Source organism: Pelmatolapia mariae, linkage group LG10_11, assembly GCF_036321145.2.
Source record: "Pelmatolapia mariae isolate MD_Pm_ZW linkage group LG10_11, Pm_UMD_F_2, whole genome shotgun sequence".
Classification (NCBI taxonomy): domain Eukaryota; kingdom Metazoa; phylum Chordata; class Actinopteri; order Cichliformes; family Cichlidae; genus Pelmatolapia; species Pelmatolapia mariae.
The window spans coordinates 4,924,595-4,996,683 of record NC_086236.1 but is presented as its reverse complement, the minus strand read 5'-3'; positions in this window follow the sequence as shown (position 1 = coordinate 4,996,683).

The window sequence follows — 72,089 nt, the reverse complement described above, 5'->3', positions numbered from 1 at the left end:
TCTCTGTTCTCCTTTTATCTCTCTGCCTTCAACTTTACATTGTTTCATGCATTTCGGTCTCCGTGTTCTCGTACTCGGTGTCCTCGTTGTCCTTTCCATCCATTTGTATTAGTTCTCGATGACTTCTCACTTGACTTTTCTGCCAAAGCATATAAAAAGAATTGTGAAATCCACTTCTATTTAGACTTTGTGTTTGAGTTTGAATGGGTTTGAATTCAGTTAGATAAAAATTAAATGTGCTATCCCACTGATACCACATTTAAATTCTAATCAGGTTAGGTGTTTATGGAGCCTGTGGTTTACGCTTTAATTACTGAAACACACGTGCATTATCTTTGCGGTAACTATCTCAGACTGAATGTAATCAGACCAGCTGTTATACCAGAATATAATGGTCCTCCTGTCCTGCAGACACTGGGCAGTAATGGCTCTTCCTCATTCACCTCCACATTCATTTGCTTTCTCTTTCAGTCCCTTCATCTTGTCCCACACACTGATGTTTATCCATCTGACACTGAATGGATAAAATTGATATTAGCTGGCTAGCTAGCTACTTTTTAGGCTAACTTTGAGCCACTCATTTCTTTACTGTCAGTGTCCCCTGACTGTCCTTTGTCCACCTGCTGTTTTCTGTTTCTCCTCCTTTATTTTCTCTTTATTTCTTAGAGATGGTGGTGACTCTCAAAATGGAGCCAATTAGAATCAATAAGTGATATCGATAATCAAGATCCCTGACACCACTGGCTGAAATGCAGTGCCAAATCATGACAGAGTAGCCATAATGTTTTAGAGATGGCTACTTGCTGTTGTACTACTCTTATTACTCCATACATGTTCACAAAGGTGTCATGACAAAAAAATAAAAATAAAAAAAATGTCAAATTGGATGTATCACTCCATATAACCTGTTGCCACTGATTTTCAGTCCAACCTGGGGGTTTCTGACAGGTTGCTAGCAATGACACTTAACTGTTATGTGTAGACACAACATTGGTTAATTTCTTAAATAAGGTGTCTTTTTTTTACGCTTGAATTATTCAAAAATTCAGAGATTATATTTCTCGGCTTGCTTGGGAACACCTTGGTGTCCCCCCAGACAAGCTGGAGAAGATGGGAGGTGTGGGATTCTCTGCTTAGGCTTCTGCCCCCGTGACCTGGCCCAGGATAAGATGGGAGAAGATGGATTGATGGACTAATTAATACGTCCAAGTTAACAAACCCCACATTCCTCTGAAAATGATCAAGAACAATGACTAGACTGAAAATGAGTGTAAAAGGAACTAATGTCCAAAGAAACATTTTGAAACACCTTAAGAAAACCTGGAGAACTTCTGTTTAAGACCACTTTAAAACAAAAATACAAGCAAGTCTGACTCCTTGGAAGTGAAAATCTAAAGAAACGAGCAGTGGCTTAAGACTTTTGCACAGTACTGTTACTTCCTGACAGCCCTTTTATGTTTGGGCCTGTTTTGTTAGTTTTATTTTACTTTATCTTGAGCAAACCTGATTTTTTCTTCCCCAGTTGTTATGTTTTATCTGTCCCATCCTCAGCAGTTTATCACAGCACAAGTTCTGTTGACTTGAACAATATTTGCATAAAGGCCATTTGGCTGCTCATATAGTGCTTGAGGTCAGTTCAGCTGAGTGGATAACCAGGTAATGAATCTCCTTCTTTTCTTGTTAATATTGTGTCCTTACCCCATAATTCTCATTGGACCGGAGGATAAGGGAATAGAATAGGAGCGAGAGAGAGCAAGGGGGGAGCCATTGGAGTACATGCATTATGTATCATATCCTACAGTGAAGAAGACAGCACTGTGAGTGGGAGTGTGAGCGGCCAGCAGTGCACTGAGGTGAACACAGTGAATGCTAATGAGGGAGCTGCATTTGCTGGGAGGTACATCTGATTAAAAGCACAAGTCATGGTGAACACAGCCCAGCGGTGTTATCAGAGAAAACACAGACAAAGTAACGGATGTCGGAAAGAGATGAGTTTTGTGAGTTATTTTTGGCTTCAACCAAGATGAAAGATCAGATTACTGATAAAAGATCTGCGTCACTGATATGCTGGAAGTAAGGGGAACACATGAGATTTTAACTTCAAATGTTTTCTTTTAAGTCATCGGTTGACAGTTTTCCTAACTAAATTAGGCTTCTACATTATAATTGGTCGTTTGTGTCACAGCTCCATACAGCCACTAGCATACACAAGGTTAAGTGAATATTTATCAGCTGCTTGGTGATTTGTCTGCTGCACACAGCCTATCACATTTATTTGATGCAAAGGAGATCTCTGCAGGGATAACGAAGTTAAGTATGAATTACGTCAAACATGTCTTTTATGATTTCTCAGGCACTTGAGACCGTGCAAAATGTTGTTTAATGCAGATTATCAGAACAGGCGTTTTTTATTTTGTTTTGGTTTGTTTTTTCTTCTTTCATCTGCCATCCATATGCCTCATGCTTCTGTTTCGATTTTCTTTGTCCAGATTCTAATTTAAATGTCCACAAAGTTGCATAACACCCGAACTATCAGATGCTGCTAAAAGCACTGAAATGATTGTATATTTTTATTTAAACTGAACTCTCTGGCATAACTAGAAACCAAACGGGCTACATAGCATGTCTGGACATTTCTTCCATTGCTTCTTGGAAATTCAGTGTTGACTATTTGCACTGCCGCTGCAGTTTCAATGTTCAACCAGGTTTTAATTGAAAACTGTTTTCACTTGACTCACAGTGTCCAAGTCTGAAGGCAGTACATCCAGTGAGAAGCAATATCTTCCAGCCCTTGCACTATAAATGCATCTCTAATAGTCATTTTACAAGACTGACCTGGGTGGTATTTCTCTAAAATTCTGTAAAACCTTCAAGGGGAGGTGCTTAAGAAGCATCTCGATTTTTAAGGATGAGTCCAGCCAGCCTATGGAGGAAACTCATATAGATTTGGAAGTGCTGATTCTAGTGTGTGTTGTCAGTTTTATTCTGATGAAGCCGACATCTTCCAAAAGAAAAGCTGCCAAACTGCAGTTCCACAAATGACCATCGTTTCTGTACTGGCTAAAATTTGAGATCCTGTCTCTGAATATCACAAACAAGATAAGTGACAAAGAACAACCTCAGTGTATTCCAACACTATACTAATGTCTTGGATTATCAGGGTGTCCCAAAATCTCCCTGAAAAGACTTCAGTTAATAAAATGCTGCAGCAAGAGTCCTGACAGGGACTAGAAAGAGAGAGCATAATTCTCCTGTATTGGCTTCCCTTCATTGGCTCCCTGTTAAATCCAGAATTGAATTCAAAATCCTGCTCCTCACATACAAGGTCTTAAATAATCAAGCCCCATCTTATCTTAATGACCTTATAGTACCATATCACCCCATTAGAGCACTTCGCTCTCACACTGCAGGCTTACTTGTTGTTCCTAGAGTATTTAAAAGTAGAATGGGAGGCAGAGACTTCAGTTTTCAGGCCCCTCTTCTGTGGAACCAGCTTCCAGTTTGGATTCGGGAGACAGACACTATCTCTACTTTTAAGATTAGGCTTCAAACTTTCCTTTTTGCTAAATCACATAGTTAGGGCTGGATCAGCTGACCCTGAATAGGTGTAGGCTGCTGGGGGATTCTCATGATGCATTGAGTATTTCTTCTTCAGTCAACTTTCCCACTCACTATGTGTTAATAGACCTCTCTGCATTGAATCATACTTGTTATTAAGCTCTGGCTCTCTTCCACAGCATGTCTCCTATCCTGTCCTCCTTCTCTCACCCCAACCGGCCCTGAGCCTGGTTCTGCTGGAGGTTTCTTCCTGTTAAAAGGGAGTTTTTCCTTCCCACTGTCACCAAAGTACTTGCTCATAGGGGGTCATATAATTGTTGGGTTTTTCTCTGTATGTGTTATTGTAGGGTCTACCTTACAATATAAAGCGCCCTGAGGCAACTCCTGAAGACATGCAATGGTAAAGAGTTTTAAAAAGGATCTCACAATACACAAATAATACTTTTAATTAAGATGGACTCATTAGAATCATAGTCTGCATATATTGTAGAAACACACAAAACTTCCAGGAATGAGTCCTAAGAAGCTGAGTGTAAATGGAATATCCATGGTAAATGTACCAGCATGTATAGATTGTGTTTTTCTAGTCTTTACTGACCACTTATGTACTAATCACTTAGTGGATAAAGTGCAATACCTCCCGGGCCACAGCTTATCCCAGTTTATGTAGCACTAATTTGTGTTGTGTTGATAAATCTGAAAACAAATGATAGGCAATAGTACATTAACAGAATCTCTCTAACGTAGATGGTGATAAATTACAACAGAAACTCCTGTACCTGCAGCCACTGCATGAATCAGACCACACTGCTTTATCTACAGCAGTTTCTGCTGAGTTGTTAACGTTAATCCTTGGATATGGGAGGGACTCTGAGGTTGCGATTACTGATCAGCTAAACTTCCCGATTGCTGTGGTTCCTGGTGAAAATGAGATGATGGGGATGTTGAGCAAAATGGTCACTACTGTCATCTTCCTGGATTTATTTGAAATTAAATGAAGAATTAAAAAAACATTCATGGTTTTAGATCAGTTAATGGTAACATTTATAGTGTTTTTGAGAAGAAAACTGTTCCTTTATAAACCCTGTTAAACAAATATTAATGCATTATGGATCCATTTTCTATTAATTTTAAATGCATTTTTATTGTCAATTGTAATTTTGGTTCACTCACTCATATTTTTAATTTCTTTACTATGAACATGATTAGAGTGGATGTATTCCTTTCAGTGCAAACACCTTTAAAATCTGCTTGTGCAATAACAATAAAGGAACCTGTACAAGGTAGAATAAGGTAAAACAATGACCTGCCCTGCTTTCTAAATTAAGTCAGGTAAGCACACTTGCGCAGGTAAATAGAAAAGCTGTGGTTCTTTAAAACCACTTTAGTGATGAATAGGTGGTGAAGCTGAAAGAGACATGACAGCCTAAAGAGGGTTTTCAGTCTATTCACCCGCACAGATGTAAAGACATGACCTTTGCTCAAAAGAGTGAAATTCAGCAGCAGTTTTGTCCTCTGGTATTTATTTCACAGTGGGTTTACCTTTTAAAAGCACATGCCTTGTAATGGATTTGTAACGTGTTGTACAACTCCAGTGTCTGTTTTTTAACACTGTTTTTACAGTTTGTAATACCTGAGTTTTAAAGGTGCTTATTATGAAAAAAAACCAACAAAGCTATATATAAACATTCCCAGTTTGCCCTGCTTTTTATAAAGTATTAGTATTTGTTTGCCCGCTTTAGTATTAACCCTCCACGCTGCATGGACTGCAAATGTTTGGTCAAACATGATATCACTTAAGAGGTCCTTAATTGTACTTTTTGTTAAATAGGCTTGAAGTCTAAGGGCATTTTCACACCTCCAGTTCGTTTACTCTGGTCCGAATGAGTTGATGAGCATGTAAACTTGTAGCTATTTCCAGTGGTTTGATTTGTTTTCACCCAGAGAAAAATTAAAGTGAACTCCAAGCCAACCAAAATGTGTCAGTACAAACCAGTGGCCAGATGTTTCTGGGGCAGGAACAACAAAAGTAAATACAGGAAGAAGGTGCTTATGTCTGGACTGCTGGAGAACATAGAGAATTTACATTCATTTAAAAGCTAGTTGCTAGCTTGTACAGACCTTTGCACATCTGTGGTACCTTCCAGTACTGAGAATGCAAAGCTGCAATGTACACCTGGTAGTTGGTTCAGATAGGGGTTGCATCATGTTCACACCATAAACAAACAACTCTGGAATTTGTTTGGAACTGTAAGGAGGCCAGTTCTTCCAATGGTGCACTCGGTGTGGTTATTTTGGTCCTCACACGAGTGCAATTACTCTGTTCATACGTGCACAAATGAACCATTTCAAGTGAGGAAACGAATGAGAGTTTGATTTAAATGGATTAAATACAGCAATAAAGTTATATGGTTAAGACTTGATCAGGTGACCCTGAGTAATTGTTTGTTTCTTGTTCACTCACTATGTGTGCATACACCAGTCTCAAAGGGGGTAGTAGTCTGATTCTTGGGGTTTTCTCACTGTTATTACCTTCAAATATTAAACGCCTTATTGCAAATGCTATTGTGATGCTATTGTGATTTGGTGGTACATACATAAAATTGAATTGAAATCAGATGACATCAGCCACATTTCCTAATCATTCTCTCCCTTCTGCTGCTCAGTCTATCTCAAAGTTAAAGTATGTTTTGGTCTATTCAGTCCCTTTTTTATTCCTGGGGCATTATGCACAATATTAATTTTGCTGGGTTAATGTTACCCTGAAAAACCCTCCAATCTTTTCAGTCTTTTCATTAATGGAATGCTTTTATTGTGTAAAACTATTAAAATATTTTAGTGCCTGAACTTGAACCAGTGAAATGTGGTGAAAATAAATTGGAAACTGGAAACAAAGCAAAACAAAAGGCAAATCTTGTGACACCACTTCACCCTACAAATGTACCCTTAAATGTCTTTAAAACAGAGCTTTAACTGTCAGCATATTATATTCCTGAGGCCAGTGCATGAAGGCACAGATGCTAAGGACACTTCATGTGTAGCATGTAAAAGCCAGCAGCATCTAACATGAATAATTTGACCACCATGGGATGAGAATGTGTTGGCTTGTTTCTTTCCTTGAGAACTGGTTTAGGGATTGCTTCTTCCATTTGTGGCCATTACCTGTTTTTGACAGAACCTATTCTGATATGATTCATTCTGATGTGTCTTCTGATGTCTTTTTTTCTCCAGGGTCCACAAAGAATTTTAAGGGACTTCTTAGAAGACTTCACCCTAGTCATTAATTGATGCCAAAAGTCCTTCATTGATTTGTGTAGTTTGACTTTAGATCAAATCAACTGACAACAGTGCTTAAGTGAAAGAATACATGGGTGGAAGTCTTACCTTTTGCACATAGAAAAAAACCCCCACAAAAAAAAAAATCCAATAACTGTCACACAAATTAAAGAGACCCAGAAGCAGAGCACAGATATTGATGTTCCAGCAAACAGGAAATGTTTAATGCAAGTACTGAGTCATACATTGAATCTTGGCCTTGAGGTCAGGACATAGTTGAGGGAAGTCAGGAAGTCTGGCTGGCTGTTATAAGTGGAGAGTGACAGGCTGAGTGTGGAACTGGCAGCAGAGAGCTTGGGTCACCAAGTGGTCAGGCTGAGTTGGACGGGCAAGGGTGAGTAGTAACCATGAGACAAAGGCCACAGGAAAGTTTGAACAGAAGCAAATTTACACAAAGGAAAAACTAGAATTATACAGTTTACACCCTAATAATTAAACTAATAAACTGGCAGGGTGTAGATTGGAAGCAATGGTACATGCAACACACCTGAATAAAATTAGTAGGTCACTAGCAAGACTCTATAGAGGTTTGCCAGAGGTAATCCACACATGGGCCAGCACAGGGCCACCAGTGTGTCTGCAACTGGCCCTGTGCTGGCCCATGTGTGGGCCACCTCTGGCAAACCAAATCTGGGCCACCAAATGGCTGTCATTCTTTGCGGTATGTGGGCCATGTGTAAGCACATTGTGTGGGCCAGATCCGGCCCATACCAATGTTGCTATGTGGGATACTAGGCATAAATTTTTTTTTTTTTGTTTCTCAGGTCAAAAATAAATTTGCTCCTTTGTAATGTGAATATTGTGGAGTGCTGCCTGGGGCTGTTACTGTATTAGAAGGCAACATGTTTTGAGATTCCTGCAGGAAGCAAAACTGGAAGCTTTGGCTAAAGATAGAGTCATCATGGGAGCAAAAGCTTGTAACATGAGTGAAAACCTTGAGACGACTGGGAAATCCCTGAGCAGATCAATTTTATGTTTCCTGTGCCACCTTTACTTTCATGTCAGTGTCATGTTTGCCCAGTTTAAAAAGAACAAAACAGGTAGAACCGAAAACACATTGGTCTTTGCTTCTAACCACATGTTCTCATCCTTCTCTTCAGGGTACCACAGGAGTTTGTTGTCTGGACTAATTTTCATGCCTTATTTTCATGTTTTTTCTTATATATATGTATTTTTTTAGGTTTACTGGGTGACATTGTTTTGGAAGATGTTTTCTACTGTCAACATAGTGCTTGCTTTGCCTCTCGCTTTCTGCAGTAGTTTGTTTCTCTGTTTTCCCAGCAGTCAGAACAGAAAAAAAGTGTGAAGGGTTAGTACTTCTTGTGTCTCTGTAGAATAGCTAAAAAAAATTTTTTTGTCAGTAGGGTTGGGTGAAAATTTGCCTTTAAGCTAAAGCCAAGGCACTTTGTTAAGGATGAGCTCTGTGCTCAATGAAAGCGAGAATCTCTCTGCTAGTACATGAAAACATTATCTGGTAATCTTTGCCCGTTGGCGCAGGCAGTTATTCATGAACACTTAATACTTTTGGATCACCCTCCTGCTGATTATTTCTTTCTTCGTAAGAGAACAAATGGGAATTTACTGCTGGTGTGACTAGTTTTCCAGGGAGAGGGCCCAGATGCAGAGCATTTGAGGCCAGATGTGTAATTTGAATAAAACTTAACAAACAAAACCATGATATTGTTTGGCAGTTATTAAAAAGATAAACACATTGGAGCTCATGATGGTTTCATATGAAACAAACAAGCCAGCAAAAACTACACATTTCTTTATAATTAACTATAAAAAATTGAACTGTCAGCTTGGGGTTGGAATCCCATTAATTTGAAATGTTTTACGTTACAATAAGGAAATGTTAGGTTACAGTGTCAGTATAGCGAGCTGATACTGGTGACATTTCCTTAAAATGTGTTCCTGGGAAACACTGAAACTCTACCTGTTGCAGTTTCTGGGCTGTATCACCAGCCTCATTACCTTAACTTTACTAGACGTGCACGTGATTGTTCAAGATTCAAGATTCAAGATTCTTGATTTCTTTTCAAAATGTTAAGTAGAGCTTCTCAGCAGTTACCAAACATTTATTAGTGCATCTGAATATCTTAGAATATAATATTTTTTTCAAAATTTAATTAAAAACTTTCATGTTATTTATATTCATTATATGCAAAATAAAATATTTCTGAAGGTGTTTGACCTCAGGATCTCATCTCTGCGTTTTGCACATGACGTCGTTTTGTTGGGTTCAGTGTGCAATCACCTCCAGCTTGCACTCGGGTTGTTTGCGGATGAGTGTGAAGAAACAGCTAGCACGCCCACTCCGGGTCAGTGGCAAGTTGATGCCTCAAGTGGAAGCATGTAAGTTTCTCAGGGCCTTATTAACAAATGAGGCTAGAAGGATTGATAGATCAGATCAGAACAGATGGATTAGTGGTGTTTGCAGTGATGCAAATGCTGTGTGTTGTGGTGAAGACTGAGGTGAGAGTGAAAAAGCAAGACTTGTCGATTGATCGACTGGGTATGAATGAGACTGCACATACAAATGATCAAAATGAGTTTCCTTAGAAAGGTGGCTGGACTCAGCCTTAGGATGAGGATCTTGGTCAATCGAAGGTCCTTGGAGTAGAGTTGCTACTCTTCCACAATGAAGAGCCAGTTGATGTGTTCTGGGCACATATCACCAGGCTGGCGTTTGATTGCTTTGGTGTTTATCCACAAGTGAAGGCAGTGACCTTGTAGAGTGGAAGTCTGGGCATGTCTGCTTAGACTGCTGACTTCAAGATGCAGTGATATAATTGCACATGTCCTTTTCAAGGTCACTCCACGTGACAAGAGACCCAACCTGGAGCACTGTCAGAAAAATCTTACTAATAAATATACATTAATTAGTGTGTAATTACAATCCAACAAATTAATTCATTCTCATAAGAATTAATCCAATAAACATTCTTTTGAACATTTTATTTTCGGTTATTTTATTTGTCCAATTACTTTTGAGCCCCTGAAATGAAGGGATTGTGTTAAAAAATGCTTAATTTCCCACTCGTGGGACTAATAAAGGTATATCTTATCTTATCTTATCTTATCTTATTTCTTCACATTTTTATGGAATCTTTTTGCTCAACTCAATGAATTAAAAAATAAAGTCTGCACTGCAACTAAATCTCAGTTGTTTTATTTATTTAGTTTTATAATTGTACAGAGTGTGCCAGAGACCTAATGTTATGCTTGAATGTCCTAAAACATTTTCCATCTGATAAGCAGTTTACTTACATTCTCATGTTATATGAGAATGTATTATTTATTTGCTAAGCGTCCAAGTCCAACAATGTTAGCTCAACCTCAAAGAAAGTTTTACTAACGCCAGCTAACAGTGAGAAAAACAGCAGTGCTTTACAACAGAAAAGTTCAAGATCTTTCTCAACAACTCACCACAGTATTGCTGTCATTAGCCGTAAGTGAGCTTCATTGACTCATCAACCTGTATTAGACTGCTTTCATAAAATTTACAGCTTCCTGCATTTAAATGTGACAATTAGACATGAACACAAGCTGAGGTAAACAGTGGACTGACAGCCTAGCTCACTTTTTTAAATTTATTTATTTTTGCATTGTTGAGGAGACTCTGAGGTAAAAGTGTTAAATACGGCCGAACAATAATTGCAGCAATTCTGATTTATTGCTAAGTGTTGATCTCATTGAAATATCTTAAAATATAGTGAAAAAGTGTTTTTTTCCCCACAAAGAGTAGTAGAAACATGCCAGCCAGCCATGATCATTATGGGGTACCGTTTAAATTTAATGTTTTGAGCTCTCTTGGCTGACTAAATCATGTTTGTCCTACAGTGGCCACAGTAGTCGGGATTATGTACTTGAAAAACATAAGAAGAAGTTGAGAAAGAAGGTAAGAAAACAGAATTTAGCTGACTTCAATCTACTGACATCTAGCTGTGAGATTTTAAACACTGTAACTTTAAAATCTCTGAGCAGCAACAAGGAATGAGTTGGAAGAATGAATCCCCATAAAGATGATCTCTTTGTAATCCCTAATATTTTGATTTAACTGTAAGAAGCTGATGACAATTAGATGATGAAAAGCTAACAGCAGGGCTATGCCTTAAAAAATGCTCTGCATTTGCCCGTGTTGAATTTAGGCACATGGCTTACCCAGTCATCCTCAATGACCTTATCCCTCATGCTTTCTAAGGCCATATGAGAATGTCGCAGTACTTCATTGCAAGTGAGAAAGGCCTCTAATTATTTGCATGACATGGTCCCTTGGTATTAAAACAAAGCTGTTTTAGGCAAACTGTACTGGATACCCTTTTTTAAGCCAGAGTGCTGTGGCAGATTGATACAGAGAAACACACCTGCCTCTTTGCTTCAAGATTGTTTGCACAGAACGCATTATCTTCTGGTCCTGGAGCAAGGTTCTGTTGCTATTCGTGTGTCTGTCTGTTAGAGGATTGGCTCAACTAAACTGGCTGGAATGAAAGCAATCAGGAATCCCAGCAGCTAGTCTGCTGACTGAGTCTCTGTGGGCAATTTCTGGGTGCATTTGTTTTACACACACAGTTTACCTGAATTCAACCAAAGCAACCTCAACAATGACTGTCTAATAGAACTTGAACCACAAGCAGGCTCCAAACAGAAATGTTTGGATTCTTGACATGTCAGGATAAAGACTGGGTGAAAGTCTTTATCCTGACATGTCTTGACACATGTCAACAGCCATATATATGTATATGTATATATATATATGTGTGTGTGTGTGTGTGTGTGTGCTTGTTTTAACCGTGAATCATAACAACATTATGCTGGCCTAAGTAAATCCTTGTACAATAAATTACTTCCGTGAGATGCATTTGCAATGCTAAGATGTCGCAGTAATGGATTCCCTCATTTGAGATAAATGAACTTTGATGGGAGGACAGCACATTTGACTCATTACTTTTGGTGGGTGGTAGGCAGTTTCTTTACATCAGAGTAATTATGCTGAGCTATTAGGCTTTGGGGGGACAGCGCAAGCCAGCCGAGCCATCTCTTTATGTTTGCAGATTCTAGCAGGGTGTGCAGTTGCTTTCCTCCAACAGACAGGGCTCTGCTGTCGCTTTTCTTTCAAGATATGGCACTTAAACAAGGAGGGGAGCTGAACCATTGCTTTCATTAGGGTGACATTTCCAACCAGCCTTCTTCACTGTTATCTGTCCTGTCATATGTTTACTTCTGCATGTGATTTACATTCTCTCGCTATTGTTCCGGAACAGCGCAGGCTGTAGAGGCTCTCGAAGGGCCCTGATTCAACAAGAATCTTCCCACCATTTCTCCATCCACGGTGATTCATTTACTGTCTAATATTTACTCCATCACAGGCAGGTGCTGCCACAAAGGAAGACTTCATCTAGATTTAAAGTCCCTCTCTGCAAGCATTTCTCAGGCCAGCTCACTCTAATGACAGACACGCAGCCTTCAGCTTATTTATAGGCTAACACAGAGGCCTATCACTCCTAAATTATGGCCCCCTGTTGTCCCCCCTTCTCTGCTAGCTAGCTTCTTTTCCTCTAGCTACTCTAACTCATGTATCCTAATTTAATGCAAATTTAAAATATGTTTACCATATTTGCTTTCCATATTTAAAGAATAATGACTGCTATGGTAACAAAATATTCACTGAGAAACATTCTCGAAGGAAAGCATTTAATCAACAAATGGATCAAACATTTCTTAAAATATTGTGCTGGATTATTTTGTAAACATTCAGCCAATAATAAAAGCAGCCCTAAGATCTTGTGCATGCTAAATGTTGGGAGAGCTGTGTATACAGTACAATTTAAACTTTACCCACGTGGCAACCTCTGGTTCTGAAAAATAAAGTGTGGCACAAAAAAATTACATTTCCTCAAATGACAACTTGAGGCTGGTGCCTAAAGTGAGTCAACTCCCACAGAATTATATTTTAAAATGTGCATCCTTTAATTGTATGCTTGTGTATGGCTATGATGACAATATTACATTCACTTTGTTGTGTTCTAATACTACAACTACTAATAATAATTATAATAACAACAATAGCAATAGTCTAAGGAGTCATCTGCTCAGTTTTTTGGTAAATGTATTTTTTTAAGCTCATTTTTGCTAATGTTAGCTTTTTTTTTTAACACATCTCTTATTTTAATTATCCTACTACTATCTAGATCAGGAAATTCGGTTCGAATTTAAACAAATGGTTGATACACTTAAAGGGAAAATCCAAATGGTTGCTTAATTTAAATGAAGGCAGGTCTTTGGATTTCTGGGTGGTGTTACAGACATAATAATAACCCTGCGTTTTTATTAATGTATTCCTTAGTGCATATTAATATGAAAAATAGTTTTGTTATATTCTAACTGTGAAGTTTTTTTTTTTTTTTTTAAAGTAAATGACACTGAACAAAATGTGAAGCCCTAAAATCATCCATCCATTTTCCTCTGCTCATCCAATTCAGGATCCATATATTCATTTTAAACAAAATCTCAAAATCTGACCTTTGCTATTTATCACAGTTCCCTGCTTAGTCTCTTTGTCTTTGAGCCAGCATGCTGCTAATCACTTCATCAGAGCCTTAATAGCATTAAATAGCTGCCTGAAGCGAGGGCAGCAAAAATATCTCATTCAGATGCTGAAAAGCAGACACAGAAACAGTCCTTTAATGGTTCAAGTACAACCTCTCATTAGGAAATCAAGACAACACAATTGCATTAAGTGTAGTAAAAAGGTTTACTTTCTAATGAATGCAGGTATAAAAGTACAGCTCCTGCACTCACTTTCCCCCCCTTGTATTTAATTGATGCCATTTCTTCCTGCGGAGCATGCAGCTGGCCTAAATTTTCGACTAATTTTCCAAACATCTACCTCCTTTTTTTTCGCTAATGAAAAAAAAACACCATATGCCATGTGACTCCTGCTACCCCCGAATAAGCACAGGACTCACAAAATTATTTGCAATTTGTGACCCCTGTCTTCCATCTTTCAACCGGGCTTCCTAATATTCATTCCTTCTCTCCTTGATGCCAGTCAATTAGAGGTAACAGCATGGTGCTAATCACTTCATCAAAGCCGGAGACGCATACAAAGATGCCTGAAGTGTAGGCAGGACGGAATCAGATTTATTCGGTAAACAAAAAAGGTGAAGGCACAAGCTGTGGATGCTGGAAGCAGTAGAGATGTAAGAATTCATTTATTTCCCTTCAGTCCCTCTTCTTATTACTGCAAATGTGTACTTTCTTACTGCTCATTATAGAATTTCATATTTTTTTAAATACATTGTAAAGGTAGAATTTATTTCATGGTTTCCATGCCCATAATGATTATCTACACTTTCTCTTCTCAAGATTTTCTTGACTTTGGGAATGAATCAAATCAATTAAGTAACACAACAGAGCCATATATTCTTCTATATTGTTATTTTGCTTTATGTTATTTTACTGGGTCAAAAAAGCCAGAACAAAGCCTCAAGAAACACAACAAACTCTTCAAACCTATATGATTTACCTTGGAGTTCATGTGATGGCAGCATAACCGGCACTGATGCAAAAACCCATTTAGTGCTACCATGCTACATGACCTCATGTAGGTCAAATGTTGGTATTAAACATCATTTAAAGAGGTAATTTCTCTGTCACCAGACTGTATTCACACCAATATTCTGTTGGATAAGAAGTGTGCTTTTTGGTTCCTGAAATGTTAAAAATGTATACATCCACCATTTTGGTAAAAGTCCTACAATTTACTGATGTGGCTCGTCCCCTTCAGCATGTCTTCATGTCGACAGAGCCATGCAGGCAAATGAAAGCACCTGAGGTCGTGATCTAGACAACTCACAGCCACCATCTCCCACGTCACAGCCACACACACACACACCATCTTCCCTGCTAAAAGGTCACTTCTGTTATTAAAGGTTGTTTTTCACGTCGGTTCTACTTTATTAGATAAGAAAGCAGCTCGCGACTGGAGAGATGGAGAGAAGTGTGGCAACAAAGTTCACGTATATCTGCCTGCTGGAGGTTCTTGGTGGGAGACCAACTCTCAGTGCTCTGACATCTCCATAATAGATGCTCACTAAATGGCAAACAGAAAACAGCGGGTCAACCTTTCCCTCGTCTTGGGTATAGAAAAAAGGGAGAGAAGAGAGAATGAGAGAGATGTGGGGGGTGGGGTTAGGGAGAAGTGAATGCAATGTGGCCTATTGTTTCGTTATTCTGTCTGCACAGAATGATTATGGACACTGGTGGCATATTTTCATGATGGATGGTACAGCCAGGGCCAGCAGGTGCCTATCCTGCTGGTATTGTGCAAACTAATGAAATGACAAATTGTTATGTCGGAAAAATTTGTGTATTTGTCCCTGTTTTGCTTTCCTTTTTTTCTTTTTTTCCTCTGAGAGCGTTATGCAGACGCGGATGTGCTTTCTCTCCTTTCCAATGAATCCCATTCATTAAAATTCCATCACAAAGGTGCATCAAGTATAATCAGATGCAGTCATCTCTGTGATTAGGGATATCTGTGCATGTTCGTACAAAAACAAACTCCACGGTCTCATTAGTGTATGTGAAAAATGTGTATGTCAAAGTCAATGAAAAGTCAGTGAAACTGTGCCTTAATATCAGACAAACCCATCAGCGTACACAGCCACTGATTGCTTTCTCCAGCTACTGTAGTAAATTGCAATTGGAAAGGCTGGGTTATTATTGTCCCATCACTTGCTTGTATCCGCTGTCCAATTCAAAGAGAAAAATATGATCTAACATCACTTTGAGAGAAGTTTATAATGCTTAAAGCCTCCATTACACTGAGATTTATTGGAGTGCAAAAGGAATCCCTTTAAATCACGCCACTATACATCATTAATGTGTACCTGAGCAGCATAAAATGCTCCACTGTATGGTCTCCAAAAAACAAACAAAGAAAAACATGGGGCCATACATGGGTCTGGATTGCCATATGCAGACAATGGTATTCTTCACTTGCTAAGGCATTTTGATTGGTAGCATCTCTGTCCAAGGTGCTGAAGTTTACCCAATGTTCTTTGCTGGAGCTTGTCTCCTTATGCTTGTAGATGTCACAGCCCCTGATGTCCCTATTAATACTAACAGTGTATTCACATCAGTTTAACCCATTATTCTACCCATTATTATATAGTGGATGAAACTTTTTTTTCTTTCATTTTTTTAATAGAAAAACATCCAATACAAAATTGTCTTGATGTAATAATCAAGGATAAGTTTCATGATGATTTTACTTTTTTTTCCAGTGATTAAAACTAACTAAAATGATCCAGCGGATGACTCTGCAAGACCTTTAAATAAATCTGGAAACAGGTCAAAAAGTGGAAGGTGTCTTTTGGTAGAAAAGTGAAAGGACTCTTGCCCTCGTCGACACTTCCACAAACTCCTCCAATCACCTGATGCAGGATCTTCCTCCCTTGGTGCAGCAGAGTTAACCACTCCAGAGTCTCAGGCAATAAGACACGACACCCTGAGAAACATACATGACATACATACATCGGCGATAGTGGCACGGTTGCCCCTCCGTTGGTCTTCCTTGGTCTCTTGTGCTCTGAGGGCCTCTGGATGTCTGGAGCCTGGATCTCCTCCATACCTGCTTCATGCCCTGGAGGACGGGGCTGTGGCTCCCCACACCCTCTAGCAGGTCATTACATGAAGGAACCTTTTAAATACAAGCGCGTTCATGCTCACAGGTGTACACATGGGTGCTCACACACACAAACTACACCCTTTTTGGCTCCTACCTCAAAGCACACTGTGCGCTGTCAATCTTACGTGCTGCAGAATAATATTCAATATTTAGTATTTACTGTTATATTCACATAGATCATTGTGATGATGTTGTTTATTATATTGCTCTCTTCTTTTTTTGCTTGTTTTCTCTTTTTTCTTTCTCAACAGGTGATCCAGGTGATTGATATATGTATTTTTTGTCTGTTTTGTTGTTTTTTGCCCTTTATCACCGTTCCTCTTCCCCGCTGTTTTTCTTTCCCTCTTTCTTTCTCCCTTTTCTTTTCCCCAGTCAAGTCTGTCCTGTGTGTAGCAAGTGAAAATAAAATAAACAATAAAAGCAAAGGTGAATCAAATAGACTGATACGGCAAGGCCAGGATGGTTGATTTGGTAAAGTAAATCCGTTGGGTATCTTTCTTTGCCTTTAGACAATAATTCTGATGGCAAAAGAACAAAACGGGACAGGCAAAAAAACAAAACAACAAAAAAACAAAAACAAAAAGAGAAACATACATGAAGATATGGATATAACAGGCAAAAAAAAATCATTGTCTTGTAATACTGGTTTTTGTTCGACTTAAGATGTTTAGCTTTCTGATCACAGTGAAATAAAATATCAATCAAAAACCCCAAAAAAAACAACATGTCTTTGCAATTTTGAAACAATAGCTAGGTGTCATCTAGACCTCTATTAAGAACTCTTGCCAGTTATGTTAACCTCAGCTGACCATGAATTGATGAATTTGAGTCTTTGTGATAGAATTATAAAATTTGTTATCTTTTCACTTTTTCTTTCACTTTTTTAATCTTTCATTTACAAATGCTAAAACCTTAATCAACTTCCTTTTTGCTGCAAAACATGGAGTTTAAGAGTTTTGTATCTATCCTCTCTCTGCCCAAAATAAAAAGCTTTGTGGAGCAAATCAATCTCACTGATGAAGTGAAAGAAGCTCTTCCATGGTTCTTCATAGTTATGGTTTTATTAGTTGGATTTTTACAATAACTGTCCTCAAGCCAGGTTCTGTGAACAGCAGCAAGTCTAAGAAAGAGAGTGTTTTCCTTAATCTGATAAAATGCTGTGAATTGGCTGTGCAAATATGAAGATGACATAGGAACAGTGCAACTAGAGTCTATAGTGTTGTCAAGGTCTCCGAAGCATTTAGAGAAGTATAATTTATGTGACCTGAGCCGATGTCCTTTGCATATTATTCTAGTGTTTATTGCCTTATACATTGGATGAGTGAACAACAGTATAAACATATCAAGTCTTCTTCAGCTCATTTTGTATACATTTGTGCATAGCTACATGGACTACATACTGTTTGAGTTCCATCATCTCAATCTGGCACACAACATCCTGAAATGACAACGAAAAAACCTTTAACAAAATGATATGAGGAAACATTCTGCAAAGGAACCTCATGGCAGATAAAAATTGCATTACCAACTGAGAAACCCCTTTGCACTTTCTTGTAGATGTGATGTTGTCCAAATGGTGTGTGTGTGTGTGTGTGTGGAACATTTACCTCTGAATGTATTGATCTTGCCTTATTTCATAGCAGATTGAACCTTGTAGAATATCCTCCACAACAAAAAACACATCAAAAGCTCAGCTCATTTCCCTCAGCGTGAGACCTTCAGCGAAGCAAAGAACCAGGTACTGCTGTATGGCAGCATCGTCATCATGTTGTGGAGATGCTGTGGTAAGTTTGCAGGTGTCTCATTAAAAAGTCAGACTTAAGGGTTTGGCGGAAGCATTTTTACCAAATTCCAATTTCAGATTTGTGAGAATTTTTCCGTCCCTCACACAAGAGACCTCAGGTTGAGTTGGTCATTTTCACACTTTTGATATTACTTTTACACTGAGATCCTTTTGCTCTTTACTTTGTTTTGTGATTAGGTTTGTCAAATGTGCACCCAAAGTACTTGGTTAAGAATAACCAATATAAAAAACAGGTTTTTTTGCTACGGAAAAGATGATGGTTTGGATTAAAATATTGTTAATATAAATAATGGTTGCCAAATCCAGAGGCCTTGAGTAAGTTTGAGTTCTGTCCTGTCCAGAGTCTGGTTCAGAATTCAGGGTCATCATGTGGGTCATTTAGGCTTCAAATAGTTCCCTCAAGTGCTTAATGAGCAGTTGGAATGTGTGCTGATAACATACAGACTTGTTTTTTTAATTTCTTACCTTTTAAAAATGCATCTCAAACTTCTTTACTGCTATATCTCTATGGTTTAGCTAGCATACACTGTTAACTTTCAGAACTCTTGAGAAGCTCCATGATCCACCATTGCTGTAAAAAAAATAGTTCATTGGAGGGAAGGGAGATGATGCGACTCTTCCATTCAACGGCTCTACAAGAAACATACTTCCAAGTTAACTTCATTAGTTTTAAAGTTATGCTGCTGACTGTAAAAAAATAAAAATAAATAAGAATTCAATTTCTATCAGTTTTGTGTGCAATTTTATGTTAGGCTGGTAGGGCATTACCTTTTTTTGTCGTGGCCTGTGTGCCTATAACTGCTCTTATTCAGGTAGTTTGATCCCTGGTGTGGACTGTTGTCCAATCAAGCTAGCTACCAACGCACTGACACTTAAAATCAGCAACTTGCCAAGCAGTAGGATGGAACTGTAGATTTACAAAAAATAAGCAACTAAATATGTGATCACCTGAACTGCAAAACCAACATTTTACTCATTACAACAACAACAAAAAGCAAGGTGAGGGCTTTAACGAGTAACTTACCAGTGTATTACTCCCAACTGCAGAAATAAATTGTCTAGAATCATACATTATGTCCTTACACAACCTGACACTTGAATGGCAGATGAAAGTCTCTATACTCAGTGTTGGAAGGATGTTGACGTTTTAAAGACAATCTATGACATTTTTTTCACCCTTTATAAATTACACAGTACATATTTAATGTACAACAAAACAATGTCTGATTTTACTCATAAATACACTGCCTAGACAGTGTTTCTGTGATCAAAGCCTGTGTTTGTTACAAATTACAGAAAAGAAAAAAAGCCCAACTCCTGCAGGATGATAACAATATTGATTTGTGTTGGAAATAAATCTGACCTTTTACACCATTTAGTGCTGTATGAACGTCTTTTATTTATATGTTTTGTCCCCCAAGAGTTAAACTCTAGTGGAACGTCACAGTCTGCTGCTGGGCAAATGGCATTGAAGCACTTCATCACAGCAGGTTAACTAGCATCTCCCGTCTCACTGTGACACCAACTTCACGCAGCTCAATACTTTACTGCGCCACCAAATACAGCTCTCCACTAAATCAGACAGCAGCTTTAAGTCTTGGCTGTCTGGCGTGGCTGTTTATAGGATGAGACTGTCAGGCAAACCCAGAAAATATGAGAAGAATACCCTGGAACACTCGTAAATACTTTAAAAAATATGTTGAAGGGAAAAATTGTGGCGCTAATTAAAAACAAATAACAAAAAATGTCTTTAACAGGAAAGAATGTACTAGACTGAACAAATGACAGGCTGATTGTTTATTATTCCAAACATGTTGTAATCTCACTTTTCCAGGCTGGCGCGACTGCTGTGAAATACTTTTGCAGAACAACAGCCTCATTTAGTACAAAAATCAGACTTTATACTGAAAATGCATTAATTTCTTTGTGCAGTTCAGAATACTGACATGTCCACAACTGGAAAGTTAAGGTATAAAAAAAGAACTTCATTCAGTGTTAGAGAACATGTTCAGGTAAAAAACACTAATTTAATGGACGTGACAAACAACAGCTGGTCTTGGTTTCCCCTTTTTGTCATTCCCTAATAATATATTATTTATTATTATCACTAATCCAAGAAATTGTCTGCTTTTGCTTTGTCTTAAATAGTAATTCTTTTACTGCTTTGACCTAATTGACTAATGTCCACAAACCAACGAACTGATATTTGTGATAGGGGACTATCTCAGAAAAGAAATAGTATTTGTTGCATAGTTAGTACGCACAGTATTACATAAAATACAAAACAAAAATGCATACACAGCAATGTGAGGATACAAGTAAAATTAATACATGTATTTGTTTAACAACTAACACTGAAACATGATTTACTGCATGTAAAATAAAAAATAAAGCATATTTTCGTCAAAGGACACACAAGCTATGCAGCTGTAAGCAACATTTACACTATGCTGAAAGCAGCAGAAGAGAAAAATGACTTTCTCAAGACATGCACAATAAATAAATAAATAAATAAATAAAATATAATAAAAGCAGCATAGAGCAGCTGAATAGAAGTGAAGTAAGCAGAGGTTTAGCTACAAAGAAAAACACTTTGTGGTGGTGCCTGCTGAGAGGTTCCAGGAGTGGAAAAAGCGTCAAACCAATGTTTGTGGTACAGGTTGTTCATGCAGTGCAAGTGTAATTGAGTCCATAAAAAGTGCCAGTTGAAAAAGGTGAAAAAACAAAGAGCACAGGGGGTAGACAGCATTTTTACAAATGCTTAGTAGTGCAGCAGATAAACTTGAAGTTATGGAGAAATATTTCACAAGTGGATGCAATTATCAAAAAAACCCAAACAAAAACAAAACTCTTTTATGGTCACTCAGAAGAGCCATTCAAAATGTTCAGGCTGTCAGGGGGTATGGGGATGTTACCCAGCATTTTTGAGATTATGATCTTTTTGGAATTCTTTGTGTTGGTTTTATTTTTTCTATCATTTGGTATTACGTTATTTCTAGCACCAACTGTATGTTTAGTTAACTTTGTTTCTATGTTGTCTGGTCCAGGTGTCTATGTCTCTCCATGTTTCCTGTTTTTTTGAAAGTCTTGCGTTCCATGTTAAGTGTGTTTAGTTTACCCTGTGGCGTCATGTTCATTTGTGTCAGCTGTGTTCCCCATGTGTTTCCACTTCCCTCTTTACCTTCTTGTGTATTGTAACCCATCTGTCTCCATTTGTTTATTGTCAGGTCTCTCTTTTCTTCATCTCATGTCCATGGATTTCATGTGTCTAAAGCAGGGGTGGGCAATCTCAGTCCACGAGGGCCGGTGTCCCTGCAGGTTTTAGATCTCACCTTGGGTCAACACACCTGAATCATATGATTAGTTCGTTACCAGGCCTCTGGAGAACTTCAGGACATGTTGAGGAGCTAATTTAGCCATTTGAATCAGCTGTGTTGGTTTGAGGACACATCTAAAACCTGCAGGGACACCGGCCCTCGTGGACTGAGATTGCCCACCCCTGGTCTAAAGTCTTGAATTTTCATGTTCATGTTGTGGTTTTCATGCCTAGTTTTAGTTTTTCCAGTTTAGGGTAGTTTAGTTTTTGCCTCTGTTCGCCTGTGCCATTTGCTTTCGTGTTTAGTTATCAGCCTGAATAAATGGCTCGCTTTTTCTTAAACTTCATCGTGTCTCTGCCTAGTCTGTTTTCGGGTCCACTCCTCAAACACATCTGGCCATTGACAGAAGCTAGCCATGAACTGTGGAAAAAATGTGTCCCTTTTTTTTTTAAAGACAGGTGTGAATGGGAGTGGTTCTGCTGGAGGTTTCTTCCTGTTAAAAAGGAGTTTTTCCTTCCCACTGCTGCACTTGGCAGCTTGCCATTTGATTGTTGGTGTTTTCTCTCTATTACTGTAATGTCTTTACCTTGCAATATAAAGCACCTTGAGGCGGCTATTGTTGTGATTTGTCTGTGGGGGGTATAGCTCACTTCTTGCCCAATTTCAGCTGGCTCCCTCAAATGGATGATAGTTAGATAACTGATGCCAAAATAACCGAGGGCTTCATGTGTGTAAATCTGATTTAATAACCACTGGAGAACATGAGCATCATGCAACATGTTCTGTAAACTGGAAGTATAATATTCATTTAATTTGACTAGGATGTTTCTAATTTGGACTTCCCTATAGTCAGTAACACATGCTATGAAGTAAAATCCTTGAAACATTTTGAAAACTGGCAAATGGAATTTTTCAGTTTAATGCCCCCCAAGGGAAACTCAAACACACAAATACATCACAGTTACTACAGTTAGTTGTGGTTTGTTTTGTTCACGGTAAAATGGATATGATGAAAAATAGTTCTACTGACATTGCTTATGGAGCACTTATTTGCTTTTTATCTATGTGTGGCAGATGCTGGGATGATTTTTCAAGCTGCTGCCCTTCACATAATTATTTATTTATTTATAGACCTGCACCTGCAGAACACACACAGATCATTAGGCTTCCTTACAGCTCTGTTAGCTACTTTGAGAAATTCTATATGAAAAATCTTTTACATTAGTAATATGCTGCTAATTGCTATTCAAAGCCACAAGTTCATCGTGTGTACAGAAGAGGAATGTACATTTTGCTCAGTGATAACTGCGAAATCTCTCAGGTATAAACTTTTGCAGATTTTTCTCCACACTGGATGGTTCTGCAGGCTGGCACTGACAGACAGGTGATATGCTGCATACTGAGATAAGCATCAGTCAAACACACAAACACTTTCAGCCAAACCCCAGAAAAATCAATATCATCACCTTTTTGGAAATGATAAGAATAATCCGCGGATGGATCGACAGAAGCATCAGTGGACCATTTGGCCATCTGTTTGTGTTCGTGGTGTGTGCGTGTGTGTGTGCGTGTGTGTGTGTGTGTGTGTGTGTGTGTGTGTGTGTGTGTCTTCCAAGAGTTATGCCAGCTTGTCCAGTCCCGCAGGTGACCTTGCCTAGAGCTCTAGTTGACCTCTGCTTGCCTCTCTCCTGCTGACTCATGGTTCTCATCCAGACAATGGCCTGTGGGCAGTTATGGTAGCCAGATGGTGGCTGCTGCTACAGGGCTTCATTTATTTAAAAAAACCCAAACAAACACTTTCATCTGACCTTTTTTACTTTTAGCTTTGAAATAAAAGACTCATTTTATCATTCAAATTAAAATGCCTATATAATGCTAATTTCCTGGCTCATAATTTCATATTAGGGAGTCTACTGGGATTTGTTTATTTACGTCCTATGTTATATTTCAGCCACCGTTTTTTGCCTACCTAAAACAAGCTCCCTCACAGTTTAAATGAAAGTGCACAGCTGTCAAAGATAAATTTGTGGAGCACATTTCATTTATTGATTAAAAAAGGGTTTTCCATTTGCCAAGTCTTGTGTAAAATCCTTAATCTTTAACTTTCTTTCTCACTTAAATGCTGAGCATGGTGGTGGTGAGATCATAATCTGAGCTTGTTTTGGAGCCACAGGACTTGTTTACCAAGATATTCTACAGTCAAATATGAGTCAAATATTGAATCATTGGGTGGAGTTTCTTCAGTAGATGGCTGTAGCACCAATAAGGTAGTGGTGTTTGTATGTGCCAAACCTCCAATCAGGTTTCTATATTTCTGTGTGTTTTATGGTAATTGGTGAATTTGGTATGCTAATAATAATTTAAAAAATGATACTCTGACCATTTAACCAAGATCATTTTTTCCCCCATTTTTCTCATCAAGATTAAACAAATCTGACCAATCAGACGACTTCATTTGGCAACAAGTGTGTTAATAGTTAAAACGTTAACCAGTACTGAATACACAATGACATTTCAATAGTAAAAAAGAAACTATTTTACCTTTGACACTGCTTACTCAGGTATATGAAAGTATTCCTCTGCCTCCTCAGGTGTGGTCTCAACCGTGCCAACAAGAATTCAAACTCTCCCACTGACATCCTGAAATATGTACAAAAGTGGCCGTGATAGAGCTCTAACTCCTGGATCAAACTATGAAACTCTCCCAGCTGTTGCCTTCGTGTGAGAATTGGATGAACCCAAAGTTTGCATTTCTTTCTTTTTCTTTTTTAGGAACATCGGGACTAGCTCATCACTGCCCATGGTTGCCTACGACCACATTCAGCTTGTATATACAGTGGTCCCTCGCTTATTGCAGGAGTTAAGTTCTAAAAATAACCCGCGATAGGTGAAATCTGTAAAGTAGCCAACTTTATTTTTTTTACAATTATTATAGATGTTTTAAAGCTGTAAACCCCCTCACTGCACACTTCATACACATTTCTCAGACAGGCATGAACATTTTCACACTTTTCTCTCTTGTTTAAACACTCAAAATAACAAATAACAAAATAAGTCCAGTATTATAGAATGAAACCTAAGACCAAACCCTGTTTTCAGGTCCAGAACATGGGAATAGAGCAGCTGTGAGAGAATTCAGCATTAATGAATCAATGGTTTCGGAAGTAGAGGAAGCAAGAAGAATGAGTTGAGTAAAGTTTGACTTATCTGACTGTTTTGTTTCGCTTAATGCGCCTTATAATTCGTTGTGCCTTATGGTCCAAAAAATAACTTCTACCTTCCTTTAGCATGTCCAGACGTCCAACTTTTTGTGCGATGGTTTGCATCTTCCTCTGCCTTTTGGATGGTACCGCAGTTGCCTTTGACGGTGCAAAATGTTTCGTTGACATTGTTGTGTTTGTTGGGGAGAAAACTTACAAACATACAGTACAGCACTTCAGAGTCACACTACTAGCGATTGAAGATTTATGTAAATTTGACGAGCTGAACGCATTCTGTACTGTACAGGAGACACGACATGGAGGAGACTGATTGAAAATGGTCTACAGCCAATCAGGACGCAGAACACAATGTGCTGTTAAAAAAAAGAAAAAAGCAAAATTGCACAAAAAAAATCCACGAAACAGCGAGGCCCTGAAAAGTGAACCGCGTTATAGAGAGGGACCACTCTATATGTATATATATATATAAATATATATACACACACACACACAACAAGTTAATATGGAAAAAATCGGTTTTGAGGTGAGTTTTTACGGAAGTGCTACTGTTTATCTCTGGATACTCAACACTGAAACCAAAATGTGCTTCCAGGAGATAGACATGAATTATAGTTGTCACTCTCAAAAGCTGTGACTGATCAGACTTTGGTGAGTTATTGTGGCAATAAAAATGTCATGCTACCTCAGCATTTGTTACTTAGAGGCCAAAAAGAGGTTTTGCTTGTCAGGAACACAGACATTTATGTTGGTTAAGGATTTTTCAGCTTAGAACTTTTTCATACCATCCTCATCTCATGAATGCTGCAATGAATACAGCGCAGTCTATGAGCTACAGCTTAAAAAAAAATCCATTAAAGCACCATCAGACTTGTGTGGTTTCTTTGATGTCACTGGGACAAAAAGGACATGAATTATTTTGCTATTTTAAACCTCGGCTCTTTCAGATAGGAGCCTTCAAATCCATCAGCAGTTGTTTCAAAGATGTGCCAGCGAGTTAATAAATTATACAATATATGTAATTAAAGAACAATTGTTTATGTGCTAATGAATATGTGTAATCTACAAGCTGTGATAGAAGAGGTAGTTAGTGCAGGCTTTGAATCTGTTATTTAGAGTAATAATTCAGTCTTAGTAGTGACAAGGCACACAGATCCTCCCCTAACTTTCCACTTCCATCCTTTTCACTTCCCAAAGAACTAATCAAAGTTTTACCTGCTCTCTGGAGAGAACAGCTGTAAATTTTGCCTTTTTTTTAATTCAAAGCCATCAGAATGAGCGAGCTGCTCAGTTCACCATCCACCAAATCAAACTGTGTAGGCAAACAGATTTGACAGACTGTCTGTGTCACCTGACAGAAAGCAGCACCCCACATTGTTTCTTATAATAATTCAAATAAATGACATCATTACCTTCAGAACACCACAGCCAAAGTAATTTAAGTATTATCCAGAGAGTAGAAAGCCGCATCATGTGACAGCAGCCGAACAATGATATATTGCAGCCTTATAGCCTCTCAGCTCTGGGTGATTTAATACAAAGTTTCTGCATAAATAATATGAAACTAGATAAAATTTACATGTGCATATATAAATATTGCAGCAAGGCTTTTACCAAGCCAGACACTAAATATAATCCTTTCTTATTAAAAAATATGAGTTTTATGATTCAATATATGAATCGTAAAAACCTCCTCTGTGCAGCAGTGCTAAACAGAATCATTAAAAAACTGCTGGTCATCCACAAACTGCCTTTAAATATTTGACTGAAGTGTGAATGGCAAGTAATATTAGAACTTGTGTTAAAGAAACGGGCACATTTATTTTGATTGTATTGTTGAGACTGCAGAAATATCACAATAAATCAGTAATAATTAGAAGTGTAAAGGGAAACTAGTTATTTAGCCACACCCAGCTTCTAAAAAGCTTTAATTATAGACAGAATACAGGAAGTATAAAAGATTCATGTACCTAACTTAACATCACCTGCTGGTTTGTGATGTCCCAATGTGAAGCCTCCAGAGTTGTGTTTTTGCCTATGAAAGCTTGGTGTTTTGAAACTCGCAAGCCAAATAATGGTTCTGACTGTAAACCCACAAGCTCATTGGCTAGCAACTTGCCAAGCACATGTTTTTGGCCAGTCAGCTTATTCTGGATTAATTTCTTTTCTGAATCCTAAAATTGTCAAAAAAAAAAAAAAGACTTAATATGTTATTGAGTATGACCCAAAATAAGTGACTGAGCCAATAAACTTACCATTAAAGTGTTTACAGAGGTAAGGTCTGATGGCTGTTTTCTAATTTACTTCTATAAGCCCATTAGTCTTTGTGCAACCACAGATGTTGCCCTCTGTTGGACATTAAAAAGAATGCAGGTTTTAGGCACTTCTGTGTAGGGATGGGTATCGTTTAGGTTTTATCCGATACCGGTGCCAAACCGGTACTTTTGAAACGGTGCCGGTGCTTAAACGGTGCTCAAACCGGTGCTTAAAGAATGGAGAACACAAAATTGGTCCAAAAACCTCTCATGTTTAGCTGTTTTTTTGTAAAAAAAAAGATAACAATGTTAGCCTTTTCTGCAGCTATAGGGCATATTTGGTATCACTCTTGGCTGGAAGGAGTGCTTAATCAATGGAAAAAACACAAACTTTGTCCAAAAACCTCTCATGTTTAACTGTTTTCCACTTTTTCTTTGGTCATTTTAGCCTTTTTGGCCAGGGTGAAGGGAGTATCTGCCATCAAACAAGAAGACAGCCGCATGTAACTACGACGTGTTTGCTAGTTCACCTTACATGCATTAATGTAATAACGTGGTTAGCCTACCTACTCAACGTAAATTACACACGAACAACATTAAGTCACTCACGCAGAGAAGAACAGCTGCTGCTGTCATCATCATCCTCATCATTTCTGCTACGCTGACAGGGCTAGGGGCCAGGACTCTACTCTTCGGGTTCTTGGGGGATGTTGCTAACTCCGGGTCCGATAACAGGCACCACACCCGTATGCGCAGTAGATGTGCACAGTGTGAGGTCTCACAGCAAGCTATCAAACACGGCGCATTTCTCGGCTTTAAAAAAAACCCTGCTATGCGTTGTCAGGTGTTTCATCAGATTCGAGGTGTTACCTCCTTTGACAGTATCACAGTATCACCTTAAAGCACTTGTTGCAGGCAGCCGAGTTTGCATCTTTTGCTGCGAAGTACAGCCAGACTTTTGACCGCTTCGCCTTGGGCATTTTTAATCTGTAGCGCTGCTCTAAAAGAACGTACGTACCTGGCCCCGCCTACTATCCTCGGAAACGTAAAATGATTGGCTAGAATTGGCTCAGGAAAAAAAAAAAGCACCGAAATAAAGCACCGAAATGTGCGCTGCTTTTCGGTCTGGTTACTACCGTTTATGTCAGAACCGGTGCCATCATGGCACCGGACACCGGTACCCATCCCTACTTCTGTGTTGGATTGTCTTTTCAAACCCAGAAGCTCCTTCTACCAATGCTATAGCTCAAATATAGAATAACAAGTCACATGACAAATTTTACACAGTTTATTCAGTTGTACAGGAAAGTCAATATTATAGACATAATCTCCTGCAAACAGGCACATGGCAATGATAGAATGACTGGCAGAATCATGGTCATCAAGGTACATTGGTCCGCTGTGACCATTTAGAGGGTGAGGTGAATGAGACTGTACTTAAAAAAAAAAGATGTCCACAGATAGTATCTAGAAGAGAGAGACATACTTACAAGGTGAAACTACATAGTAATAACATTTCAAAAAATCTTAACTATGGAAAGCATGATTAAAGGGCTATGGAAAAAAACATAGAGGTTCTCTATGGCAAGCAGAAAAGATCAGTTTGTCAGTGAAACCCCGAGTACTCAGTTATTATTAAAATATCATTACATCCACCAAAGAGATTATGTGACTGGTTTTGTTGTTTGTCTGTCGGTTAACAGGATAACCCCACACTTTGCATATTTCATATATAAATGAGAAGGAAAGCTAGACATTATCTTGATGTTATGTGTAGACAAAAAAAACAAAAAAACAATCCAGATGTAGATGAGCAGTAGTGATGGATGGAGTGATGGATGGATATTCTTATGGATCCAGGAACTCAATTTATGCAGGAAGTGTAGTCAAGTTTCAGACTTAGCAAAAGTCCAATAGTTATTGCACCTTCATTACATAACCCGTAGCCTGGACTGCATCAGTTTTCACTGTATAAAAAACAGGCATCCATGTAAGACACTTGTAGTTACGTATGTTCACGCCCTGCTTTTCGCAGTTCTTCAGTATTGTAAATCCTTTCAGGGCCGAACTTACATAACCACAAACAGTACCGGCTATACTCTGTTGTGGATGATTAAAAGAACAATAAATAAACCTTGAATAAAGGGTTTACCTGCAAAAGAAACCATGTATAGAATAAAATAAGAAACTATAACTACATAAAACCTAAACACGACACAAACCCACCAAAGCAAGCTGTAGAAGAATTGAAAGAAATACAGAAACACTTTTCCATGTCATGGAAACAGCATGATACACATTAATACATTTTTTTCATCCACATGTGAGAGAGTGTAGCGCTATATTTTATATTTATGAAGTAGATACATGAAGTATATAGTTTTGCTGGAGCGATACAGTTCCAGCTCACTGCACTTTTGCCTCAGTGTCTACCTCCTGTAGTGAATTTTATTTCTGCCTCTTGAGTCTTTTCATTGACATTGTATGGAACAGAACCATCTCTGCAGTGTACTTTGCAGCGAGGAGAAGATGAAAATCGTTTCCACAACGTGTTTAACCAGTGTAGTCCAAAGAGTGGAAGCAGGGGAAAGGAAAACATTTGAGCTACTGCAAAGATTTGTTTACATTTTCTATCTTCAGTAACATCTGTGTAGTAAGGGGACAGTCAGCATTTTAGGAACTGCTACTTACTGCAAAAATCTAGCAGCCCAACTTTTTTCCTTTTAAGTGAAACTTGTACCCAAGATATTTCATAGCAGAGAACAGACAAGAGAATAAATTACTGTCAGTTCTATCCTTAGCTCTATCAATTTGACAAGCTAACTGACAGATAAATGTCATATTTGTGCATTAGTCTCTTGACAGATTGCCTGATGAGCTGACTGATCACCATACGGGATTTGTTTCTTTGATTTATTGATGTGGCCCACATATTCTGTGAACTGTTTAGAATATCATTTTATTGCAATTTTCTGTTCCTACCAAATAAATTCAGTCATTCCTTCTGTCATGTTCTTCAAAATGTCAGGTATATTACTTCATCCAAAATACTTGATTCTTTGTCATCTCACTCTATATATGCAAACTGGTGAGGTTTTTACTTCAGTACTTAACTGTTTTCTCTGACAGCTTTTCATATTTTGTCTGAAACTTTTCATCAGACTTCCATATCTGTACCTTACTGTGCTCTGTATAGATGTACAGCCTAACTGTTTATATGTATGCAGGGAAACAAGAAAAGGGAAGCTACACCAGTGGGTGGGTGGGGGATGAGTGATAGGGGGTGGGAATCCATTATCATCTGAAGCATTAATCCTCATTTCAGGTTACTTGCATTTTTGAACCCGGAATGACATCACTCTTGAGTTGGTGCGTTCAAGGATAAACAGGATTTGTTGTGGTTCTTAGTAAGGTAGAGCCATTAAGATATCACTAGCAATACAACATATTACTTATTTTTTTATGCCGAACAAACACATTCATTCATAGAGCCTAATCAGTGGCATACTTAGTGAGTCAAAAATACACAACAGTGGCAGTACAGATTAAACGTTCCCAGTTTTACTACTGTTTACGTTCAATGCTGCCATTATGGATTTTGGGGTATGTTGATCCACTCCAACCTTCCAAGTGGAAAATCTGAGTTCAGGAAATGTTCCAGAAAAAAATTTCAACTGCTAACTCTGTTAGCTACAGCATTACCAGACAGTCAACACAACTCTCTATATCCAAAGCGCTTATTATTGTACCAAACAACTCCAAAAATCAAACTGGACTCATGGAGATGAAACCATATCCTGAAATTACCATGGGTGATACTTAGCTATATTTAAAAAAGACCTGCTGAGTAGCAATGTTGTTCATATTCTCTGTTATGAAGAGTAATAAACTAAAACTTCCAGCACGTAAAAACTGTCATGGTCCTGGGTCGTTGACCCAGCGTTTTGTGTTTTATTTTGGTTTCATCTTGTGTTTGGTGTTTATTCTGATTTTGTATTAATTCTTTGGGTTTGGTTGTCATGTTTATTATCCCTACCTGTGTCTCCCCTCTGTGCTCCATTCGGGTCCCTGCGTTTTGTGTTGTAAAACAGTCTGTGTGTTTCCGGTTTTACTTTGTAGGTCTGCTTCTCGTTATGTCCATTAGTGTCAGCTGTGTCCACCCATGTGTGTCATCTCCTCATTACCTGGTGTGTATTTATAGTGTGTGTTGGCTTCTGCTCATCGTCGGATCGTCTGTGTTTCTCTGAGTAACTACGTCTCCCTGCATTCTCTGTTCTCCGTCCCATGTTCAGGTCTGTTCTTTAGTTTCCTCCAGTTTAGGTCCCGGTTAGCTACCCACCCTTCTTTGCCTGTTTTCGTCACTGCCACTTCTGTAAATAAACATCACTCTCATCACCAGTCAGCTGCCTGCATTTTGGGTCCTTTTCCTCCTACACCACACGGCGCACCCCGCCAGCCGTGACAAAAACTGTAACGAGCAATATAGAAAGAACTATTTTAGGACAACACTCACGCCACCAAGTCCACTGACTGTATTAGAAAAATATTCTGACTGTCTTGGGCTGTGAGCTGTATAGTGAAGATGATAAAAGCCTCAAATACAAAGAAAACTCACAAAAACAGATCAATATTTGCCTTTCCATTGTCCCCATCAGCTGTAACACAAGCCAGGGGTTGCAGAAACCCTACATGGTTGAACTCACATTGTACCTGTACAACACAAAGGAGAAGAAGAAGGGTAACATCAAAAACATCAGAGAAGCAACTAAAATATGTGTTGCTAGCAAAACTGTGCCTTGGTCAAATCGAAAAATCAATCACGTTTAAAAAATAGGGGAAAAACAAAGCACAATGAATCACTGTGCACAGTTCTGGAGAAAAACCAACTCCTTTGATGAGGAGTCTGAGCAGACAACACCACTGGTTTTGCTCTTAGTTTCATATGATCGTCATAACATTGGTCAATGTTAAAACTGCCAGACGAACCTAGGATGTGTGCTGTCACATACCAGGTTTATGTAGAAGGTCTCACATATCCATCATCACAACTCATTACTACACAGAAATTGTGATCTTCTCCAAGATCTAACAAAGTAGTTTTTGATGCTTAAATGTATCCAGTGAGTAAAAAAGGTGATTCCCCACTTCAGTGCATCAACAGAACAACCAAGGATACCTTTGTTAAATAAAATGCTTCCTTGTTCATCATTAGCTATTCCCTCCCCAGTGTAAAACCTTTTGAGATTAAATAAAAATCTAATTTTTTTAAAATGTAAAAAAAACAAACAAAAAGATGAAACCCTCACTTCTCTGGAAATCCCTTAAAGAACTCTCTAAAACTGGGGTATTAACATATATTTGTATGTGCAGTTTAAACACAATAAACATAGTAACTAGGTCACGTAAAACTGTAGCAACATTTTAATTAGGTTCACTTAGACAACTTAACAAATAACTTGGGTTCTCTGTACCTGCCTTTAGCATTTATTTGGACAGATACCACTGAGTTTAATTGGAAAATAATGAGCGCTTTACCCTAGCTTGGGGCCAGCTGCTTCTCTGCGATAGCGTGGCTACGCTTGCCAGATACATATCAAAATTAATTTTGTTAGAGAGAAGTTCTTATCATTTAAATTACCGTGCCTGTCGGCAAAGCGATTTGTCACATCAAAAGAGGTTCTGAGAAGAAGAAATTCTGCACCATCCAGTGAAACGCTAAATGACTTGTTGGCATCTCTTTGATGGGAAATGACCAGTCGAAGAGATAAAAAGGAATAAGTAGCTGTGATTGTGATTAATGATGTGCCCGAATAGTGTCAAAATGCAGCATACATGGGAAAATCTTTGATAATAAAACATTAATAACACCTGAATCATATCATTGTTTTATCATATTATTATGAATAATATTGTGATTTTATGTATCTCTAACTGACAGAAAAGAATTGCTTGGTAGAATAATGGTAAATGGTTTTTGTTGGAGACTTTTCACATTTGACTTTTCAAATAAATTCAAACAAAATAGTGAGATATTTTTAAAGGTCATGTCTCACCATTTGGTTTTAGCCTAGAAAATAACTTCTCGTGCTTAGACAGTTGACAGTTAGACAGTTAGACAGTTAGACAGCTGAATTGAGGAACACAATGCCATTTACTGTTAGAGCAAGATTGATTCTATCTCAGTACTGGGGGCATATTAATATTTATTCAAGTTCCATTCATGTTTTTATACAATACCAACAGGAAAGGCATATCTGCAAGTTGTAATATAAATAATTTGTGGCTAAACTGTTGGTAAAGTAATGGTCATCACAAGGTTAATTATATCAACCTCTGGCTCTTGGCTTAATTTAAACTCTTAATTTCTAAGGTTTTTCAGATTTATAGACCGACCTTTATGATGTCAGATTTGTTGACCTTTAGAGAAGGCAAGATGCCAAATGTGTCCAAAGAATGTGTGTCCATTGGTTTTTTCAAACAGAATAATGCATGTTTAAGTCTGGATTGTTTTCAGATATAATTCCATGAAGTAAATGTGTCCCTGCTTAAATACTGTCAGACAGAAGATAAATGGGAAGTCTGTCTCGGACGAGTAAAGACCAAGTCTGATATCAATTTGAATCGCAGTACTTTGGTAAACCAATATTATCTCTAACCTTCGTCAAATAGATTATTCCAAAAAGTGCCACAGAGTTGACAAGCTGCCCCTTTCAACCTTGGAGCGCATTTGTTCCTTTGAGCGCACACAATATTGTTCCCAAATTCACCCTCCTCTGAGTGACAATATGTTGGCTACATTCCAGTAGGAGTGATTTTCACAATATGTCCAGACCCTCCTGGGAAATTTTGCTTTCAGCACCCACCAATTCCCTACACTCCCCGAATAAAATGGGTTTCCGGCTATTGCAAGAGAGAAAATTGCCTGCTCTGTGCAGAAAGACATTTGCTGTAAACGCAGTTATCGACTTGATAGCCCCCCTGTGATTATTGTGAAGTGGAATTACCCTGTTTTATCACAGAATGCACCTTCTGCCATTAGGTCTGACAACGCCTCCCATTAGGTTTTGATGCTGTGATTAGTGACAAATGGTCAGGCTCCATTTTCACCACCTGTGAGACAGAACACCCACACAAATATCAAATTAATTTGTAATTCCCCCATCACACTGATTCTGAATACATTTACATGCATCTTGAGTGCTCTCAGGAAGTGGATTTGCACAAGTCAGGGTTACTTTTGATCCTCTCCACAGGCCCTAATGGTGCTTGGAAAATGATCAAATAAAAACTCTTTCTTAAGTGAGAGCTCATTCATTTTAAGTGAAGCAAATTACTCCTAATTTGATTTGGGGATTATGCATCTGACACTTCACTGTATTTACTCATAATCACTGAAGTGCCAGGCTGGATATTTTGTCTTAAAATATACACCATATTTAACATGTTTTCTTATTGTCTGTCACTGTCCTATTTGCAGATTTTACCAATTAAGAATCCTTCCTTTGGTAATAGAGCACTAAAAGACCCCTGTCATTTTTCCCAGCAACAGATTTGCCACACTGAGCTCGAGCAATGTACACAGAGCCATCATGACGGAGATATCCAGACTGCGTCACAGATATTGTTCTCATCCATTCAGCTGTATTGTGAAGCTGAGCACTGAGTGTTTTGTGAGCCCTTAATATGTTTTGTTTGTGCTAAACAAACAGAGCAACTCTGCCATTCCTTAAAGCCTGGCCAATGAGGATTTTATCTCTGCTAATGCTAGAAATAATTAAATCAATAATCCGCCGTCTGTGATCTCGATATGCTCTTGTACATAGTTTATAGAGAGGATCAACACTGGATATGTTCTGATGTGCTGTCGTTTCCTATTGTTCTGACAAATAATTTGCAAACAGCAAACAGACTGAAACTTGCATAGTAAGACTGAGTACAAACCCCCAATGCAATAAAATGATCTGAGGAGCTGAATTAAAAAAAAGAGAGAGAGCATTTGTGTAGCTCTGTTGTGAATCATTATTTGTTAATATAGATTCCTTCTTGGGTCAAATACATATTCCATCAGGATGCTAAGGTGCAAGTAATTTATTTTTTTTGACTGTGGCATTTGTTGTTGATTTGTTGTTCTGGGGTGCAAATAGATTTCCAGAGGTTCACCTGATATTACAAATTTTGGTCAAAAGGTGGCAGCATGCTGAAAGATGGCAGTTTAAGTTTGTTTTGTGTTGGGTTTCAATTTGCTTTGGACCAGGCTGGACATTCATGGCAGACAGTGACGCGAAACTACTGTGTGAAGTAGTTTAGAAATATGCAGAGAATATTTTTTACCAAAATGTTCAGTTTAACTCAGTTTTATTTATATAGCACCGAATTACGACAACAGCCACTTCAAGGCTCTTTATATTGTAGGGTAAAGACTAGAGATGGACCGATCCGATATTACGTATCGGTATCGGTCCGATACTGACCTAAATTACTGGATCGGATATCGGCGAGAAATAAAAAATGTAATCCGATCCATTAAATATCAAAAAGCACCTCACAAAACTTGCGACATGGCGTAACTCGGCTCATAACCGTAGCACGTCGGAGCAGTGTGGTCACGTGATAGAGCAGCTGTGTGTATTTGGAGCCTCGCTACCAAACCGGCATTTCATCTCCGAGGAAGTTATCCCAGAGAGAAGTAAAGCAAGTGTGTAAGTTCATCTCTGAATGTTCGTAAAGCATTCCCACATTAAGCTTAACAACCGATATATTTAGCGACTGCCTCTCTCTCTCTCTCTCCCTCTCCTGCCGCTACTTCCTGAAACTACTTAATGATCAGCTGATTGGCTTTTCTGTCGCGAGTCCGTCTCTCTTCTTTGTTTTTGGCCCACTTTGCACCAGAAAGAGGAAACCAGCGGCTGAACAACAGCAGCACGTTTAACCTTGATAAGCTGTTGTTAGAATGTATTTAATATTACTTTCTACACCAGGATCCTTTTCTACGTAGCTGACGGCTGGTAACTGTGCAGGGGCGGATCTAGCAAAGTTTAGCCAGGGGGGCCGATAGGGCATGAACAGGGAAAAGGGGGCACAAAGACATACTTTTCTTTCTTATTCTCATTTAAAATGTCTCGCTTTTAATAAATAATTATCTGAATCTTACACCCAAAGTTTTAATCTGATGTAAAATGTATAGAAGTCCATTACTGTATATAGTAACTATTAAGTCTAATATACCCTAGTAAGCTATAGTACTTTTTCCTTTGGGAAAGTACCATCTGTGCAGTTTGCAATTCTGTTGAAGAAAGATGTTGAATCTATTTAATTATTCTTGAAAAATAATTTATTTCTGTGCATTTTTTTCACACTGCATCAAATAAAAGTTGTTTACGTCGATTAAGCATCATGAGGTGGGGGGTGGTTCCCTATTTTCTTTTGCTGGGAGTTTGCAACCCTATTTGTTAGTTTGCTTAATATTTCTGCTAAGTACTCTTTAAAATACCAGAATAGGGAGGATGGAGTAGGTTTAAGTTTATTAGATTGATCAGTGTTTCTGAACTATGAAATATTTTGGGTGCAGTGTATTTTTTACATACAGGTATAACAGAATAGCTTTAGTGTTGTTGTTTATTTAAACTTGAGTATAAACTTATACAAAATGCAGCAATATATTAAAAAACAGTTTTATTGATTAAAAAACACACTATATCGGATTCATATCGGTATCGGCAGATATCCAAATTTATGATATCGGTATCGGTATCGGACATAAAAAAGTGGTATCGTGCCATCTCTAGTAAAGACAGAAATACAGTAATAGAAAGAAAACCCAAACAACCAAACGAGCCCTTGTGCTAATATATGTGGACATATGGTTGTGCAATTAATTTTAAGATGTTACCAGTACATATTTTATCAACAATTTGTACTTTATTGAAGCTGTATTTGCCAAATGGACTAGAGACCACCGCAAACAAATGGCGAAACAGGAATTGAGAGCCTCCTTAACCCAAGTCACTATTTCAAGGCTGCCACTGTGTTAATTTTGCTGGTTTGAGAGAGGAATAAAGAGGTTATCTATGTTCACTATGAATGACCATCTTTAAACGCAAGTGGTAGCTTACACCAGCTATCAGTTTAAATACCTTGTTATACCGTTGAAGAAACTTTTAAATAAAAGGTGAAACATCTTCACAAACCAGTTGCCTTCTTGTCAAACACTTGATACCAGTCTAAATATTTTTTGTGGATTTTGAGAAGGCATCTGATCACATCCCTTGGGGTATCTTGCAGGGCACAGAAGTTCTAGGTTATAGCCAGGGGGTGGAGGGTCTTCCCTTTGCTGGCCTCTATATTTCTTCTCTTTGCAGATGATGTGGTTTTGTTGGCTCTGGAAATTGGCTTTCTCTGAATGGCTCAGCCTTAGAAATAAGAAACTTAGTTATTCTGGAGAAGCACAGAGTAGAGCTACTGGAACTACTAGTTTGTATTACACAAAAAGGGTCAGTTGAGGTGGTTCAGCACCTGACCAGAATGTCTCTTAGAAACCTCCTATGTGAGGTCTGTTGTGAATGACCTAAGGACCCCCGAGGCAGACCCAGAATATGCTGGAGAGATTATATTTCTCAGCTGGCCTGGAACACCTCAGCATCTTCCCTGGATAGAAGAAGTGGCTGGGCAGAGCGAGGTCTGTGCTTCTCTGCTTGGGCTGCTGCCTGTGTACCATGAACCAGGATATGTGTCAGAAAATGGATGGAAGGATGAATAAACTCCCTATCTGAAATTTCATTCGAAAATATTTTTAATGTTCCAAAAAAAAAAAAAAAAAAAAAAAAGATGCTGAGAGCTCTGTATGTATCCAGAAGTATGGACAGTGCATACCTCAGAATTATACCTGGTGCAGCTGCATTGTGTTCTGGCTCCATCACAGCTGTTGGAACTGATCACACCCACTCCAAACAATTTTTGCTAATCCATCACCACAGCATTATTCTCTGTGCCACTGAAAATGGTGGAGAGACTACATTTTTAGCTAAGCCACATCTAGCTGCCCAGAGCACATAAGGAGAACAGGGAGTCACACACAGGAATGGCAAAGAGATTTGTATTACAGTATTTTCAAAATAAAAGACCCCATGCAGAGCTAAACACTCTGGGTATGAGAATTTGAAGGAACAAAACAGTATCAATTTTAACAACTGGCACTTGAATAATCACATTTTACCATGGCAATGCATCTCCAACTGGCACTGTTAAAAAGTGACGTGTTACATATAGTAAAGGAAACATACTGCCAAAATGTACACAAATGTAGCTATGACTGTCAGTTCACATATAAAAAGCATATTATGGGATTTCAGATGCGATGTTAGGTAAAATGTTTACATAAAATTAACCTGTAACGAAAATCAGTGTCTTTGGCACTTAGAGGGAACAATACATTATCCAGAGCTCTGACAATATTTTTCTTACTATCAAAAAATTTGATTAAAAATAAAAAAAACACCAATGAACTGATTCTAGACAACAAGGTCTGTCTGCGCAGATTTAGTTTGGGTTATTTCTTTGTGCCATGAGGCTGTACTTTGTTTAAAAAAAAATAAATAAAAAAAATTCTGTCGCTGTGATGTTTGTTAAAGAGAAACCAGAAAGCATCCCTGAAAGACAGTCCAATAAAAATGGTTTTATTTTTATTTACAATACATCCATAATAAAAAGATATATTACGCATTACTCTTTGTATTATTTGAAAAAATATATAAGGCGCAAGTGCTGTTGCCTAGCAACACGTGCTGAAAATGGGTGAAAAGCATACAAGTGTTAGAAAGTTGTAAAAGAGTGACAGAAGAAACTCGGCGCCTTTCAATTTTTATTAAAGTTTTACAGGGAAAAAAATATTGTCAAGTTTCACATGAAATTAATTCACTCTACTTCTGGTACACTCTGTCATCCCAACTCTGCCTTCATGAGCAGCATCAGTAATTTCTGATTTACTGTAGTCCTCTCATAATTTTTAGCTCTGATTTTATAATAGCCCTTTTCCACTTAGTAAATCACTATCTGCCAGTTTATTTACTTTTCTATTTGGATGAGAAAACCTAAGTTGTTTTTTGTGATTTGTTTTTTTCTGAAAGTGCCACCACTGGCTTCCACTCAGCAGGATCATTCAAATGAATACAGGAAACTGTTGTTGCCATTCAATCAATACCCTGTTAGCTCATCTACATCTATCAGCAAACATCAGGGGCATGATTGTTATTCTGTGAAAGCGTATATTTGAATACAAAATCACAGAAGCCAACTGAGAAGAAAAATATTTTAGAACAAGGTTCCACATATTTCCACTTCTGTGGCATTTATTTGCTTCTGATTTGCTATTACAATTATGGTTTCATGGGAAATTGAATTGTCTGTTTCATGTTCACGGTCAGGCTTTAGTTTTTGTTTCTTTTCAAGTAAAATAGGTACTAACTTTTGAAGGGTATGTAGCTACAAATGGTCAGGGTAGATAATGAATCTGAAAAACTCTAACAGTAGAGACAATGTCCTGTTTACTATACTTACTTCCTTTTTTAAAACATATTATTTAACAATATTAACATATTTTTTAAGAATGAATGGCCTGTTAAGGTGATGTCAAAGCAGCTCAATCTTATTAAGTCTGGACTTTGACTAGACCACTCCAAAAACTTCATTTAATTGTAGGGCCAGGTAGGTTTCAGTAGCCATTTCTTTACCTTAACAAATGAAATCACAGTTTAGAAATTGCATTTTTACTTGGTTTATCTTTGTCTAATATTAAATGTTGTTTGAAACATGTATTATTTGTCAGCCAGCTCGATATTAAAAAAAAACTTTCAGCCTTGATAATTTTTGGAGGTTTGGAGTTAAAAGAATCAGATTTTTTTATTATTTCTAAGCAGCTTTACAGAGAAAATTATATCATCCTGAAATGTGAGGCATACTTAAATAAAAGAAACTGGCAATGAAATCATTTAGACATTTTTAATCAATGAGCAGACTGGATTTTGGATTAGTTAATTCTGATCAATTACACTGTCTAAAAGAGAGGTGACTGTCCTAATGAGTCTGTTTTTTGTTTGATTTTGCTACTGAAACATCCTAATTAAAATTGTTTAACTGGATGATACTCATTTCAACTTTTCAAAGTGCTAAAAATATAGCAAGTCATCAATATAAACTAAACTACAGCTTAAGTGAAACCTGCTGAGATGATATACAGCCTAGTGTTCCTCATATTTCAGCTGAGGCGGGAGCTGTGGTGCAGAGGGACACACGTAGTTACTGAGGACAATCAGGAGAGGAAAGACAAAACGCAAAGCTATGTCAAGGCATGGAGGGAAGACGATGACCAGAGAGGATGAGAGGGGCACAAGAAAGAAAATAGGAAAAATCTAAGAGAAATGTAGAATGATGGAAAAAAAAGGGAGAACTGGAGGGAGAAGAAGTAAAGGAAAGAGGAAAGACATTCAGGAAATACAAAGCTTTATTTTCTGTTTTTGGGTATATTTATTGCTGTGTGTATCCTTGGAACTGAACAAATTTGCCATTAAAATTAGGTTCTACTTCAATGCAACTGTAAAAAAAAATCAGATTCAAAATGCTTGTGGAGGTTTTAGTGCCCTTGTGTATGCACATCCATTCCACAATGTTCGAGAGACCTTGGTCAGAAGGCAATCATCCATAATATTTCATGAGAGTGGTGTCCTGTTAACACAAAAAATAAAATATTTTTTATGTGTGACCAGCACTTGTTTCAGGTGTTGTTACAGCTTGAAGTCACTTGATCTGATAACCAATGACCTATGAAGTCATAAAGCTTTTTATTTAGCTCTTACCTGTCAAGGAAAAGATATCACTCGGTGAAACACTTCCAATGGTCAGAACAGACGCGTTCAATATCAAAGTAATAAATTTTACATGCACACCTACTCCATATTCCATCGACACAACTTACATTTAACATAACTTGTTTGCATTAATACCTCTGGGTCATGTGATCTGTGTTGAAATACATTGTACAAGTTGTACTTTCTGATGACCTGATGAAGGTCAATGCAAGCATCAGAATTGGGGGAGAAATGTGATTTAGGGTGACTGTGAATGTTGCATAGTTGTTAGTACGTTAATCCAAGTCTTCCAGAAACTGCTGGATTTCATCCTTAGAGACAGCATAGAGCTCACTGTTCTCAAACGACACCCCAAGCCACAGTGACCAGATGTCAATCCAACAGAGCGCTTGTGAGATGTGGTGGAATGGGAGGTTTGAAGGAACGTGCAATTGAAAAATGGGCAGCAGTTGTTTAATGCTATCATGTCAGTATGGATTAAATCCTCTGGAGAATGTTTCCAGCACCTTACTGGATCTCTGCCAACCCTGCACTGGGTCCGATCCAGCAGAAGCAAGGTGTAACTAAGGAGTGGGTGGTAAGTGTATATCTGAATGTAAATTAGACATGTGATTGTAATTTGTATGAAAACACAGTGCCATGATATTATAGTTTATTTAGCATCAGTTTTACCACAGGGATAAACTCTCTCTCTCTCTCTGTGTGTGTGTGTCTTTATGTCTCGGGCATCATTTTTTGTTATTTCATTTCATCTTTGTTTTCAAATCACCCCAGAGCGTTTAGTCTGCATAGTGTTTTTATTTTATTTTAGCGTTCATGTGTCTGATTTCCTACCCTCCTCATCTTCAGTGGTGGGGCACTTCTAAAGCGTGCTGCGGCATGTCTGGTGGAAGCTCCATCTTCAATAGATGCGATCAGCTCCAGCAGCTGTGCGGAGCCAGAGTGCAGCACAGTCGTGCCTGTATTCCCAGGGTGACATTCCCATCCTGCTCATTTTTTTTGGCTCACAGCATTAGAGCTGTATTAATTCAACCCATTTTTTTTCTTTTAAAGGAATCAGAAAGCAGCTTATTAACTAATGGACCAACTAACTTGTTGTTGTTGTTTTTTTTGCCATTATAGAAATATATATTTTAACTTACATTATATTTCAGTTTTAGTTTCAGGATGATCATGTAAACTGCAAACATGAAGTTTGAATAAATCCTTGTGGACGTGTGTGAGTGGGTTTAAAAGTCTTATAAAGAAATATGATGACAATCTTGTTTATTTGAATTGCCATCTCAGTAACATATAACACATATAATGAAACTCTGATCAAATCCCAAAGTGGTCATTTATAGCAGCAAAAATATGAATCAACCAGAACTGGCGCTGCCTTCTTTACTGAAGCTAATTAACTGTTAATGTTTAAATCCTCCACCACTCACTGAGAAAAACAGAATAAAGTGGCCCCCGTCCGGGGGTTCTCCTGCCTCTCGACAGCAGGTACATTGTCCTAGAGCCCTGCGACCTTGGATTAGATAAATGAAAGGCAACAGATGGAAAATGTTCTCAGCAGTGCTGCAGCTTTGAATGCAGATACCTGTTCCTCATGTTAGCAGAGCACCTTAAATATGAACAAACTGGAAAAGAGAGATAATTATACTTTATAAAACCGAGTGAAACACAAGTTAGTAGCTGCAACAAAATACAGCATCTCTCTCTCTCAGCTTCCTGTGGCTTAAACATACATGTATGGGTAAAAGCTAGGTACAGAAAGCAAAGTGATGGCGATTCTGGGGAAGACAACAAAGACGTTTATGTTTGAAAGAAGTCAGATATTAAAGAAATGGCTTTTGCATACACAGATGCAGTAAATGGAAGTCATTTAATCCATTACTGCCTTGTATGACATTTCCTTGTATAACCGGAATGAGTTTTAGACCTGATGAGTGTTTGTCTTCAACTGACAAACATTGATTAAACAAAGCAGTTGTGACAGATGCAGTGATTGCTGTGTCCTTCCCGAAATCCGTTTGAACTTCTCAGGGTGATTTTTTTCCTCCCTCACCTGCCTCTGTTGTTATAATTCAGCCCAGAACTCTCTGTGAAATGAGAGCTAAGTCTGGAATGCAAATTATCTGATGGAGACATTACCTTCAGCCTCAACAAAGACCTTTTCTGCCAATGAAGAAGAAACTGGAAAGGATTTGCTATGTTTAAAAGATTGTACCAGAGATAAAACCTAAAAAATGCCTTGATGCCAAATGCAGTTGTAAGAACTTTGTTTTGTAGATGGCTGAATTTCTTAAAAATAAGTCTCCAAAATTCCCTAAGTGTTTGTAGTGGTAATCATTTGTACTTAAAGCAATGCCACTGCTTTGGCACGTGCTTCATTACTGCTACAGCAGCCAAGTTTCATTGTTCAGAGTAAAATAAACATGTATGCTGCCAAAATATCAATAGTTTTGCAGCCCACATCCCCATGTTAAAAAACAAAATTAATATTTTAATGGACTGAACAATTTTTAATAAACACCCTTATATGATGACGTGGCAGCAGAGTGTGGTTTAGCTCAGCTGGCGGTGGATGGAAAGAGTTGGAAGTTAAGGGTTTGGTGTCAAGAAGAAGCTAAGTGGTGTACAGACAGCTGCTTGCGTAGCTAGAGGCTATGACGATTCAGCAGGCCTATCCTTAGTGTGCACGGTAACACCGAGCTGTGCCAAGGCACACAAGGGTATAAAACACTGGCCTGTAGTGTGAACTGATTGCTCACTATTATTTTATTTAAACAAATAGGAAAACTGAGTCAATTTGTGACTGTTGGAGAACTTATGGCAGATAGAGCTGTCCAAGCAGTGCCAACAACTTTATAACCCAGCACTTTATACAAAGTGGCCAGTGAGCTGGGCAACTAGCCAAGGTTGTGAAGGTTGGGTTATGTAAAGCTGAAGGACTGTGTGCTCCATGTGCTAACATTTGGGCTGGAAACACTAAACACAAGACTAACTGAACTTGGCCAAATGAGAAGGTAAAAGCAATATCATGTAAACCTTTATTTGTGCATTGGTTTTAAAAGCATATTTTTGAGTGTCAAACAACTTACAACATACTAAAGAAAAATAAAATCACATTTCTGCAAATCAGGATAGCTATTTTCCAACCGATGACACATTCTTATACAACAAGCATTACCGTTATGTGGCTTCAGAGATGTCACCCAGAGAATAAGGCATTCTCCCAGCACCAGACATCTACATTTATTTAAACTATGACATTTAAACACAGAAAATTGACTTCACTGCTCTAACATGCACTTAAACGCAGAAATTTAGATTTTGGATGTTATATTCAATGTTAATATTTACGTAACATAATGAAATTTTTGTTCATATAAGCTGGAAACAATATTCAAAATTCATTATAAGAATTACGACATACCGTTTGAAAAATATGAAACTAACTTCTTGCTATTTCTTTTTTAATAGCAAGAACACATTTCACACCATCAGATGCTTCTTTATATAAATTAGGCTCCAGTGGAAAATACAATGAGAGATGGGACACATTGCTCACATTAAACCCTCAGCTGAGGATTTTATAATTTCTACATAGTTACATCTCTTCTTACTTGGATGAAAACCATTTATTTGCCTGAGTATATATGACAGTCTACAAATCGAATTTATTAAGTCTATTATACAAGGGTACTCTAATGAATACACATTTAACTAAAACCATTAATCAAGTGCACCCTTACAGACTTGATTAATGGTGGCCTTAGACAGCTGTAGTGACCATAGACTTAATGTGTCTTTGGCCTTTAGAGCCTCTTAATCTGGTCGTTTAGATTAAGACAATCTCTGAGGGTCTGTGTCTCAGGTGAGGACGAGCAACATAAGCAACCAAACGTTTCCTCAGTGAGAAACTAATATAATTACGGTTTAATTGTTCATTAGGCACATCATAGCTTTGACCTGTTGCTTATGCCGTAATTGTGCACACCCACAGTTTTCCTGTAAGATTATGAGCTTGGAGAAAATTGGACTTGTGTAACATCCAAATATAGCAGCAGTGGAAAGCTGTTCTTGGTTGGATTTGATGTAACAAACGTTGGTGAGACATATGGACCACAGTGAAAGAACATTAGGGAAGTTTCTACTGCAATGATATACATTTAAGTTTAACACAACCTCCATTTTCAATTAAAAATAAAAATCCAAAAACTCCATCGCTACTTTTCAAGCCTTGGAGGAATACTTATTCATATGAAAAAAGAAGTACAAAACTGTGTCACACCTTACAGATAAAGCAGAAATGAGAGCAATGCTGCCAGCTCACTGTCTCCCTGAGTAAGGATTAGAGAGCTGTGGCCACAAGTGAAACAAACACAAAGGCAAAATCTTGTTAGATTATCTACTGTAGTGTGAAATTTGTCTGTGAGAACATCAGAAGATACTGGGTACAACAGATAACAGCCACAGCATATCAGCACATTAACTTTGTAAATTATCCTTTGATGGATTTTACACAGTTAAAGAACTGTGAGGGCTCCAACTTTCTCAGAAATATAGTGAGTATTATCTGAAATATAACCAAAAGAACTTCCGTATAAAAGTACATCAAATTCAGTTTTAAAAGCCCAGATGTAATGAGAGGAAAAGTGAAAGATGGAAAAAAGCTTTTATAAATTAAAAATAAATTGTAAATAACATAAAAAAAACCTAACAACATGAGGTTTTCTTAACATGGGAGGGTGGAAGGCATTTTGTAATGAGCAAAGAAAGCACGAGAGGTTTAACAGACAGTAAGTAAAGAATCAGTGATCGTGATTTGGTATCAATCAATAGCCACAGATTGGTTCTTAAAAAGCACTTTTCTACTCTAGCACTCAAAGCGCTTTATATAACATGCCTCATTCACCCAAACACTTTTTTCTGTTCATAATTGCTTTCTATCGAACATTCACAAACATTCACACTGAACACATGAGAGAACAACTATGTAATCCAAGGAAACTTTGGCACGTAGACTGGAGTAGCCGAGGATCAAACCAACATCCTCCCAATTAGTAGATGCACTACTGTGCTTTCTGAGCCACAGCCACCTCGTAAGATGCACTATTGCACTGGGAATTAGTGCAGCAGCTGGTACCAGACTTACCCTCCAATGGATCCTTGTTAAAGTATTTAAACTGTACTCTTTCCAGTTACAGAACCTTGAAAGAATCCTGCATTGTCATTTTTTTCACTACCTCCAAGAAGTCGGGGTTGGGGAATGTGTGCATGTGATACTTTCCTTGGATGTAGGATGCCTGTATTATTATAGGGTCTTTAATATATAAAGGAATATAAAGTGCCTTGAGGCAGCTGTCATTGTGATTTATCGCTGAATACATTTAATTGAATTTGATGTGGTAGACATTTCTCAGACACCCTCTTTGGAGTCTAACCCTTTTTCCCTGTTACTCCTGGTCACTATGGTAGGCAAATAAGTGAATAGATTAAAATCTGTACACATTGGAGTAACAGCTGATTTGGTGTAAACATCAAACTGTCACAAGGCTTGATTTCCTGCTCCCAAGTATATCAACTGGTAAATCTTGAACTTTTGGAAAAGTAGCTGGCTGGATTAACAGCTTCAGCACCAAACTGACTGGGATCAGCCAACAGCTGAATGCAGGGCTGCAACTCGTCATGCTCCTGGCAAATAAGGGGAAGCCTTAAACGCCAGAAAGAGAACCCAGGCAGGGACAGAGAGAACATACAAACTCCACACAGAAAAACCCCAGCTGGCCAGAGTGATGGTGTAACTACTATTATGTACTAGGTACTAGGTGATACCCACAGCCACAAGGGGAAGGATCAATGCAAACAAAGTAGATACCTCCTCCTTTAATCTACTAAATACTAAATGGTTGTGATTGCATGAAAGCATTATACACTGAAACAGTATTAAAAATTTACTTCATTTGTGTGGGCCCAAGATTTACTTGCTCAGTGCAGATGGTTACTCATAAACATTTCCTCTCAGGTCTTCTTGGAGCTGCAAACACTTTCTATGCATGTTGATGAGATTGTTGTTCTGCACAATTCTGTATCGTTGACTAAACAGGACTCAGCCCGACTGCATATGCAAAACATATCTATAGGCCTAAGAATACAAAAAAAAAAAAAAAAAAAAATCAACTACCATTTGAAATGACATGTAAGTGTTGCTGAAACAACACATTGTATCCATGCCACCACTTGACCATTTTCATTTAAACTGGAAACACTACACTTTCAACCATATCTTTTTGTCATATCTCACAAGTCTCTTTTTTCTTTCTTTTTTTAACATTACTCTGTCAGTTTTTTTAGAAACTCCAAAGCCATTGCTACATTCATCATCTAGATGGGGAACTTGGAGGTTATCAGAATGTTGGTAGCATAGCTGGTAGGAGAGCCAATACTGCTACACAGCAAGCCCCAATCTGAAGTGCAATGAACCTCCTGTGAGTGAGGAAAATTCCACCTGCAAATATGACTGTCCTGTGCTTGGCTGGAAAATCCACTTGAAAAAGGTGTGACCTTTGCTCCTGAAACAAAAAACAGCAGGGTACTGTTTGCTTCCCATGCAGCATGCCCTAAGCAAAGCATGAGACAAACTGTGCATTATAACAGTCTGTAGTATCTGTGCACCATAACTTAATAATTTGACTGTGGTGTTGTAGTCTAAATGGTACATGAAGCTTAAGCAAAAAAAGTAAAAATTCAAATTAGCTCTCTCTTCCTTGTATTACACACAAATTTAACAATGAGTCATCAACAGAGTATGATGCTACAAAGGCAGCTTAGCCCTATACATTACCCTTAGGGTGAAGCATTGCAAACAAAACACCAGTCCTTTTATTTATTTATTTTTTTACAAATTACTGTGGACTTTTATGTACAAATCATTAGAATCTTCCCCCAGGTATGTGTCTGAGCCTGTTATTAGTTATACTAATGCTGTCTGCATATTTCTTTTGCCAAGCTTTCCTTCTTTTTTCTTTTCATATGGAAACTGAAACACACATAATTCAACTTTAGTGAGCATCAGTGCGGCAATTTATTCCTTATTGAAGTTTTTAGCATGTTATTATGTCTCACATTAGCAGCAGGAGAGTTCAGCAATTGGCCTATTAGCGAATGTGTACAGTGGTAATGGAAGGCTGCATCTTCTTGGATTGACTTAAAAACAAATCTTAAGTGTAAACAGGACAATCCTGATAAACAGGACATTGCAAGAACAAGTGGAGAAATCTCGTTTTGTTTATTCTTATGGTTCTTTCCTTGAGGGCCTCACTTTTCTTCTTCAGACTGTGACTGACCCAAATACGTCCACGTAGGTCCCCTGTGACCCGAGTCTGCTGCTGCGACACCACTGCAGCCATAATTTTCCATTAGTGTGAGACAGAGGGGCCGTTTATAGCAGCAAAGCCCTGTGGAGAAGCATGTTAGTGGTAATTATTCAGCTGATAGGTTATGAGCAAAGCAAGCCTGTCACACCTCTCCAGGCTCCTTGAACTGGACAAATCACAAGACAGGAGGAGTGTTTGCCACCACGGATGTTAGTCACACCAACAACAAGCATCTCATCAGGGACAGAGAGAGGCTTTGGTTCACTTCCATTAGACTGTGATATCCTTGAGTTTGTTTGAAAGAAACTGAGCAAGAAAAAAAACAGAAGCTTAACAATGCCCATCTCAGCCTTTTAAATACTCTTTCATGGGAATCATACTGGAGTTAACAGGTCGATATGGACCTGCATTCACCTCATCCAGAGAGCAATGATATTAAAAACAGTAGCAAAAGCTGTAGTGTCATTCCAACTCGTATCAGGCAAATCTTTTCACATAAATGCCCAATAAATCATTTGGCTATTTTAGTCTTACGCTTTGATCTTCATGCTTTAATTTCTTTAATGCTTCAATCATTAATGAAGAAGATTGTTGCACTACACAAACACATAGCTACTACTACAAATCCAATAATATTTCATCAGAAAGTTACAGAACTTTCATTTTGCTTTTAAAAGCAAAATACAAATTTGTTTCTCCAAGATTTTTATGCAGCGATGTCCCTAGATATCAGTGTTGCTGCTTTAAAACAGAAGCAAGAATGAGAAAACTTAGCACCAAATGAGTGCAAAGATTTTTGTTCATACTGTGACCATTTAGGGATTTAGATTTTGAGTTCAGTTACAAAATAATTCATTTAGAATTTGTCACCTGGAGGCTACATGTGGCTTCCGGTCTGAAGGTTAACAAAACAGAATATTTTATGGGCACAGAGTCAAACTAAGTGTCCTCTTCTTCTTTTGTCTCTAGCTGGTGGTCAGCAGGGAAGGTTGTCCATGAAGCCAATACGTCGCTGTGGATGTAGGGTTTCCATCTTGGTCAACAATGTACTTCTAGGTCTTCTGATCTCTGGCTTTGACCTTTGCTTGCTCGAGGGTTAGATGTCTTTGTTTAAGATAGCTTTCAATTTGCTTGTTCCAAGTCTTCTTGGGCACATCACGCTTGATTCTCCAGTGGGTGGGGCACTGCTGCAGCAGAAAGCAATATGGCAGGCGATGATTGCTCATGTGGCAGACGTAGCTAGACCCTTGCAGTCATCGCTTCTGGATCAGTTCTTCCATCGAGGGCTGCTGGTGACACTGAAATATCGCGCTGTTGCTGAGACAGTCACAGAGGGACACTCGGAGAATCTGACGCAAACAGCGCAAAGCTTAGTGTACTTAAGCTTATGTATTGATTAAAGAGTTACTGAAGCCTGCTGTTCTCCCACATTACAGAGTGACTGGACATCACTGCCCACCAAAAAACCAGGATTGTAATTCTTACCTTTATATCAGCCTGTGACGAATGTTGAATGAATGAAGACTATGTATTTTCAGAGTATTTTATACTTTAATGAGATACAGACCAACCATATTTAGATTACACTTTGATTTCGATTCAGATTCAGGTTAAGACTCTTTAGTGTCACTTAGTGGTGGTAAATTCGATTCTTTTTACTGAATCGAGTTTTAATGAGTCACTCACCAAAGTGAATCAGGTTTCTTGAGTCATTTGAGTCACTGAGTCAGTTGACCAGAGAGTGCAAAAATGTATATTTTCACTCAAACTTAATTTATTTCTCTTTTAATGTAAATCCTACTGCTAAGATGAATGGTTGTAAAAGAAAACAACTATTTTCTTTAGAGCAAAAAAGAGCAATTGGTATTTTCCTTAAATGTGTCAAATATATATTTTCTCATCTAAATGTCCACTGAGCTGTGAGCCAGGGGGCGGTAAAGTGCCTTAACATTGGTTGCCATCCAAGAAGAAGAAGAAGAAGCTGTGAGCCAGGAGGGAGGGGGTGAGTGAGTGAGTGCTTCGTAACAGGAAGGGAGGGGGTGAGTGAGTGAGTGATTCGTAACAGGAAGGGAGGGTGTGAGTCAGTGAGTCAGTGATTAGTTCAACTCGTTTGAGCTGTGAGCCAGGAGGGAGGGGGTGAGTGAGTGAGTGATTCGTTCAACTCGTTTGAGCTATGAGCCAGGAGGGAGGGGGTGAGTGATTCGCCTTACGCTATGATTCAGCACAGCAAGGGAGGGGGTGAGTACCTCAAATGTGCTGTTAGCATGCTAGCTGAGCGATGCTACTGTGAACCGAGGAGCTATTGTCTTGATGTGAGCTTCTACTCAGGGGTTTTTCTTCCAGTTCAGAGCAGGAATGTTTTTGTTAATAAACTGGCTGTTGTTTATTTCCCCACAATTTTAATTATAAGCTAGATATATTTCTACTAATGGAATTAGTTTGCTAACAGCAACAGGGATGAGTCTGTGAGTCAGTTGCGCTTGTGAATCATGATTCACGAGTCAGTAAAGTGATTCTCGAGTATTGAACGATTCGTTCACTTTCACTTTCAGTGAAATTACTGAATGGTAACAGGAGAAACTGAATGAGTATTAGTATGCGTGTTATCTTTTATGACAATGTTTCCCTCATTTATTCAACATAAATTATCCCAAAGGAGACAATAATCTAATGAGATACAGAAAGTAATATTTGTTCTCTCTCTAACATATACAAGCTTCATTTCCAGAAGCTAGTTTCATTCATGAGTTTCAAAGATGAATTCTGTTGTCAACATCTGTCAGGACTGTCACTTTTCCAAATATGGTGCGTCAGTGTGACACTCTTCAGCATGAATGACAGTGCAGAGAGGAGAGTCTGGAGAGCTGCCATAAGTTAAATCTCACAGATGACCTGCTATAGAAAACCTGACTGACTGTGACTGGATGCTGCCCAACCATGTCGCAGAGATCCAGAGAAAATCAGTGCATAGGATGTGATTGTTATTGATTTTTGCACACAGCTGGTTGTAGAGAGCAAAGATCGCTTGTCGATAACAGTGTTTTAGAGATTATTCTGCTGTACAATTACACATGGGGTAAGGGAATGTTACTAGCTTAGTATCACAGACTAGCTGCTCCAACTCATTCTCATCCCACAGTGTTGAAGCTGGAATACTGTAATATAGTGATGGAAACAGGGATCTGTTTGGGAGTGACTGACCCAACAGTTATTTAGCCATTTTTGAACAACCAGGGTGAAGCAGAGACACTTAAGCTTCTGAGAAAGCTAACCTGCCACAATCAGGGAACACTGCCACTTCCAATCAACCGAAGAAGTATAAGAGATGATTATATGAAGGCAGCAGGCTAAATAAGAGCCCAATTGCTAACAATAGTTGGATATTATAGAAATGAACAAAGGATCACATCTAGCAATTTAACAGCTTGTTCCAGAGACTGAAGTTGGTTCAGAGAGAAAAGAACAGATTTTAAATTGTGACTTTTGTTAGACATCACAATGATGTGCCTCTGAGATTATCTCAAAATGTTTGGTATCAGAATGTGGTGATTTGCTTAGCAAAACTCAACCAGTTTCCCAGACAATAACCAACCAGGTACGGAAACTATTTGAGATCATGTGTAAATTTCAGTTTACTACACTGCTTCTTTTTTATTTCCAAGTATTACTTCTGTGTTCACTCACATCCACATATGTTGACATATATTGCCCTAATTTTTACCTTCTCTCCACTGTTTCCCCCAAATTAGCATTACTTTGCTTTTAAAAGCAATTGCAGTCTTACATTTCTGTACACTAAATATCTAAATATTAAGATAAATTTGTATTTTACAGTGTCTAGAGGATCTGAATATTCACTGCTCAAAATACAATTTGAGGATGAGGTAGGGCTGCACGATTTTGCAAAAAATGAGAATCACGATTTTTTTGCTTAGAATTGAGATCACGATTCTCTCACGATTTTCTTTTCCAATATAAATATTTATAGCACTTATTAACTGCACATAAAAACAATAAATAAACATAAAAACAATAAATGCCTCACATTTTGTTGTTGCCGCAAAATGTTGTACTGCTTGAAATTCCGTCTCCACCGTTGCTCGACACTGCGTGTACAGAGCAGGTAGTGCAACAATAGAAAAATAGTTGCGGGAGGGCACTGTGTAGCGTTTGTCTAGGGCAGGGGTCAGCAACCTTTAACACCCAAAGAGCCATTTGGACGCGATTTCCACACAAAAGAAAACACTGGGAGCCGCAAATACTTTTTGACATCTAAAATGAACATAACACTGTATATATTGTTTTTTTTTACCTTTATGCTTTGTGTGAACAACCCAGGTGTGTTGCTTAAATGCATGAAGTGCTACAGAGAAAATTACATTTTAATTTTGTAATTAACACATTTTGAACTTTGCAAAGTTCCGCCTAAGTATGTATTTTACCTGGTTAATATGTGTGGCGGGGCGTGGACTGCAGCGCCGCTGCAGTGGAGGCGGACGCACCTTAGCGGTACCCGCAATCACGCCTCGCCGCCTTAACGTCTGTGCCACCTATGCTGTTGTGTTGGTGTGTGTCGGGCTGCGAGCTTTAACACCGGCTGTATGCGTAAAGCAACCGTGTGTGAAAAGTGGTCAATAAAAAGATGCTGAAAAGCGTGTTCATGGAAACATAGTCGGGTCTGCCGTGATATGTTTACAATGGGACTTCCGCTCCTGAACCTCTGCGCACAGCCTCTGCTGTACAATCGGGGCTGTACGAAGTCACTTTCATCTTTACGCACGACTGTAAGCTGTCGTCTGTGAGGCGTGAACGTGTTTGTTTTTGGAGAACAGCTGCTGACATAATGTGGATCCGAAGATCCATAATTGGCCTGCCTGGGGTTGAAAGTCTCGCACGGCGTTTCGGCGGGTATATTGGCTTCCGCAAGTGTGACGCTTATTTTGATCGATCAAAAACTAATAGAATATAATTTTATATTTATATTTCAATATCACAATAATCTTCCAATTTAGAACTACGAGTTAAAAAAAGAACTAATATAAATAAAATAGACTTTAGCTAATTACTTACAAAAAATTATTTATTTCCCCAAACCACGCGGAGCCGTAGAAGGACTAAAGATCCGCATGCGGCTCCGGAGCCGCAGGTTGCCGACCCCTGGTCTAGGGTGTTGATCATTTTCCTAAATCCCTCGTTTTGCACAGTGTTGATGGGAGCCATATCTTTGGTCAGGTGATAAGTAATAGCCTCCGTAATTTCTTTGTGCCTGCGGGAGTTCGACGGGTATGGGGAAGCGCTGTATAAGGTTCCCGTTATTGATGTTTGGGTGGTTGACCGGGACAGATTTTCTCCTGTCACTTTCTCGTCATCCCTGACGTGTTCTCCGTTGTTTCTTTCCTGCATCACACTGCACAGCTTCTGTATCACGTGGTATAAGGCTCCGCCCTTGTCATTTGTTGAGCAGGAAGAGTGAGCGCTTGTTTTCATGCAGGTTATGTCCCGGATCAAAATGCGGTACAATCGTCGTCGTCTTTTATTTTTTTTTATTTTTTATTTTTTTTTAAATCGTTGTCATTTGGAAATGAGATCGCACGTAAGTATGAATCGAGATCGAGATTTTCTAACGATTAATCGTGCAGCCCTAGGATGAGGTATGTTTTCACTTTTTTTGTCTTTATTACGCAAAATACACCAAGTCAAATCTGCTGAAATTCTGCAGACATGGAGGATGAGCTTAACATAAAAACATGTCACCTTTAGTTTTAAAGTGAAATGCAGTAAATTTAATTCAGTAAATGACAAGAGTAAAATCTGTAGAATGCTATTTCATTTATTGATAGTTAGTTCTAGTTGATTTTGCCTAAACACTTTGCTGCTATTGGTTTTGTATCTCACTTTGTAGCAGCCTCAAGAAAAACAATTAAATGGACATTTCCTCTGCAGACTGCATCATTACAAGATGGTGAGTGAGGTTAATGCGATGAATTAGCAAGGGCAGCAAGTGATGGAGGCCGCCTCTAATCTGTATGATCATAGCAGTGCTTGTTTAATTTGATGCTCATCAGTTTTCAGCCTTCTTTAAATCAATAGAACTTGTCAGATTCAGAAACAGAATATAAATAAATCCATGTCTTCAAGCTAAACCACATGCTGTCGAATGATTTTCAAGTTAAAGACAGTGCAACGCAGACCTCAGCATATTACATCAAAAGAATATGGCTCTGTGAATGGTTTTGTATAATTGCATTACAAAGCCATCCATGCAAAAAGTGGAAACACATTGTTGGGATTAATCAAAAGATTACATAATTTCAAGAAGGTAAAGTTGTTATCAGGGATTGCTGCTTGAGCAAAGAGTACTTTGGAAACAACACACGTTATTAGGGAAACGTAGCTAGGACCAGGTTGGACCCTCTTTTACATTCAGCACTTCTTTAATTCTTCATAGCATCAATTCAACAATGAGCTTGAAACATTCCCTAGAGATTTCCACACATTGACAGCATCATACAGATGCTGCATGTTTGTCAGCTGCATGTCCATGATGTGAAAATCCTGTTTCACTTCAGCTGTCCTGTTTGATTGTAATTTGGTGAGTGTGGAGGCCATTTGACTTCCGTGAACTCAGTGTCATGTTCAAGAAACCTGTTTGAGATGATTTGGCACCCATGATCTGATAGCTGGAAATGGCTAGTAGAAGATGGGTACACTGCTGACAAAAAGGGATGGAGATAACCAGCAACAATACTAAAGTAGGCTGTGTCATTTAAACATGCTCAGCTGACACTAAGGGTTTCAAAGTATACCAAGAAAATATCTCCTGTATCATTACACCACTAGCACCAGCCTAAGGCAGGATGGATCCATGCTAGTCACGGCCGGAATGGCAAACTGACATTAAACAAAAAGCGAGCCCATATTATGGCTGATACAAAAACAGAAAAACGAGGCAAGGCGAAAAAGTGGAACTAAACTAAAATCTAAACTGGAAAAACTGTGACTAACTATGAAAACGATGACAAAAAATGGGAATATGCAGTGCAACCGTGAAATAATCCAAACAAGAGCATGAACAGTAGGAAGCAGAAACTCTGTAACATAACATGACTTGCCATAAAGACAAACAGACGACCCAACACTGAACAGAGGAAGACAGAGGATTTAAATACACAGGAGGGTAATGAGGGAAGTAGAATCACCTGTAAAGACACAGCTGACACAAATGAACCTGATGCCACAGGGAAAAGTAAAACTAAACACACTGAACATGGAAACACCCTCTCTTCAAAATAAACCAGGAAACATGGAGAGACGTAGAAACAACATGACAGCCTGGGGAGATGAAAGCACGGGCATAACTAAAAGTAAAACAGAGGACAACAGCAACTTCAACAGAAGACAAGAAAGACACATAAACAGGAGACATGGACGGACCAAAAACTAGAATAAAACTCAACTAAACGCTAACTAAATAATAACACAAGAATTTTATCACAAACTTAACATAAGAAAATCAACAATACAAAATAGCCTCAAAACGCTGGGTCACAGACTCAGCCCTGACAATGCTTTCATATTCTTTACACCAAATTCTGACCTTACCATCCAAATATAGCAACAGAAATCAAGACTCATCAGAACAAGCCATGTTTTCCCAATCTTCTATTGGCCATATGTTGGTGTCCCTGTTTCAATTGTAACCTTAGGTTTGAAAAGAGTGGCCTTCTGTTACTATATACCATCTACTTGAAGAGTGGGCATGTTGTGGGTTCAGAGATGCTCTTCTACATGGTTGTAATGAATAGTTATATGAGTTATTGTTTTAGAGCACTCTCTATAAACCACTGAGATAGCTCTATAGTTTCGCAGTTTCTGTCATACTCAGACCAGCCTGTCTAACATCAACAGCCATACCATGTTGAAAGTCACTTAAATCACCTCTTTTCTTTGGTTTGAACAGCAGGTTGTGTTGACTTGCTACCACGTGGTTGGTGGAACATATATTTGAATTGATGAGCAGTTGACAAGTCTTCACTGTTACTATTTGTTTTTAGTAATTAGAAGTTATGACATAATTATTTCAATCACTTCAAAATCAATATTTACAATAAAGTTGAAAAAAGACAGGCCAAAGTATAACAAATAATAAAGAAAGCTTCTTTCAGCTTATTCACAAGGGTCACCACAGCAAGTAGCTCTGTATGTTTAATTTGGTTTGTACATAGGACACAACCGCTAAAGCCCCTTTTCCATTAGTACCTACTCGGATAGACTTGGCATGGTTCGCTACAGTTTTCAGGGTTTTCCATTAGGTCATAGTACCAGATACCAGGTACTTATTTTAGTAGCTGCTCAGCCGGGGTCCCAAGAGATCTAAAATGTGATGTTGTCAGACTGCATGCCACTGATTGGCTGGTCAGTAGGATCACTTGATGTATCATGAGAGCGTCTCGCTCACAAAAGTTTGAAACCCGGCAACGAGGAAAATGGCTACAAAAAACAACGCTGTGTTCCCCGAGTATAAAGAAAAGCTACAGACTGTGCGGCAGGTATATTCTTGCCTTGACTTCCACCTTTGTTGTAGCATTCATGTTGCATATTAATTATGTCGTGGGATACTCTGACACGTTGCTGTGACGACAACCACGCATATAAAGTAGTACTGAATTGCAATGGAAAACAGTTGATCCGAGTCGAATCGTGGTGATCTGATCCTAGTAAGTAACAATGGAAAAGTGACTTAAGGCATTTGTGTCTCTTCCCAGGAAAGAAACGAGATCTTTCACTTAAACCGCTGCACTACGGAGCCACTCAAAATGTAACAAACAGTAAAAGCATATTGCTAAAGATGGATGTTTTACTTGCTTTGAACATGATGCTCTTCCTCAGACTTCTGATGTATACAGAGAGTTGGTCATATTTTAAATGGTGATTATCACCCCTTTTATATCTGGTGGATTCACACACCATATGGACAGACTCTCTAGTAGCTTTGGGCCTTAGATAACAGCTGACAGCAAGGCGCAGAGGCCAAGTATTAGAAGGAGAACATTCTTATTGTTACAACACATAGTGTAAGATTTACGTTTTCACATGAAGAATTGTTCCCAAATGCTTCATGACATAGTGGGTATAAGTTACCAGGATATTTAGAGCGTTCACCTTATCTAATAACATTCCTCTGAATTAAAGGTGTAGCTATAAAGTGATCATCAGCTTAAACTATGAGAAAAGGCAGAGAAAAAAGAAAAACAAGAACCGAGCAAATGAATGTTGGATCTTAACCCGAATCTCCCCAGCTAAGTAATGAATTCATAATTATGCCGCAATAGACAATTCTTTCTTATTTAATATAGCAGGCCCGAGTCTGATAAAAGAGAGTAATACAAATCAGTTAACACCATGGCCCTTCACAAGCCTTTTACTGAGCTCTTAGAAGCAAAGGAGCAGTTGAAATATTTTCTCTCCTCTTAAATCAAAAGCACTTTGACTTAGACAGCCACCAAAAGAGCCATATCTGTAAGTAGTTTTCCCAGCTGTGAATGCAAATTATAACCATGAGATTAAACTATGAGACTTTCTTATATTGCAGCAGTTGAAGTGTCATTGTCCAGACCTGTAGTATTTCATCTGTGGAAACAAAGTGATTTGTCAAAGCTTTATTAGGTCTGTCCTCTGGGATGACTGCAGGAAAAGATATGCTCCAGTAGAGCAACAGATAGATAAATTAAAGAGCGTAGTGTGTGATACAATCAGAGACAGAACATGGATCTGCATTAATATGAGCTTTAAATCAGGCTTTATTTTTTTTTATACTTGGATATTTAAAGGGCAAAATGCAAGGACCACAGAATGCAGACTGCCATGATTCAAAACATACATGCCCCTAACCTGACATTGCCCTCAGGCAGGTGAAGTTCTTCAACAACTGTCTGATTAATATTAAATAAGAGAATTTTTTTAACCTTCTCCTCTATAGTTGAAATGTGTCCCTGCTCTGAGAAACAGCCACAAGCAGACTTGGGCAGAGATGACAGCATCTTTAGCCATTTCCCACTGTTGTCCTTTACCATGTGTAGCACACAGCAGGAAATGGTCTGCTTCAGCCCTGTTAGCACTTCGGAAAATGTACTCAGTGTGGTTTAGGCAAAGACCTGCCTGAACAGAGCAAAAAGGACACGACATATGATGGCCACGTGAGAGGGGAGAATGCCATGGAATATCACCTGTGCTATTTGCACATTGACACAATCTGACATCACATGGATCTGAGAGCTGGCGAGTTAAAGTCTGGCTAATCTACAGTCTGATTGTGCTAGACATTTGAGTTCTCACATGCACCTCATTTGGGTCATGTCTTGAAAGGTTCGTGGCTCCAGTGCACCTGTGAAAATGGAATCAAAGTGTGGAAGAATTCAACTGAGACCCAGAAGTACGTCATACACAGCAGTGGCTTCACACCAGAGCCTTTTAGTGTGTTGATTGTTGACAATTCTCATCATGAAAGTATGCACCAGCTTATTAGAGAATGGATTCAGGACTTTGAACATGGCAATATCAAAAATACTGGAATCAACATGTGTTTTGACAATTCACTAGCTCGGCCCAAGTCCTCATCTTAGGTTTGACAGCATTTTAGTAGGTAAAGGTGAATGCTTGGACATGAATGCTCCCGGGCCTGGCAGATCCCCATGTACTAAATAGGAGTGAAAAAGTTAAAGAACTGAGAACAAGGAAGGAGGGAGGGTGGGGCACATAAACGAGAATGAACAGCTTGCAGAACTGGGGGAACCTATATAGATGACAACTGGAAGGAGCGTGTTTGGAGGCGTGGTCCCGCCCCTGAAATTCTGATACATAATCTCCAATTAAATAATCCTCAATTATGATGATACTATCTAAAGTAAATTTATCTTCAGTCAAATTACATACACTTCACATTTCACACAGTAACTGGTTGCTCCAAACCAAGTCCTTTATCCATACTGGCTACTCAAGTAAAAGAGATTTATACACTTTGTAACAAAGTTTTGAAATAATTTAATTAATCAAGTGTCTGACTTTAATTCAAAGACACAACTTTCAGAGTCATCCTCAAGTCACATTATTTGTTTGTATAGAATGGATTATAGTGTGATATTACAACATCACTTTATGTTGCCTCCAGCTATTTCTGACGTTACAATAAATGTTAACCCTTTAATGATGTTTTCATTATGATAGGGAGCTGTTAACTTACTGTTACTTATCTGATGACATAGTAAAACACTTTTAAACAAGCAAAGAAGAAGATTCACTGTGAGCTAAGAGGGGGAGAATGTTTTAAGGCACAGGAGAGCTAATTAGCATGCATACTATGAAGCAGAGAGACCATGCAGTGCCCTATTGTCTACGGTAGTGTAAAACTTAGATAACGTAATAACCTGTACTTTAATAGACCTTTTGAATCAGATTTGGATGTAGAAGCTCACGAGTCCGGACAGTCAAAACACTGTTGAAACAGTGATGAGGTCATTGAGAAGACAGCTTCAACACTGAAAGTTATGATCAGTGTCAGTCGGAGTGTCAGACTCCCAAATGGAGTCCCAAGTGGGGCAAACAAGACATGTGGAGAGAGGAAGGGCAAACTGTGGATAGCAACAGGTCAACTTCCAAGTGTGACATTTCAGATACAGAATGCACTGATCTAATTGAGGTGTCCGATTGATGACCATGTAAGGCAGGGGTGTTGAACTCCAGCCCTTGAGGGCCGATGTCCTGCAGGATTTAGATAACACCCTGGGTCAAATGATTAGTTCATTACCAGGCCTGTGGAGAACTTCAAGACATGTTGAGAAGGTAATTTAGCCATTTAAATCAGCTGTGTTGGATCAAGGAAACATCTAAAACCTGCAGGACACCGGCCCTCGAGGCCTGGAGTTCGACACCTGTGATGTAAGGTGTAGCCAAGAAACAGATTTGGACATGGCAACAGTTCATGGATTTTATAGAAGGATTTCACAAGCAGTATTAATCAGGGAAAAACTGGAAAGAGTCTCTGGCAACCTTTTTTAAAAAAAAGAAAAAAGAATGACTTGATACCTGAATGTGTAAATCCTGCTAACTCCCAACTTGCAGAACAATGTATGTAGCGATATGTAAAGTTTGTAAGAAAACAATATCTCAGGAAGATCAGATTTTAGGCTGGTATTCCATGGAATATTATTTTTTTTTATTATTATGATTGTTTAATGATCTTTTCCTAAACAGCTGAAGTGACCCTTTGACAATGATAATTCTAATGGAAACATAACACAGAACAGCATGTATAAAGTTCAGACAAGCCATAATGTGGATAATGGATCTTTTTTTAAATTAATTAATTAATTTTTTACAATTATACAAATTTAAATGTATGTGCAAGATGTGAGACACATTTTTATTCGCATGAACTTGTTTTTTGTTTTTTTTATAGGTTATTAGTTTGTTAACCTTAAAACTCGACTGCATAAATTCCTTTTCTGATTGCTTCAGATATATAAAATCACACAATGATTTCAACATTTATATTTAACTGAAAAGAGTATGCAAACCTTTGGAAAAATGCATTTTAAAAGGGAAGCATTCCTAGAATGCCATCTTGAGGCACCCATCAGCGGATCATAGGTCATACAGCAAAACAGCATAATAATAAATGAAAAACTACAGGCTCACTCAATCTTGTCAATAAAAAAATATTCAGATACAAGCATGTATATGTTTGGGATTCTGAGGGCTTGGGGTTAAACCTACTCACTAAGTAAAGTTGCGCTCCTTCCTCCCACAGCAACAAAAGACACTCACTCAGCACTCACTTCAAATCCTCCTCGGTGAGCCCTCAGTGGGACACGTATTGATTCTGACACACAACCACACATAAGCATTGCCTTAAGTGTTCATAGGAGGGATTAGTGCATAAATAGAGGGGGTGTGCAAAATGTATGAAGGGTGTGGGTGGGGGTTTGGGGGGTGGGAGTGGGGGCAGATATGTTGAAAAGCTATAGCACAGCTGGAGAATTGATGGAAAGAAGACAGGTTTAGACAAGGTTTTCTGTGACAGACACTTGAGGGAATAACCCATCTGCTAAATATTTCACAAGTTAAAGTTGCTTCAACTTTACTTAAAGAAACTTTTTATTGTGTGAATATGTTTTCTTGGTTTTTTTTCTTCTTCTTAGTAGGCTGTGAGGATTCTACGTGTAATGTGATTGTAATTGTTTAGTTATGCAGTCCTTCTCATGGTTGATTTGTTTCTGGATTGGAGATGCTATGCGTAATGGGAATTAACCCCAATCCCTTTCTAGATAGGATTAGTTTTACTATAAAATAAAGTAAAAAAAGACATATTATTATTCTTTTATGATTTGTCTTTTTACTATTTTAACCATTAAAAGACTCCTGTCGCATCGCTCAGCACTTTGCTACTTTCAAGTATTATTTAATGCAGCATGGTGTTCTTTTTGTAAGTTGTGATCATATGTAGAGTCAAGTAGATGCTAAAGCAAGGTATGGTTGAAGATGGGACTTCCATAAGTTAACGACTTACTACTATATGGTGTTGTGATTTCAAAACACCAAATTTTCAGGTGCACAAAACAGAACTTCACAAATCAGTCAGAGTTGTTAGCTGCACAGTGCACAATGTATTCCCTTGATGGGATATGTCATGTTTGTTTGAACTCTTCCAATACCCTGTAAATAATTTCTATATTAATACAGATATTGCTGTAATTAGAAATAATAAGACCACAACATTAGCATACCTATGGGACTGTCAGGTGCTCTTCCTAGCATGACCTCAAAGGGCCTGGATTTCTCCTCGCAGGATCTTTTGCTTGGTTTCTTTAAATGTGGAAACCACTGCACTACGGCGTCATGGAAACACAAGTGTAACTGATCATTGAGGAATCACATCATGTGTCAGGATCAGCTTGGATGTGCAAAAATAAGTCGTCTAAACTACATGAGCATAACATTCACTAGTACAGTGATAGGTTTCTATTTCAACTATACTGTCATTGTCCAGCCTCGAGTCTGCATGCCATGCAACTGTTTACCTTTTTCATTATTTATTAGATTTTATAAAAACAAATCTGTCAGCTCTGTAAGGGAAGTTTCTGTACTGAACAAGCTTTTTCAGTGTTCATGTGTACAACAAAGTAATGCAATATATATATCACTCTATATGGCAGTCACACCTACAATACGTACACCTTTCTCCCTGGTTCTTTTCAGGCTCACTCTCACTCCACCATGAGCTACTCAGAAAGCAACACTGAATAATTCTCTTTTCACCTCTCTCTGGTCTTGAGAGTCAGTGACTGGGACCCCACAGCTCAACACCGCTGAGTCTGTGGCCCTGTAGTACATAGCATGGCACTCTCCCTGTTGGTTATTCAGCCTGCTGCTGTTTTCCATGCCCTTTGTGTCCCCCCTAACACTATAAGTACACTTGTTTTTAGCTTGCTGATCAGTATCATGTTTGGTGCACACTAAATGTTTAGTTGTGAATCTATATCTTTTAACACACAGAGCAACTCGCTACAGGTGTATTATAACTGCCTGGGTCAGGTACGTGCCCTAGTGTCTCTCCTAAGCCATTTTCTGCTTTTCTACACCAAAGGCTTCCGAGTATTTCTTTTTCAGCTCCCTTCATATACACCCTCTAACTGTTGTTTGGTTTTCAGATGGCCTGGGGAAGAGCAAAGAGAAGAAAATGATGTAGCTTCAAGCGTTTTCTCCTGCCCTTACTGCACATTCAGAATTCACCCAGCACGTTCCCATCATACAATCTGCAATGGTACAAGCAGTCACTAACAAGAGACTACCAAAGGAGGGAAAATGCACTACAATGCACTGCAAATCAGTAAATGGATATCTTAAAATGGATACATTATTGAAAAAAATTATAACATCAGCAGAGGAAATATGATTTTGGTTGCAGTTAATTGCACGGACAACTTTTAATTTTATTGTTTGCTAACTGCTTGTTCCTATCATTCATCAGGTGCAAACACAAATTCTTTTTCCTTGCTTAAAAATCTCCAGGGGAAAGGTTCCTTCAGTCGCATCATATAATTAGATCGCTTCCCAAATATGTCATCTTAACCACTTACAGTTGCAGTTTTCCATCTTGTGCGCTAGACCTCCTCTGCTGTTTTAAGGCAGATACCCTTCAGCTTGAATTCACTTTTGATGAATGAGAGATGAAGCTGCTAAATCTGGCACAAAGGACAGATGTTAAGGGGTAATTATGGACAGAGAATCCACCTTTTTATTTTGGTTGGCTGCATGCACAATGACATATAGCGCAGTTCAGGTCATCTGCACAAACTCTCTCCCTCCAAGACCTCCGGACATCACAGCAGAGCTCAGCGTTGACAGTTGGACCCTTGGGGACATGTTCACGGTGCACAACCCTGTGAATGTCAAGCATGCTCCTGACCTGATGTGTTGCCCTCAAACTTAGAAACTGCACTCTCTTTAGCTTGGCTGATATACAGTTCTCATTTATGCGATGAAGCTGGAGCTCAACTTTTATGACCAATGATATGGCCAATTTATGGCTGGTCTATGTCTTCCTTCTCTCTTCAATCCTTGATCCTGAGTTTCTTTCTGTTTGCACCTTCAGGAACCCCACAGTACATATACTACACATACACTCATTGCTTAAGTTGAAATTGAGGCTAAAACAACAACCCACTGTTTTGCTATTATTTAGTTTTAATATGTTTTGTCGAAGCTCCCCTGTCACATCCCTGTGTTTGTCAAAAAAACAATACAGATTTTCTGGTATACAGTTTATATACAATAAATGAAAAGCTATTTTCTGCATTGCTGATTGAAAGCTACTGGATGTTTACACTTGCAATTTAACAAAAGGACATTAACATATGTAAGTAATGAACACAGAGATACCCCAGTGTCAGAAACATGCACAGAAACACTGACACAGTCATTAATGTGAGACTGTTGAGAGATATTTTTAAAAACAAAAGGTGTTCAAGGTTAGGTACACTTCTCAAATGATTGAATATACCTCATAATATATTGCAATTGGGGAATATGTAGTAACTGTATATAAAATGGGATGAAAAGTTAAGCCCATGTGAAACTGGATTATACCTGCTTTACTAAACAAAAAGCCAAAAACAAGATTAGAGCAGAGTACACTTTGTGGTTGGCCTATCTTCTGATTAACATGTTGCAATATGAGGATGCAGTACTTCCCAGTTTTTTCAGTCATGATGTTGCACAGCTTCAAAATTCCAGTCTGCAATTAGGAAAATGCTTAGGTCTAGGTTTTCAAGCTAGATTTCACATACCAGTGGGTGATTGTACTGCAGATATGCTGATTATTTACAGTCTATGGGATTACGAAATTACTGTAATAAGAACGTCTCCGCACTAAATATTTGTTGATGTGAAAAATGCCATTGGCTGTACTATGAGGAACATGTAGATATTACTGAAGCTGTATGTGCAGATGGTCTCTGATTTTCTAAAATTTAGTCTTTGAAAGATATTAGAAAAAAAATCTACTGTAAATCAAATTCCACTTTTACAGCACTTTTTTCAGAATGATATGCTTACCAGTATTCTCTTATTTATTTATTTATTTATTTATTTATTTAATTATTGGATGCTGTTTTTTCTGGTGTCACAAAGAGTGGACACTTTAGAAAAAGAATAGCTAGACTCAAATGCCCTCCACAGTCTAATGCCACAGGGGAGCTTGTAGAGCACACATTTCCTGTCAATGTGTCCTGCCCTGCAGCAAGTGATGTCCTCCATCCAACCATGAGACATCCACACCTGCAGAGAGAGACAGAGAGATGTACTGTAACATGAACAGATATCCTAAGGACAGTGTATCATTCATATCTTCATGCACATAGTTTGAATGTACATGTTGAAAAGGTGTTGAAAAATAGTGGGACATAGAGGGAAATGGCGTGACAGAAATACTGGTGTGGAGGCAAGTCTGAAAAAAAAAAGTGACAGGAAGTAGAGCTGAAACAAGTGTGGGCATACTGAAAGAAAAAAAGTGCAGAGCTTGTGGCATTATGGTAGAACTTCAGCCAGCTGAGGTGTTCGTATGACACCTTTGCTTATGTGTGACAGGCTTCACAACCTGACCACAAACCAAAAGATATATTTTTGATAAACTCTGCAGTATTTCAAATGATTGATTTGTTTCCGGTTTGCTTGTTTTCAGGGGCTGATTTTTGTTTCTGACTATTTCATTCACACATTTCAACAGAAATCCTGTCCACCGTCTAGCTAAACTCGACTCTACCTAACTTTCAATTCGATAATAAATGTTATTTATTTCAAAAATAGACTGTATCAAATTCCCCATTCACCCAAATATACTCCCAAAGTCCTAGCTGTATATATGGGGAAATAGCAAAAAGCTAAATAATTAAGAGAAATAATAGTCCTTCCCTAACAAAATGCTTTAATGTGCTTTCATGTACTAGCCATCCGAGGCCAAATAGAACATAAAATAAAATAAAATAAAAAGAGACACCAGGAAATGATCATATCTGTATTCCATGCAACATTGACAAGTTTTAGATTTAGATTTTAAACACATCATAAAACACACGGATCACATTCATTCAAACCGGAATGAGGATAATGGCTTTTCACAGGCCAGTGCGCAGAGAGCAGAAAATCACCCAGTACCACTGGTTACACATACCAGAAGGACACTTTTCATTTAAAACAATTTAGATTTGATTAGGAAACTATGATTTAACTTAGTGCGTTGACAGCCACCTTAGTAACCACCTTTACTCATAGAAAAAGAAGATATATCCTGGGTCTGTTGAATTGGCTTCATATTAGACGCTGAGCTTGACTTTGTGGCGTGCTGGAGCTAAAACTATGCTCCATTAGTAGCAGTATTAAAGCTGCACTTCTGGACAGCTTCACACTTACTGCAAAGAATGGGCTCCACCGAAGCTGCATTCATTCATTCATTTGTACTTTCACATATATTAAACAAATTTAGCCACAGGGTTTCTGCCTATCCAAGAGGACAGCATGTGCAGTTCTTTGCTTCTCCCAAAGTTTTATAACAATGAAAGAAAGAATGAGTAATGGCCACAAAAGAAAGACAAAGAGGCTTTTAACAAAAGAGGATTAGAACAAAACAGTGTGAAAGAGTGCGTGTGCGTGTGAGGAGGGTGGGGGAGTGGCAGGGAGCTGAAAAGCCAGGCTAAGACATGAAACATACGGAGAGAGCGATAACAGGACGGAGAAGGAGAGGTACTTGCTCCAGCTAGATTTAGCTGAGCAGGGTCCCTTGATATGTAAATGCGCTTCTGCAGTATGAATGTTTGATGGCAGCTGAGGGTTGACGTGCAGCAGTGGCCAACAAAGCATGAAATATACATTACAACTCGAGGCATTGTACTGGAAGAGAAAGGTGTGAGGCACGCACACAAACATTTATTATACACACTGTTCAGAGGAATCTTGTGCTGTCACTAATACACACAGAAATACACTCTAAGGACAAGAGTTCACCCTTGGGTCAGAAGCTTGAAGGGTGATAGAGGAAGCAAATTTACAGGAGAGTGTTGACGTGTTTTTAAATCGAGGGAGCGCCGTTACAGAATACGTTTATGGGTTGCATGTATGAGGTGGGTGGTTATGAATTTGTATAAATGCTGTTGAAAGAAAAGCAAAACGTTATGCAGCGTGTGCTGGAGAATAATCTATTATTTTTTTCAGTGTGTAATTTTAAATACACTATACTTGGATGCTTTTTCACTCCTTGTGGTCTGCCATTTGATCTGTGCTCTTTCCCACAAGGCTGAGCTATAGATGCAGCTTTTAATGAAGACAGCATGCTTGTTGGAGTGGCTAATTGGTGTTGTTTTTAACCACAAGTTGAGCTTACATTTTTAGACTCACTCTAACTATAGACACTTACATTTTAGATTTGTCATTTTTAGTTATCTGAGGATTATAATTGGTTGGCTTCTGTTAACTTGTGTATTTGACAATGCTGGCTGTTCACCTTCTTTTACAGTAATATATCCTATACATGTTATTTTTCCCACAAATCAGTGAAATTGTCATCGTATGACTAGACATTCATAATGACTTTGTGCCAGCACAAATGTCTAATCAACTGGTCACATGCATTGATATGGCAAGCCAATGCATTTAGGGATGTAGACATGGTCAGAATGACCTCTGCAGTTCAAGCAGTGACTGATCTACTGATTTCGTGACCTAAGCAACACTAACGTTTACAGAAAAAGGTATAAAAACAAGAAAAACACTGATTAAGCTCACATTCTTTGGCCAGAAATGTCTTTTGGTTCCAGTGATCAGAGGGGGTCCCCACACTGGTTCAAGCTGATAGGTAGGTAACTTATATAATCACTTGTAACAACCAAGGCGTGCAGAACAACATCTCGGAAGACACAATATGTTGAACTTTGAAGCAGATGGAAGACCACACCGGGTGCCGCACCTGCGAGCAAAGACCAGAAAACTCAGGTGACAGTGTGCACGAGCCCGTTCTCACTCCCGAGGCGTAACATCCCGACGTTTTGTCACGTCCTGCGGCGTTCCTGAGGAACGCGAAAGGTGACCTTCCACGTTGTTATGGTACGCGGCGGTTTCCAGCCCTGTACTGCAGCCCTAAACTTAACCTTATCACTAAGCCTAACCATAACCTTATGCCTAACCATAACCTTATGCCTAACCATAACCTTATTCCTAACCTTAACCATAACCGTATCCCTACGCCTAAACCTAACCTTATCCCTAAGCCTAACCATAACCTTATGCCTAAACCTAACCATAACCGTATACCTAAGCCTAAACCTAACCTTATCGCTAAACCTAACCATAACCTTATTCCTAACCTTAACCAGCACTTTAATGAGGTGAAATAGTGTTTTCTAAAGCGATTTTAAGGGGAAAAACGAAGATGTGTAGATTGAGTCCAAACGGTTCTCATGTGTCCGCAGTTTTCCGATGTCGTGACGTAGGAACGCCTTGGGTGCCCGAAAACGTAATATGTTGACGATTTGTCACCTAGCGTAAAATGTTACGATTTGGGAGTGAGAACGGGTTGTGTGCACAGGCAAGTGTGCACCGTAATTGGACAATATTAAACTGGGAAATATGGCTTGGACTGATAAGTCTCTGCTGGGACATTCATATAGTAGGGTCAGAATTTTAAACATGAAAGCACAAATTCATTCTGCCTTGTATTGATGGTTCAGGCCGTGGGTGGTGTAATGGTGTGGGGGGTATTTTCTTGGCACACTTTGGGCACCTTAGTACCCAAAGGTGCTTAGTAGTTAAATGCCACAGCATCCACAAGTTTTTTTCTGACCATCTCCATCCCTTTATGACCACGGTGAACCCATCTTCTGATGGCTGATTCCAGCAGCATAACAAACATCATCACAAAGTTATATAAGCTTTAATAACTTTAAATAAATGTAATAAAAGATGTGCATTTGCAGCCTGTTTAAGGACATTGCTAACCCATGAGGTTGCCCTGTGATTGCTGAAGTCAAATACTAATCTAGCACCTGCTATCCAAATATAAGCTCTGTGCTAAAAAAGTCAATGGTGTCACTCCCCAATGTTGAGCTTGCGGTCAGAGCCCTGATAAAATCAGCTTGTGCATATTAATGTGAAGATTCAATCATCTGACAAACCCAAAAACATGAGTCAAAAACAGTTGGCTAAAGTCCAAGTTTATAAGTAGAGTAATCAAACAAAGTTCATAACAGACAGAAAAGCAAACAAAGTACAAGGCCAACAAGTACACACCTATGGCAGATGAATAGCCAAGGGTGGGCAGGCAGGCTGGACAACATGGGCACAACCACTTTACAGTAGTGCACCAGGGTATTAATCAGGAGTGTCAGGTGAAGCTGAAGACATATGGAAGTGCCTGACTCTGAAAGGAGTTCTCTTTACTATGTGTGTTAATTATCTGGTTCAAAATATTTACATTTTGATTTTAAAGGTTGACAATATTTTAATTAAAATAAAGGAGTAGAAAACAGTCGTTTTGATGTGCATTCTGGATCTTGAGAGACAAAACCAACCAAACCAATCACACCTATGGCCAACTTAATATCAGCAATTAATACAACATGCAATATGCTCATACCAAAGTATTTAGTGTAAGTAAATCCTGTGAGCCAAAAGTTAATGTTTTAGATGATTCTAAATGATGGCTTTCACACACCTTTTACTACTCTTGACTCTGTGTGTTGTCAGTGAGGGTATGTATCCCTAATATTGAGATTATTTTGAACTATTAACACTCATACATAACACTATACAAAAATGTTGATGTTTTATGATATTTTTCAATACAACATTCTAACGTCAACCTGTTTTCAGTACAATATGATGACATGAGCCTATTATTGCATCATTCTGATGTGTGTGTGTGTGTGTGAGTGTGTGTGTGTGGTTCAGCTCTCCCCATACCCTTTTATATGGCTGACTGAATTTTTTTTCCAAGGTCAACTTTGACATCGGTGCTAACAATGCTTAGCAGTCTAACATCCACAGCTTTCTAAGCCTTGGGGGGGAAATGACCACCTAGATTGGCAAACAAACAAACAAATAAATAAACAAATAGAACTGATTACAGACTCCCTCACTTTGTAGGGATAATGATTTTTGTGAACTATATGTTTAAAAATCCATTTTTTTTTTACAGTTCTGGAAAGGGACAGAAAAAATGAAAAAAAATCTACGCTTTTATTTCTGTGCTGGTCTCTCCAGTGAAACTGAAACTTTCGTGCCAACTTGGAGCAAATAAATCCTGTACGACTGTTACTTTTACCGAAATACTGAAATAGAGAAAATAAAACACTATTTTACAATCACCTTGCATTCCTAGATTTTATTGTCTACCTCTGCACAGCACAACAATCATTCTTCCCTATAATTACTTTTTTCCCCTCCATCACTGTTTTTGACATATTACATTCAAATCTTCCTTATCCTATCTATCTATGTATGATGCCAGACCCCCAACGTCCCATTGGCACACCAAATATTTCATTCAACTTTATTTTCACCACACTGTTTAACTCTAACTGCAGGGACCAGCAGTTTGAAGTATTGGATACTTAAGTTGTGTGCCACAGGACCTGTTGTGAAAGCCTTTCGCCATATCATCCCTAACATAAACTGTGCCATATGGTTCTTACATGATGGTGGCATGCAGCGCTGCTATTAAACAGTCACTTTCATTACAATATCCCATTTTAAAAGTGACTTGAATTCATTTGGTTTGATTTTGATGGATATGAGCTTGCATCACTGCTTAAACCTTGCTCCTTGCAGCATGTATGCCATCACATTAGTGTGAGTTTAGAAGATTACATCTTTAGGTTAACCCCCCCCCCAAAAAAAACCAAAAAACCAAAAACCCCAAAACTCAACCAGCTTTTGGTGGAAGACACAACTTTAGTCTCTGCCAAGATCTCCAGTTGCCAAAATTGAGTGCACAGAGACATCGAAGCCACTCATCTGAAAAACAAGTGTGTCAAACTGGCTTCCTTCCCCAGATGCAGGAAGAAGCTCATAGTCCCAAATGCTAGTTCATAATACTGGTAGAAACCAATGCTGGTCCATAAACAACACCAAGTGCTAACAGCAATGTACTTTATGTGCCTTTTGTTGCTGGAGGTGCACACACAGCCCTCCCTAAAATCCCTGAACACCTTTCAAGTTTTAAGACTTTACAGTGAAGTGTTTTACTGGGTTGAAGACGAGATCAGGTTACCAAGCTCACTGGTAATGATTATTGTGAACACAGGGGAGGTCTCATTTTTATTTTTTCAGAAAGCCTGGCTGCCTGCATACCTGAAGTATTGAGCTGCATCACAATCTATCACTTAGCATTTCCAAAGTGAGAGAGTAACATTCATTTACACATGCAGCACATCAGTTTATGTTTGATCAATTTAATAAAGTTTAGACCGTGGATGTTTTCTTACAACTAAATTTAGAATGTGGCTTCTCCAATTATCACAGCAACCATCAGTATTTAGCAATAGAATTATTATTGGTATTGGTTGGGTTGTTTAAAACATTGCATTTGAAATTCCCGCAACTCAATAACACTGAATAAATCCATAAATTCACAATAAATACATAACTGTGGTAATGCTAGGTCCTCATCTACAATGAGATGCTGCACCAGCAGCTTTACCAATATCTTCATACATGAGAGCATGAAGTGAACAAAGAAAAATGATATGTGCATGGAGCATGTAGGCAGGACTGTGGTGTGATGCTGGTGAATGAGAAGCTCCTCGGCCTCAGCTGGGAGGAACATCATATTGCAGTACAAGAAAAATTGACATTCTTTATTACATTATCTATTAAAGTGCCATCAGATTTAATTTCTCATCAGTGGATGGTGCTAGTCCTGAGCCACTTGTCTGTGCCTGTATGACAGCATGTTGTCACTTAAACAGACTGATGCCATCTGTGTTGTATTCCGTTGCTAAAAGGGACTCCAACATTTTTTCTCATTTCAGTTTTTGTTAACAGTTCCGGCTGAGAACAGTTCTCAGCCGGAAAAGGGTGGAGTGCCCACTCCAGGTCGGGGATGAGTTCCTGCCCCAAGTGGAGGAGTTCAAGTATCTCGG